Consider the following 62,901-nt stretch of genomic DNA (forward strand, 5'->3'; position numbering starts at 1 on the left):
CAATTATGACAATAGCAAAAAATTTCCTATCTGATTATTTTGCACATTAATGACGTATGTCTGGCAGTAACAAATGCCAAGGTGCAAGGCGAGAATAACACTGGTTAAAGTTATGTGTCAACTTGGCTGGGCCATGATTCTCAGCAGTTTGGCAGTTATGTAATGATGTAATTTGGCAATTGTGTAATGATGTAATCATATTTCATTTTGTGATCTGATATGGTCATCCTCCATTTTTGCATAATGCCAATTATAACAGCCTGGTCTTTGGAATCTAACCATGTCGATAAGTGAGGAGTGGGTATATTAGTCCCTTTTCTAACCTTTTGAGCTGTAACATTGAATAAAGAATCCCTGCTTAGTGGGTCCATATCAATAAACTCAGACAGATCCAGTTTTATGTTCCTTGCACCATTATTCCACACTTTTAAGTCATTCTCACACATATTTCCCAGGTTTGTATATATTAGAAAAATCAAGCAGTTCTTTTGGAGTGTAGTGTACTTCCTCATGAGTCACCCTTTGTCTTTAGCCTCTTGGGTCTCATTGTGACTTAAGTATAGTTATAGGTCTAGAAGCAAAATTGGTTGGCAGGCGTGGGTCTGGGGACATTCGTCAATGTCTTAAAAGGCATCTGCCTCAGTCGCTGCCTTCAGCAGTGCCTCAGGCAATTCCTCAGACAAGGACTCCTCAGAGACATCTAGGTTAATCTCATCAGATGGGGGTAGGAGAGCTGATTTTACTGGCAAAGGTGATTTAGAGATAAAACTAATGTCTGCTAAATTTTAATGCTAATGTTAATGTCTTCAGATAAGGGTGGATGGGCTGGTTCTACTGCCAAGGGTGAGTCAACAGAATTTAGGGGCTAGATGTCCCTGGTTTCATTCATATCTGCCCATACGGTCCCATCAAAGTTTCAGGATCTCATTTCTTCCCAGTCAATGCCCTCACTTTAACTTTAGACACCATTTGAGGTTGTAATTCAATTGTTGTTTTAACTCAGGCATTCTTAGAATAAGACTCTGTGTTTGGCTTTCAGCAATATCAGCTCCATAACTACAAGAAATAAATCTTTCAGGGCACAGATAGCAAATTTCAGGTCCTTTTTTTTTTTTATGCAGCACTTGACCTGGGACTCTGAAGCCCCGAGTTCATCCTTTTCTTTCTCTGCTTTGTTTTGCAAAAGTAGGATCAACCAGCCAGCTGAAAGTTTGAAAAAATGTTGAAAAGCATCAAATACATGATCACCCAGAGTCTTGACTTTCACAAATATTTGATCCGTTGGTGGTGATATTTTGAGTATTTCTATTGCCACATCATACCATGGATTAACAATACCATTTTTAATACCATGTTCCTTTAGAACATCTCTTGGTACCAAATATCTTAGTCTGGGTTCTCTAGAGAAGCAAAATCAGTGAAGTGTATATATAAATATAGAGAGAAAGATTTATCTCAAGGAAGTGGCTCACACAGTTGTGGGGACTGGTAAGTCCCAAGTCCCAAATCCATAGGTCAGGCAGGAAGCTGAAGGTTTCTACTGGCTTATGTGGCTGCAGAGGTTGGTGAATCCCAAAATTTGCAGATCAGGTGGTAGGCTGAAGGCTTCTGCTGGCTCACACGGTTGCAGAGGCTGACAAACCCAAAATCTGCAGGCCAGGCAGCAGGGTGAAGAATTCTGCTGACTCACATTCTAAGAACCAAACTTCAGATGACAAGAAGTGTGCAGTATCGAGAGAGAAAGAGCTAGCTTTTCAGAACATCTGACTTGACGGCATTGGGGTTTTTTTGCTTTTTTTGGGTTATATCAATACTGGAGGTGTGCCCCATCCTCAAGGAAACTCCTCTTTCAACTGATTAGCTGCTCACCTTAGATCACAAAATGGAAGGTCATTACATAATGTCTGCCAAACCAGTGAGAATCGTAGCCTAGCCAAGTTGACACACACATTAATCATCACACTACTTGAGTATATAGTCCCAAACACTCTAGTTTAATTTTGCCTGTTTTTGAACTTCATATAAATAAAATAAAAACTTTGAATTATTTTGTATTCATCTTCTTTTATTTAACATGTTTGTGAATCATCCACCTTATGATGCATAGCTGAAATTTATTCATTTTCATTGCTGTATAGTACTCGGCCAATGAGATTAAACTATGGATAAATACCATGATTTATTTATGGACATTAGGGGGCTTCCCAGTTGGGAATACTAAAAATAGTTCCACTACGAACATTCTTTTACATTCCTCTTTGTGTCTATCTGTGTCACATATCCATCCATCCATCCATCCATCCATCCATCCATCCATCATCCATGAGTGTTTTGGAGTGTCATTGGTCTATTTTTCTATCCCTTTGCAAAAGCCACCCTATCTTAATTATACATGTGTAGTTTTACAACTGGTCTTGACATCTCGGGGGAAAGCCTTCCCCACTTCCCTCTTCTTCTTCAAGAGTGTCTTGGCTTTTCATGTTTGAGGATTTCCTCAAATGATCCTTGGCTTCCGTTCATATTTAAGAGTGAGTCCCAGCATAAAGTTCAAACTTTTGGTTTAGGAACTGAGGGCACACTGAGATACTATAAAAAGAAAATGTTTTATACAAAACATTGAGTTCTATCCCCTACATGTCTGTCAGTTTGTCGTACTGTGGGGGCTTGTGTGTTGCTGTGATGCTGGAAGCTATGCCACCAGTATTCACATACCAGCAGGGTCACCCATGGAGGACAGGTTTCAGCTGAGCTTCCAGACTAAGACAGACTAGGAAGAAGGACCTGGCAGTCTACTTCTGAAAAGCATTAGCCAGTGAAAACCTTATGAATAGCAGCGGAACATTGGCTGATATACTGCTGGAAGATGAGCCCCCCAGGTTGGAAGGCGCTCAAAAGATGACTGGGGAAGAGTCGCTTCCTCAGTGTAGAGTCGACCTTAATGATGTGGATGGAATAAAGCTTTCAGGACCTTCATTTGCTGATGTGGCACGACTCAAAATGAGAAGAAACAGCTGCAAACATGCATTAATAATCGGAACCTGGAATATACAAAGTATGAATCAAGGAAAATTGGAAATCATCAAAAATGAAATGGAACACATAAACATCGATATTCTAGGCAGTAGTGAGCTGAAATGGACTGGTATTGGCCATTTTGAATTGGACAATCACATAGTCTACTATGCTGGGAATGACAACTCGAAGAGGAATGGTGTTGCATTCATTGTGAAAAAGAATGTTTCAAGATCTATCCTGAAGTACAACGCTGTCAGTGATAGGATAATATCCATACGCCTACAAGGAAGACCAGTTAATACAACTATTATTCAAATTTACGCACCAACCACTAGGGCCAAAGATGAAGAAATAGAAGATTTTTTTCAGCTGCTGCAGTCTGAAATTGATCGAACATGCAATCAGGATGCATTGATAATTACTGGTGATTGGAATGTGAAAGTTGGAAACAAAGAAGACGGATCAGTAGTTGGAAAATATGGCCTTGGTGCTAGAAACAATGCTGGAGATTGAATGATAGAATTTTGCAAAGACCAATGACTTCTTCATTGCAAATACCTTCTTTCACCAAAATAAATGGCGACTATACACATGGGCCTCACCAGATGGAACACGCAGAAATCAAATTGACTACATCTGTGGAAAGAGACAGTGGAAAAACTCAATATTGTCAGTCAGAACAAGGCCAGGGGCCGACTGTGGAACAGACCATCAATTGCTCATACGCAAGTTCAAGCTGAAACTGAAGAAAATCAGAGCAAGTCCACGAGAGCCAAAATATGACCGTGAGTATATCCCACCTGAATTTAAAGATCATCTAAAGAATAGATTTGACACATTGAACACTAGTGACCGAAGACCAGATGAGTTGTGGAATGACATCAAGGACATCATCCATGAAGAAAGCAAGAGGTCACTGAAAAGACAGGAAAGAAAGAAAAGACCAAGATGGATGTCAGAGAAGATTCTGAAACTTGCTCTTGAGCGTCGAGCAGTTAAAGCAAAAGGAAGAAATGATGAAGTAAAAGAACTGAACAGAAGATTTCAAAGGGCCTCTCGAGAAGACAAAGTAAAGTATTATAATGACATTTGCAAAGAGCTGGAGATGGAAAACCAAAAGGGAAGAACACACTCGGCGTTTCTCAAGCTGAAAGAACTGAAGAAAAAATTCAAGCCTCGAGTTGCAACAGTGAAGGATTCCACGGGGAAAATATTAAATGACGCAGGAAGCATCAAAAGAAGATGGAAGGAATACACAGAGTCATTATATCAAAAAGAATTAGTTGATGTTCAACCATTTCAAGAGGTGGCATATGATCAGGAACCGATGGTACTGAAGGAAGAAGTCCAAGTTGCTCTGAAGGCATTAGCAAAAAACAAGGCTCCAGGAATTGATGAGATATCAACTGAGATGTTTCAACAAATGGGTGCAGCGCTGGAGGTGCTCACTCGTCTATGCCAAGAAATATGGAAGACAGCTTCCTGGCCAACTGACTGGAAGAGATCCATATTTATGCCTATTCCCAAGAAAGGTATTCCAACCAAATGCAGAAATTATAGAACAATATCATTAATATCACACGCAAGCAAAATTTTGCTGAAGATCATTCAAAAAATGGCTGCAGCACTATATTGACAGGGAACAGCCAGAAATTCAGGCTGGTTTCAGAAGAGGACGTAGAACCAGAGATATCATTGCTGATGTCAGATGGATCCTGGCTGAAAGCAGAGAATATCAGAAGGATGTTTACCTGTGTTTTATTGACTATGCAAAGGCATTCAACTGTGTGGATCATAACAAACTATGGATAACACTGTGACGAATGGGAATTCCAGGACACTTAATTGTGCTCATGAGGAACCTTTATATAGATCAAGAGGCAGTTGTTCAGACAGAACAAGGGGATACTGATTGGTTTAAAGTCAGGAAAGGTGTGTGTCAGGGTTGTATTCTTTCACCATACCTATTTAATCTGTATGCTGAGCAAATAATATGAGAAGCTGGACTATATGAAGAAGAGTGGGGCATCAGGATTGGAGAAAGACTCATTAACAACCTGCGTTATGCAGATGACACAACCTTGCTTGCTGAAAGTGAAGAGGACCTGAAGCACTTTCTAATGAAGATCAAAGATCACAGCCTTCAGTATGGATTACACCTCAACATAAAGAAAACAAAAATCCTCACAACTGGACCAATGAACAACACCATGATAAACAGAGAAAAGATTGAAGTTGTCAAGGATTTCATTTTACTTGGATCCACAATCAACAGCCATGGAAGCAGCAGTCAAGAAATCAAAAAATGCATTGCACTGGGCAAATCTGCTGCAAAGGACCTCTTCAAAGTGTTGAAGAGCAAAGATGTCACCCTGAAAGCTAAGGTGTGCCTGACCCAAGCCATGGTATTTTCAATCACATCATATACATGTGAAAGCTGGACAATGAATAAGGAAGACCGAAGAAGAATTGACGCTTTTGAATTGCGGTGTTGGCGAAGAATATTGACTATACCATGGACTGCCAAAAGAACGAACAAATCTGTCTTGGAAGAAGTGCGACCAGAATGCTCCTTAGAGGCAAGGATGGAGAAACTGCATCTTACATACTTTGGACATGTTGTCAGGAGGGATCAGTCCCTGGAGAAAGACATTATGCTTGGCAGAGTACAGGGTCAGTGGAACAGAGGAAGACCCTCAACGAGGTGGATTGACACAGTGGCTGCAACAATGGGCTCAAGCATAACAACGATTGTAAGGATGGCGCAGGACCGGGCAGTGTTTCATTTCGTTCTGTTGTGCATAGGGTCGGTATGAATCGGAACCGGCTCAATGGCACCTAACAACAATGACAATTGAGTTTTATTTAGGAAAACTTGTTAAGAGGTGCCTGTGGGATATCCATTTAGATGGAAATGTCTAGATGGCAGCTGTCTATATAGAGGTCAGGCCTGGCCCTGGGAGTCCTCAGCATGTAGATGGTAATCACCCACCCCTAAGATATCTAGATGTCAAGATGTCCCTCATCTTTCCTGGCCATCTTTTCTCAGAACCCACCCTTCTATCTTTGCACAGGATTATTGTCTTGAAGAAACATCAAGGTTTACTCAAGATTCTTTCTTAGGAGTTGAATTATTTGGGGTAACCAGGCTTACAGTCTGTGTTCTCATTATCTTTCCTGATCTCTGCCTTTGAAAACAGATTTATATATAAAGTTCATGACTATTACTAGCCCTGTGGAGAGAAAAAACTCATTAAAACCTAATGTCATTGGAAACATGGGATAAGGGCTATATATGAAATGAAACCTCAAACAGAGCTAGGCTACCTAAGAATGCCCCCTGGGAAAGCTGCCACACGAAGACCCCTGTATTTCCTCACCCTAAAAGTTCTATGGAGTGAAAACCATCTGCCTTTTATCCTGTTATTTCTCCCTTCCCCACATTCATGAAAGTGACAGTATCATAAGACTGCTACTAAAGTCCCCTCCCAGCTGGGATGGGGTGGTGAGTTGAGGGGCCTATATTTTGTGGAGGTTCCACGGCATTTTCCACATTGGTGCACTTATAGGATCTGTGCTCACTGGACAATGTTCCACTCCCTTGTGGGTGCTCCACAGAGTGTGGGCTTTGAATTTCTAACAAATATTAAGCAATAACATGATACTTACACTTCTGGGACACGTCAAGATTTTGCTGGCCAACATTACAACAGACCCAATGGAGATAAAGAGGATCATAATGGAATACTAGGAAAATTATACTCCAACAAATTTGAAAACCTAGGTGAAACAACAAATTCGTAGAAACACACCACCTACCTAAACCAACCCAAATAGAGGCAGAAAATCTAAACACACTCATAACAAAAGAAGAGATTGAAGAGGTCATAAAAACAAACTCCCCACACACCCCTACCCTCCGCCCCTGCAAAAAAGCCCGGATCAGATGGCTTCACAGGGGAATGTTACCAAACATTCAGAGAAGAGTTGACACCAACTCTACTCAAACTCTTCAAAAACACAGAAGAGGAAGGAATACTCCCTAACTTATTCTATGAAGCCTGGGTCTGATAACAAACCAAAACCAGGAAAAGACATCATAAAAAAAAGAAAATTACAGACAAATATCCCTCATGAACATAGACGCAAAAATTTCCAACAAAATTCTAGCCAACAGAATGCAATAGCACATAAAAAAAATCACACACCACAATCAACTATGATTTATACCAAGAATGCAAGGGTGGTTCAACATTAGAAAAATCAATCAAAATAATTCACCACATAAATAAAACAAAGGACGAGAACCACGTGATCATATCTATTGATGCAGAAAAAGCATTTCCTAAAATCCAACACCCTTTCCTGATAAAAAGTCTCAGCAAAACAGGAATAGAAGGAAAATTTCTCAACATAATTTAAAGCACGTATGCAAAACCGACAGCCAACATCATTCTCGATGGAGAAAGACTGAGAGTCTTCCCCTTGAGAAAGGGAACTTGACAAGAATGCTCTTTATCACCACTCTTACTCAATATTTTATGAAAGTCTTAGTGATAAGGCAAAAATGAGAAATAAAATGTACCCAAATTGGAAAGGAGGAAGGAAAACTTTCTCCTATTCACAGATGAGATGACCCTATGCATAGAAAACCCTAAACATTCCACAAAAAAAAACTGCTAAATCTAAAAGAATTCAGCAATGTTTCAGGGTACAAGATCAACACTGAAAAATCAGTTGGGTTCCTTTATAGTAAAAAGGAGTATTATGAAAAGGAAATCAAGAAAAAAAGACCATTTACAATAGCCCCCCAAACGACAAAATAACAAGAAATTGACCTAAATAGGGACATAAAAGACTTATACAATGAAAATTATAAAACACTACTATAAGAAACTAAGAGACCTACATAAATGGAAGGACATTCCAGGCTCATAAATTGGCAGACTTAATATAGTGAAATTGTTACTACCTGTCTTAGTCATCTAGTGCTGCTATAACAGAAATACCACAAGTGTTTGGCTTTAACAAAGAGCAATTTATTCTCTCACAGTCTAGGAGGCTAGAAGTCCACATTCAGGGTGCCAGCTCCAGAGAAAGGCTTTCTCTCTCTGTCGGCTCTGGGGGAAGGTCCCTGTCATCAATCTTCCCAGGTCAAGAAGGTTTTCAGCACAGGGACACTGGGTCCAAAGGACACACTATTCTCCTGGCTCTTGTTTCTCAGTGGTACGAGGTCCCCAAGTCTCTCTGCTCACTTCTCAAAAGAGACTGATTTAAAACACAACCTAATCTTGTAGGTTGAGTCCTGCCTCATTAACATAACTGCCTCTAATCTTGTCTCATTAGCATCATAGAGGTAGGATTTACATACAACACACAGGAAAATCTCATCAGATGACAAAATGGTGGACAATCACACAATACTGGGAATGATGGACTAGTCAAGTTGACACACAAATTTTGGGGGGACACAATTCAATCCATAATGCTCCCTAAAGCAATCTACAGGTACAATGCAATCCCGATACAAATTCCAACAACATTCTTTACTGAAATGGAAAAACTAATGACCAACTTTATATGAAAAGGAAAGAGCCCCCGAACAGTCTAACCAATACTGAAAAGAAGAACAAAGTAAGAGGCCTCATACTCCTGGATATCAAAACATACTATACAGCCAATGTAATCAAAACAACCTGATATTAAGTCAATGACAGACACATAGATCAGTGAAACAGAATTAAGAATTCAGAAATAACTCCATCCCTTGTATGGATAACTGATTTTGTCAAAATCAAAACCAAGGGGACAAATTTCATTTAATGGGAAAGAAGCAGTCTCATTAATAAATGGTGCTAACAAAACTGGGTATCCACTTGCAGAAAATGAAATAGGACCCATACCTCACACCATACACAAATACTAACTCAAAAGGGATTAAAAACCTAATGTTAAAACTAAAACTGTAAAGTTCCTGGGAGAAAACTGTGGGAACTGATCTTTTCAAAAAAATAGGCTAACAAACATAACTACAAATGTGTGAATAGCAAAAGACAAATTAGATAATTGGGACCTCGTAGAAATTAAGTGCTTACGCTCAGCAAAAGACTTTATCAAAAGAGGAAAAAGATAACCTACAGACTGGTAAAAAATCCTTAGAAACAACCTATCCAATAAGTGTCCAATCTTTATATAGAAAACATCAACAACTCAACAACAAAAAGACAAACAACTCAATTGAAAAATGGGCAAAGGACATGAACAGATACTTCACCAAAGAGTACATTCAAGCAGCCAACAAACACATGAAAAGATGCTCACAATCTTTGGCCATTAAACCAAAACCAAACCCATTGCTGTCGAGTTGATTCTGACTCATAGCAACCCTATAGGACAGAGTAGAACTAACTGCCCCATAGGGTTTCCAAGGAGTGGTTGCTGGATTTGAACTGCTGGCCTCTTTGGTTAGCAGAAGAGCTCTTACCACTGTGCCACCAGGGCTCCCCTTAGCCATTAGATGCAAACCAAAATTACACTGAGACACCATCTCACCCTGGTTAAAATGGCATCGATTAAAAAATGAACGAATAAACAAAAAATAGAAAACAAATGTTGGTGAGGATGTGAGGAGATTGGAACACTTATCCATTGCTGGTGGGACAATACAATGTTACAACTATTATGGAAAATGGTTCCCTCAAAGAACCAGAAATAGAAATGTTTTATGGTCCAGCAATCTTACTCCCAGCTATACACCCTAGAGATCTAGAGGCACGGACAGACATATACACACCTGCAGTGTCCGTTGCAGCATTATTCACAATAGCAAAAAACTGGAAACAGCCTAAGTGCCCTTCCACAGATGAATGGACAAAGAAAGTGTGGTCCATACATACAATGGAATACTATGCAACTGTAAAGAACAACGATGAGTTCGTGAAACATATTACAACATGGATGGATCTAGAGGACACAATGCTAAGTGAAATAAGTCGAGCACATAGGGAAAAATATTGTATGATCCCACTTTTATGAGAAGACAAGAATAGATACATACACAGAGACCAGTGTTCATTGGCGGTTACCAAGGGTGGGTGTGGGGGAGGGGGAATCACTCTCTAGATCATAGATGCTTGTTATTTTTGGTGAGGGGAAAAATAGCATCGAATGTGGGTGTAACGAGCACAGCTTGATGAAAGTAAAGGAGGCTGCTATGAAACACACGAGAAAAGGATGTTCGTGCTTAAAGAATATCACATATAGAATTTGGCAACAACACCAAAAATAAATAAAAAACAGGTAGGTACAGGTGTGTACATACGAGTGCACAGATAGAAGTATCTGTATGTGCATGTATGTACCGATATGTGTGTGTGTGCATATATATTCACAGAGGACACAGTTACAGATACATCTCTGAGATAACCAAACACTTTGTGAGATTGGTTTTCTGGATTTGAAGGCTTAGGACCTTAGTCTCATGGGTCAACTCAGTCAACTGGCATAATATAGTTTAAAAAGTTCATGTTCAGCATCCTAGTGAGGTGAGTAGTGTCTGGGGTCTTAAAAACTTGCAAGCAGCCATCTAAGATACAACTAGTGGTCTCTTCTCATCAGGAGCAAAAGAAAGAAGGAAACCAAAGTCTTAGAGCAGACACTAGCCTACAGGGCTAACAGCCTGCACAAACCATGGCCTCATCTACCCTGAGACTGGAAGAACTAGATGGTGCCCAGTTACCACTACTGACTGTTCTGACCAAGGCCACAACAGATGAAACTTGACAGAATGGGAGAAAAATGCAGAACAGAACTCAAATTCCTAAAAAGTCCAGACTTACTGGACCAGCTGAGACTAGAGGTCTCCCTGAGGCTATCGCTCTGAGACACTCTTTAAACTTTGAACCAAAACTATCTCCTCAGGTCTCCTTTTAGTGAAATAACAGATTAGCACACAAAATAAAGGATATTACCTGTGAGTATGGTGCTCCATTAAAAAACCATCTATATGAGACCAAAAGGTCAACAATTACTCTAAAGCAAATATGAGAAGATAAGGGGGCAGGGAAACTAGAGTGTTGGAAATGAAACTACCAGAACACAATAAAAAGAGTGCTGACACATTGTGAAAAAAGGCAAATAATGTCACTGAACAATTTGTGTAGAAGTTGTCAAATGGGAACCTAACATATACACCGAAAACACAACAAAATATTAAAAAAAAAAAAAAAAAAAGATTTCGCTGACTGTGTCTGTCCACTTCTGATTTGATAGGTGACTTTTGATTTCTTCTCTGAGGGTGCCCACCCGGGTCTGGTAAGATCTGACTTCTTGCCAAATCTCACCTACATTCTTTGTATAGATCTCTCCCCCAAAAGTGTCTGATTTTGGTCAAATCTCTTCCCACACTCTCCATTCAGGAAAGTCACATATCATCTGTTGTCTTCCCCTTCAGTATTTTGTTGGCATCCTGAGGGTTCCTTTGGGCTGGACTGAGCTCCGTTTCTACAAAACAGTGCATTCCTCGGTGCCAAATAGGCATCTCTGGGACAGCCTGGACAGTTCCCTCCCAGCTACCCTGTTATGGATTGAATTGTGTCCCCTCAAAATGTGTCTGTCAAGTTGGCTAGGCCACAATTCCCAGTATTGTGCAGTTGTCCCCCATTTTGTGATCTGACCTAATTGTCCTATGTGTTGTAAATCCTAACCTCTATGATATTAACGAGGCAGGATTAGAGGCAGTTATGTTAATGACGCAGGACACGGTCTACAGGACTATATTGTATCCTCAATCTCTTTTGAGAGATAAAAGAGAGACGTGAGCAGAGAGGAGAGGGACCTCATACTGCCAAGAAAGAAGAGCCGGGAGCAGAGCAGATCTTTTGGGCCCAGGGCCCCTGTGTTGAGAAATTACTAGACCCAAGGGAGGATTGATGACAAGGACCTTACCCCAGAACTGACAGAGAAAGAAAGCCTTTCCCTGGAGCTGGCACCCTGAATTTGGACTTCTAGCCTCCTAGACTGTGACAGAATAAATTTCTGTTTGTTGAAGCCAGCCACATGTGGTATTTCTGTTATAGCATCACTAGACAACTAAGACACACCTTCTGCCCTGACCTTTCAGATAGAGCGTTGGTAGCGGTCTCACAAACTAATGTTTTCTCCAGCATCCTGGACTGAAGTGGAGCTACTGCAGCTGCTGCTCTCAGGGCAAAGATATCCAGTCCAAGGCCATCTCCTGACTGCAGACTTGGGGAACATCTGATGCGGAAGCTTGATGTCCCTCAGGTTGCCCAAGAAATAAGCATCTTGACAAAAAAAAAAAAAAAAAAAGGAAGGAAGTATAAAGATGGATTTTTGCTTGTTTGCTTTGGATTTTGTGAACCAGAGCATTAAAGATTGGACTTCCCAAGAGTTTCTTCTTCTTCTCCCCAGCTTCCTTCTTGGCACCTACTGTTCTGTTTTTCCTTCTCATTTTATTTATTTTATTCCCACCCTGAAAACCCTAATGAAGGGCTCACCACATATTCCAAAAAGCGTGGCCTGTTCTACTTCTTTTTTTTTTTTTAATAATTTTTATTGAGCTTTAAGTGAACGTTTACAAATCAAGTCAGTCTGTCACGTATACGCTTCTGTTTTACTGCTTGAATCAAAAAACAAACAAACATTGTTTTCCTGACGATTTGGGTTCATTCCTACAAAGAATTCTCAAGAACCGAATAAAATATTTTGTAGAAAACAACTGTTTTGAAGGGATCTCTAATGCCTGGTGGAACTTCCATTCCGTATTTCACCCACACTGGGGGCTCTGCAAGTAAATTCCGAGACGGTGGAGCCTCTGACCCCGCAGTCAGGGTGGGAGCCTCCTGCCAAACGGCGATGATTTTCTAGGCTGTCTCCCTCCCACTGACATAGATTCCAGAAAATGGGAATTAAGCTATGGACAGAGACAAGGTCCCTGTGGCCAAAGAGCTTACAGCACTCGTCTATAAAGTGTGGAATATAACTTACCTCAAGGGTTTTTGATAGAATCTAATGAGACAATATAAATAAAATAGCCTGGGCTCAGGCACACAAGGGAGTGCCCCGTCATTGTTTTGTCTATTATTGTATGTTCCTAGTGGGGCGTTTCAATGAACATTTATGCCTTGTGATTTCAATACAGCTCACTACACAAATGATGGACACCAGATGTGGGGGAAATGAAGCCAGGAGAAATATAAGAACTTTAGAATGCTTGCTGGAGACCTCGTGGTCCGGTGGTTAAGAGCTCAGCTGCTAACCAAAAGGTTGGCAGTTGGAATCCACCAGCTGCCCCTTTGAAATCCTGTGGGGCAGCTCTGTCCTGTAGGCTCGCTATCAGTCAGAATTGACTCAATGGCAAGAGGTTTTTGGTGCCACTTTCCTATATCGGCTATTTTTCAGCTCTGGGTGTTCTCCCACACCACACAATAGGAAAAGCTTAAAATGATAAAGTGATTCATGCTTGCTTATAAAGAGGGAAGGAAAAGATCCCATTGTATAGTCAGGTCAGGGAGAAGAGCCTTCCAAAAAGGGCAGGTCAAGTATGGCTAATTTTTTTTTTTTCTGCTTTATATATTGGGGTTCAGTATGTTGTTTGCTTTTATTTGTTTAAAAACATTTTTTAATTTAAGTGGGACTAATTTTAATAGGAAACAACTGGCCTTGCCCCTGCAAGCTTGAGAAAAAGAAGAGAAGGAACTACGGGAGCTGGCTGTACAAGCAGAGGAGGCTCAGGCTGCTAATGGAATAGACATCTGTCTTAGGCTGGATTCTCTAGAGAAGCAAAACCGGTAAAGCATATAAATATATATAGAGAGACATTTATATCAAGGAAATGGCTCACAAGGTTGTAGAGGCTGGAAAGTCCCAAGTCTGTGGGTCAGGCTGGAGGCTTCTCCTGACTCCCATAGCTGCAGGGGCTGGCAAACCCATGATTAGTAGGCGAGACAGCAGGTAAGCTGAAAGCTCAAGTCTCAAGAACTGGAGGTCAGATGAACAGGAGCCAGCTGCAGGATCCAGAGTGAGCAAAAGCCCACAAGCTTTGCCAGAAAATCCACTTATATTGGATGCAGGCCACACCTCCAGAGAAACTTCCTTTCAACTGACTGGCTACTCACAACAAATCCCGTCATGGAGGTGATCACATTATATCAGAGCTCATTATAGACTCATTATACGACTGCCAACTACATCATAACTGCCAAACCGCTGAGAACCACGGCCCAGCCAAGCTGACCCATAACCTTAACCGTCACAACATCTCTGGGAGGGAAATGGCTCGTAAAGTAGCCGACGCTGTGGCAGATAAGGCTGGCAGATACATGTCAACAAGCACATTGGGGACACTCTCAGCACTTTTGTACATTGAATGAAACACAACCTGTTCCCAGAAATAGAAGAGAAAGTTAGTCTGGCTTGGGAAGGTTAGTACTTAAAATGTTGGTTTAAAATTTCTGTTTCAGTGTTGTGTACATTACAGACAAGATTAAAATTTAAATAACACCTCTATTAGTTTCCTAGGACTTCTGTGACAAATTACCGTAAACTTGGAAGCTTAAAAACAGAAATTTATTCTCTCAGAGTCCCGGAGGCCAGAAGTCTAAAGTCAAGGTGTCAGCAGGGCTGCGCTCCCTCTGAAGGCTCTCGGGGGAAATCCTTCCTTGCTTCTTCCAGCTTTTGGTGGCTCCAGGCATTTCTCGGCTTGTGGCTGTATAACATCATTCTCTGCTTCCTTGTTCGCGTTCCTGTTCTTCTCCCGCTCCCTGTGTATCTTGCTTTTATATATTCCTTTCAGGGTAACTTGTCATTGGATTTAGGGCCCACACAGAGCCCTAGAGGCACAGCGGTTAACAGCTCAACTACTAACAAAAAGGTCGGCAGTTCAAATCCACCAGTCACTCTTTGGAAACCCTATGGGGCAGTTCTACTCTGCCCTATAAGGTTGCTGTGAATCAACTTGACAGCCACGGGGTTTCTTTTGTGGATAATACCGGATAATCTCATCTCAAGATCCTTAACTGTGTTATATATGCAAAGAATCTTTTTTCAAATAAGGTCACATTCATAGGTTCTGGGGGTTAGGACTTGAACACTTTTGGGAGGGCCACCATTCAACTCACTACAACACCCAAGAGAAAATAATGTAAATGCCCATTAAATACATGTACAAGATGATCACGGAAGCTTTATTCATAATAACCAAAAACTTGAAACAACCTAAGTGTCCATCAACAATAGAATAATTAAGTAAATTGTGATATATTCATATAATGGAATAATTTATGGCAATGAAAAAGAACAAATGATCGCCAGAAGTATGAACACAGATGCATTTCCATTAAGGTGAGATTCAAAAACACACAAAACGAACCCACAGGGATTAAGGTCAGAATGGTGGTTATCTCTGGGGGTACTAACTGGAAGGGCATGAGGGACCTTTTGAAGTAGTGGAAGTAGCCTATACAGTCAGCCCTCCAAATCCGTAGGTTTCGCATCCATAGATTCAACCACTGTGGATTGAAAATATTCAGTTGAAAAAAATAGAAAGTCCCCAAAAGCAATACTTGATTTTGCCACATGCCGCGCTAAGCACCATACCGAATACACGCGCTTGCAGTGATGGGTAGCATCCCCTGCTGTAGCCTCCCGTCATTTCACAGAGCCTCAGTCTCTCTCCAGTGCTCCTTGTCTGGGCATTGTTTGCCTTGTGTCTCGTTCCTTCTCCAGTTGTGCTCTGTGCACTCTTTGTTTCTGTGAAAAAATGGCTTTAAAAAGCAATGAAGTGGTCAGGGCAATCCCTCAAAGGCTAAGTGCGAGGTGGTTGAGGAGAGAAAGGAGAGAAGGAGTGTCAGACTAGTAAGGGATGGCTGGCTAGCTCTGGAAAACGCTCCAGCTTCCAGAACTTCAAGATTACGGCTAAATCCACATCAGCTGTTGCCTTGGCAGCAACAGCGTTCCCAGAAGAGCTCCAGAAACTCATAGAAGAGAAAGGCTATCTTCCAGAGCAAGTCTTGAACTGTGCTGAAACAACTATTTACATAGCATTTCCATTGTATCAGGTATTATAAGTAATTTAGAGAAGATTTAAAGTATACGGGAGGATGTGCATAGGTTATGTGCAAATACAACAGCATTTTATATAAGGGACTTGAGCATCCACGGATTTTAGTTTCCAGTGGGGGTCTTGGAACCAATCCCCCATGGATACCAAGGGACGACTGTATTTTAATTTGAGTGGTGGTGGCACAGCTGTATACATATGAAAAACTATGCTGTACATTTAAGATTTATGCATTTTACTGTATATGTTTACTTCAAAAATAAATAAAATAAAAATTTAATGACACATTGCAATATATCAACATTAAAAATATTTTAATACATTTATTGAAGAATAATTGATGTATGATAAACAGCACATATTTAAAGTGTACAATTTTATATTTGAAATTGACACATGTATACTCCCATGAAACATCACCACAATCAAGATAACCAACGTACCCATCCACCTAAAAGTTTCCTCCCATTTTTTCCCCACACTCCCCCAGCCCACATATATTAACATTTCGTTAAAAAATTTTCACAAATAAAATTTCTGCTGTAGTCTTTTGTTATGGATTGAATTATGTCCCCCAAAAATGTGTGTATTAACTTGGTTAGGCCATGATTCCCAGTATTCTGTGGTTGACCTCCATTTCGTGATTGTAATTTTGTGTTAAAGAGGAGTAGGGTGGGATTGTAACACCCTTACCAGGTCACATCCCTGATCCATGTAAAGGGAGTTTCCCTGGGGTGTGGACTGCACCACCTTTTATCTCTCAAGAAATAAAAAGGAAAGGGGAACAAGAAGAGAGTTGGGGACCTCATACCGCCAAGAAAGCAGTGCCAGGAGCAAAGAGGCTCCTTTGGACCCAGAGTTCCTGGACAAAGAAGCTCCTAGTCTGGGGGTAGATTGATGAGAAGGCTGGCAGAGACAGAAAGCCTCCTCCTGGAGCTGACACCCTGAATTTGGAATTTTAGCCTACTTTACTGTGAAGACATAAATTTCTTTTTGTTAAAGCCATCCACTTGTGGTATTTCTGTTATAGCAGCACTAGATAACTAAGACATCTTTCTTTCAGAAATTATACCAAAGTAGCAAGGAAAACTGAGAAGCAGAAATGCACTCTCTACTCCTGGCTTAACTAGCGGTTATCTGGCAGAACAAACTATGGCCTAAGAGGAGGGACTTGCAATACAAGGAAAGTCAAATGAGTAGAGGAAGAACCCAAGAGGGAGTGCCTATGGTTACAATCTCAGACTAAGCCCCTGAAGTACAGGAGACTCATCCTGATGGGAATACAAAGAATGAGATGTATAGCCTGGCAGCTGGGACTTTCCAGAAATGGCTGGCTTTGAGGTGTGGGGCCAGGGAGGTGGTGCCAGAGGAGGTCAAGAGACACTTGTCGGGACAGGAAGCTGCCTGCAGGAGGAGGTTGGCGTGAGTTACTGCATTGCAAATGGCTTTCCTGCTGCCACTTCTGGCTGGCTGGGGTGAAGGAAGTTTAAACAACTCATAAGTAGACATGGTGTTCTGAATTAGGAACTTTACTGGAAACCAGGGGAAAATTCCTGCTAAGGAGGAACAAAAGTTTCCTCTCCCTCACACAAATCTCTATAATTAGTTGGCATAGGAGGAGCTCACCTCACTCATGGGTCAGAGGCAACTAAAAGAGGAATGCATAGCTGACATGTTTAACGGGAAGTGTCCTGATATTGGAAACTTACTTTAAATGCCTACAAAATAAGATAAAGCAAGTAAGGTGAAATGTTAATGGCAGAATCTAGCCGGTAAGTATACAAGTGTTCACAGAACAGTTCTTCAGACTTTTTTGTGTGTTTAGCAAAATTTTTCATTTAAATGTCAGAGAAAAAAGCGTACACACAGGACCCCAATAAAGACATCAGAAGAAAAAAGGAGAAAATAAATAGTAAAAAAAAATTGCAGATTAAATATATTCAACTGAAAATTGTTGCTAGGCTAGGAAGTCCAACTAATCCAAAGAATAAACAAATAGGATACATAAATAAAAAATAAAAGGAATAAAATAAATAACATAGGAAATAAATAAATAAAAACAATAAAATCAAAATAAAAGTACACCTAGAAAACACAGAACACCAAAAACAATGAAATCATCTTCAAAGCAGCTGGAAATGAAAGATAGATTACCTCCATGGGAGTAAAATCAGTCTTATCGCTGACTTCTCAATAGTGACAATGGAAACAAGGAAACAGTGGAATGATACCTTCATTGTGTGAAAGAAAAAACTGTCAACCTAGAACTGCATTCCCAACGATCTTTCAAAGACAAAGATAAACAAAATGCACTTCCAGATAAATAAAAACAAAAAGCTACGTTTCTCTAATAGTGGACTCTGACTAGCGAAAATTCTACAGAATGTACTTCAGCAGAAAGAAAAGTGATACCACAGGAAAAATATGTGATGGAAGATGGAATGATGAGCAATAAAATTCGTAAATGTGTGGATAGACCTAAATGGGGAGTGACTGTATAACACAACAAATTTTTGTCTTTCTGGTTAAAAAAAAAAAAAAAAGAACTAAAATACATGATAATAATAGCTTAACATCAGGATGAATGATTGGAATTAAAGTATTCTAAAGTCCTTGTATTATTCAAGGAGAATAAAGATACTGATAATGAACTTTGATACCCTGAACATGCATTCTACGATAATAGAAGGAAACCCTGGTGGCGTAGTGGTTAAGTGCTATGTCTGCTGGCCAAAAGGTTGGCAGTTTGAATCCACCAGCTGCTCCCTGGAAACTCTATGGAGCAGTTCTACTCTGTCCTATAGGGTTGCTATGAGTTGGAATCAACTTGATGGTAAGGTAAGGTAAAATAATAGGAAGAGAATGTATAACATCCAAACTAGTAGAAGAAAATGGAAAAGAAAAGGCCTCAATCTAAAATGAGGCAAAAAAGATGAGGAAACACGGGCAAGTAGATAAAGTGCAAAAAATAAGATGACTGAAATATAGCAAACATGCCAATAATTATAATACATGTAAATAGACTAACTGCTCCAGTTAAAAGACAAACACGGTCAAGCTAGAAGAAGAAAACAACCTAGCTACATACTGCTTTCAAAATGAATACCTGATACATAAAGATAAGGAAAGGTTGAAAGTAAAAAGATGGAAAAAAGACTTATTGGGAAAATACTAACTAAAAGAAAGGTGCTGTATACATCTTAGGCCACAAAGCAACCCTCAGCAAAATCCAAAACACTGAGATAATACAAAGCATCTCTCTGGTCACAACACCATCAAAGTAGAAATTAATAACAGGAAGAACAAGGAAAAAAAAATCAAACATATGGAAACGGAATTACACACTGCTTAAAAAACACTGGGCAATAGAAGAAATCAAAGAGGGAATAAAAAAATTCCGAGAACCAAACGAGAATGAAAACACATCATGCCAAAACCTTTGGGACACCTCAGAGGCAGTGCTCAGAGGTCAATTTACAGCAATAGATGCACACATCAAAAAAGAAGAAAGGGACAAAATCAAAACATTAGCTACACAACTCAAGCACAGAAAAAGGGAACAGCAAAAGAAGCCCACAGCCACCAGAAGAAAGGAAATAATAAAGACCAGAGCAGAAATAAATGAAATAGAGAATAGAAAAACAATGAATCAACAGAACCAAAAGTTGGGTCTTTGAAAGGATTAACAAAATCGACAAACCACTGGCCAAACAGACAAAAGAAAAACAGGAGAGGACGCAAATAACCCAAATAAGAAATGAAATGGGGGACATTACAACAGACCCAGCTGAAATAAAAGAAAGGTGTATAGCTATAATAATATCAGACAAAAAGACATTAAGGCAAAAAACATTATTAAAGATAAAAACAGCTCTGGCATAACAATATAAAAGTTAAATTTGCCAGGAATATATAACAATTTTAAGCTTCATGTAGTAACGCACAAACTGTACCAGATAAAGAATTTAATTATTTTAAGCACGTATGGAATACTTACAAAAAGGGGTCACAGGCCAGGCCATGAAGAAAGTGTCAGTGATTTGTTACCGGGTTTTGACGGCAAACAAATGCATTCTCTGGTCACAATAAAATTAAGTCAGAAATCAGTAACAAAAAGATTACTAGAAAAACTCCTAAGTTTGGAAATTAAGAAACACACTTCTAAATAATTCGTGGATCAAAGAAGAAACCACAGTAGAAATTAGAAAATAAATGGAACTAACATTACTTAAAATGTCACATACAAAAACTTAAAGGAAGATCAGAGCCTTAAATGTTTATATTAGAGAAAAAAGAGTGAAAATTAATGAGGTAAGCAACCAAATTAGAAAGGTAGGAAAAGGATAGGAGAATAATCCTACCCAATATACACAGAACGAAACAATAGAGGTAAGAGCAGAATAAAATAAAATAGAAAACAAAGATACAGTAGAAAAGAATGGAAAAGTCACAAGTTGGTTCTTTGAAAAGATTGTGACAAAACTTTGGAAAGTTTGATCAAGAAAAAGAGAAAGAGAGAGAGAGAACAAAGAAACCATACACGAAATGAAAAAAATCAGCAATAGTATAAGTGTTACAGATATTAAAATGATAATTAGAGTATATTATAAGCAAATTTTTGTCAATGTTTTTAAAAACATAGACAAAACAGACCAATTCCTAGGAAAATATAATTTATCAAGATGGATAATGAGATAAGAAAGATGATCATATAACGAGTAAATTGAAAAAGCTGAATTTCAGGCTAAAAATATTGCCCCTACACTCCTCCATCAAACCATACACACAAAAACACAGACCAAACGGTTTTTAACAGAGGGTTCTACCAAACAGTCAAGAAAAAGTTATTCCTGTTTATGCAAATGGTTTTCCAGAAGAGTGAGGGAAGATTCTCCAGCTCATTTTATAAGTCTAGCATTCCCTTGATATCAAACTGACAAGCTCACTGTAAAAAAGGAAAATTGTATATTCGTAAGCATAGACCCAAAATACTAAACAAAACATTAGTAGATTAAATCCTGCAATATGTTAAAGATGACAAAATTGGAATTATGCCAGGAATGCAAGGCTGGTTTAACAATAGAAAATCAATATACATAATCCAACACATTAACGATCAAAAGATGCAAAAAAAATCCTAAAATTTTTAATCTTTATTCAAAATTAACAACTCCTGTTGTCGTTAGGTGCCAGCGAGTGGCAAAACTCCTAACAAACTAGAAATATCAGAGCACTTCCTTTATCACTAAAAGCGTTTTACCAAAAGGAAAACTAGAACGTAAAATAAGAGACAGAAAACTGGAAAATAAGATACAAGATAAGAAAATTAGAAGAGAAATCCAGAAATTCCAAAAAAGATAGAAAACACAGTCCTGAAGAAAGTTTCAAAATATATAAGAAAAATTCCCCAAACTAAAAGAAATTGGCCCCCCGATTAGAAGTGGTTAGAGCGGTCGTTCGGCACCGCTGTTAAAACACGATAGCGAGGCTCCACAACACCAGTCCTAAAAGTTTCCAGAGAAAGAGAAAAAAAAAGCACAGTTAAAGAATAACAGTTAGAAGGGCATTGAAAGCTCTGGAAACAATGCTACCTAACCTAGACTTCTAGCAAATTATCAGTCGAATGGAAACAAGATCAAAACCAAAAACCAAACCCATTGCCGTTGAGTTGATTCCAGCTTATCGCGACCCTATAGGACAGGCTAGAACTGCCCCATAGAGTTTCCAGCCAGCGCCGGGTGGATTCGAACTGCCGACCGTTTGGTGAGCAGCTGTAGCACTTAAGCACTACGCCACCAGGGTTTCTGAAGCAAGATTAGACACTTTCAAACATACCATGTCTCAGAAGTCGCCGCCTAAGCAGCCTTCCTCGGGAAACTCCTGGAAGGTATATTCCACCAAAATGAGGGGGTAAACCATGAAAGAGAAGATAGGGGGTCACTGTAACAAAATGGCGAAGGGGAAGTCCTAGCCTGAGGACGACGCAGCCAATTTAAGGAGCAGCCGGTACAGACTGGGGCAAGAAAACAGATACTGGAAGCTAAATTACTCAAAGGAAAATTCTAGCTTCAGTTGTAAAGAAAAGCAAAAAAGGTTGCAGAGAGAGAAATGTAATCACAGCGTACTACAGAGCTAAGCTATAATTAACACTTTCCTAATCATAATAATATAATCAACAATGATTTAATTAAAAAAAATCAGGAAATAACTTCAGGAGGGTGGGAGGAGCAGAAGGAAATGTGTGTGGGGGAGGGGGCGGTAAGCACTTATTCACCATCTTCCAGTAAAAAGTCAATGAATAATATATAAAACTAAAAAATCAACACTATAAGCCTGTTGTTTACAAATATGCAGATTAAAAATAGAAACATCCAGCAGAAGACGTCAGAGTGGGTGACTCTGGAGAGTGGAATTAGGGATGAGAAGGCACGGGTGGAGAAGACGGGTGCCTGCTTCATCACAAATCTTGCTGAATTGTTTGACCTTTTCTATCGTGTGTTGTTGTTGGTTGTTAGGTGCTGTTGAGTCGGTTCCAACTCACAGCGGCCCTGTGTAAACAGAACGAAACACTGCCCGGCCCTGCGCCGTGCCCACAATCATTGTTAGGCCTGCGCCCATTGTCGCAGCCACTGTGCCAATCCACCTCGTTGAGGGTCTTCCTCTTTTGCGCTGACCCCGTGCTCTGCCAGGCATGTCCTTCTCCAGGAGCTGGTCCCTCCTGACAACCTGTCCAGAGTGTGTGAGACATAGTCTCGCCATCCTTGCCTCTAAGGAGCATTCTGGTTGTACTTCCATTGTATAGAAACATGTATATGTATAACTCTGATCAAAACTGGAATTTAAAAAGTACCCATTCCATTAGGCCCAGCAATTTTAATTCTAAGAATCCAAGTAACGGAAATACTGGTAATATACACAAAATGATTTGTTCTTGGATGTTCAGTGCAGCATGACCTGCCATGGGGACAAAGAAAAAGGGCGTTTAGTGTGATATTTACCACGTATTAGTGACAGAACACTGTAACTATTTGTTTTGCTTTCCCCTTTGCTTATATGCTTGTGTGAAAATGCTAAGCCAGCACCCGGAGAATTTATTTGTAATGCGCTCAGTGCATTGATGGAATGAATGTATTAAAAACTTAACATCTGTGGAATAAGTGCCTTAAAAAATAAGTAACATAAAAAGTTCATTTTATTGCATAGGAATTATTCCATAATAATATTGATGAAAACGAAAACAAAAACCAGGACACGCAAATTATTTAGCAATGTGGACCAGTGTCAGAAGAGCTAAAAGATGAAAGTGATCATGAAAACAGCTGGAGGGCAGGAGATGGCTGTTTATACATGTCTTTTAACACATAATATGATAAATGTATATATTTATATATGGTAAATCTATGTATTATACATAAAACCCAAACTGTTGCCATCGAGTCGATTCCAACTCATAGTGACCCTGTAGGACAGAGTAGAGCTGCCCTATAGGGTTTCCAAGGAGCGGCTGGTGGATTCCAACTGTCGACCTTCTGGTTAGCAGCCGTAGCTCTCAACCACTATACCACCAGGGTTTCCATATTATATATACATATATATTAAATATATAGAGAGAAGGTGTTTGAAAGGCACATAGAAAAAACAGTGCTTAATTTTTCAAGCACTTGTTTGGAAAAAGTACTGGGTTAGAACAATGACAATGCCTAGTGGCACAGTACCATCCCGGACGAGCACCACAGGCCTTCGACAACAGCCAGTTCTTAGGAAGTAAGCCGGAAGCTCCTCGGAGTCGGCGGGAGGAAAGCACTGGGGAGAAGGGTAGGGTAATCGGCCCAGGAGGGGCTAGCCAGGATGTGGGGCCTCGGAGCACCTTGACAAGGCAGAAACCCTGGTGGTGAAGGGCAGGGCACTTCATTTTCCATCCTGCACCTCACGTGTCTGAGGGAGCAGAGTAGCTTGGGGACCCAGGAAGGAGAAAGGTTTCTGACCCCAGAGGACTAAGGACATTTGTCAGGGCAAAGAAGGGGGGTAAGGAGGAGGCACCCTTACTGAAAGAGTCAACATCCTGAAGCTGGCTGAATTCTTCAAAGAACATTACAGCATTTCATTTCAGCAGGAAATCCATTCGGACTTTAACTTCATTTTTCTGCATCCTAAAGAGGAGCCAGGAAAGGGAATGGGAAGCAGGACAATCGGCCATTATCTGAGAAGATAAAACCAACTCCCTCCCCATAGTCCTGAGCGTATTTCCACATATACCAGCTCTGAAGCTCTCAGCCCAGAGGTTAGATCCACACCCCAACACAACCACCTGCAGGCTTGCTGCTGGATTAATTTCCTGCCTCTGCCTCTGCCTCCTCTCTCTCTCTCAGACTTAACATCATGAACCCTTTTACTTATTCACCATTCATTCATTCCACAAATATTTGTGTAGAGTGCTAGAGATACAATGGGAAATAAGTTCCTTCCATTCAGGGAAATTATAACATAATGGAATCATTTTTGTTACCCTTAGCACTTATCAAGAATTCACTCAACATCTGGTGGATTGTCCACCAGAAATGAGAAGTCCCATAAGTCCGCAGACATTTGGTAGGAGATTAACTGAAAATTCCAGAATGATAAAACAAACCCTCAACTTGGGGGAGGAGAATGAAGAAAGAAAAACAGAGACAAAACCGCCAGAAATCCTGCCAAGCGGTGATGAAAGAGTGGTCAGAAGTTGGATATTGTCACATCCTGGAAACAGCACCGAGGCTGGATTTTGGAAAGTAGCTTCTCACTCTAATTCTGCCTGACTCACCCCGCAAATTTCAACAAACCCATTCACCTCCCTGTCACTGAGCTTTCTTCACATGTTAAGCTGCCCTAATCTAACACAAGTGGTGTTGTGCAAAGAAAATGGTGAGCACAAAAGTGCACTGGGGACTGTAAAGCCCTGTATGAATGGGACTATAAATAGGAGTCCCCGGGTGGCGGAAATGGTTAAAGGATTGACCACCAGCCCAGAAGTTGGCGGTTTGAACCCACCCAGGGGCACCGCAGAAGACAAGCCTGGCGATCTGCTTCCTAAATGTCACCGTCTTGGAAAGCCCAGTTTTACTCTGCGCACAGGAGATCGCCACGAGTAACAGCAACAACATTGCTGAGCCCCGCTGTCCTCCAGCCACCTTCTTTCTTGAAGTTCACCTTACCAACTCTACCACCATCCAGTGTCTTCTCAGATCACGAAGGAGTTGTAGATGCTGCTTCATTGAGCAGTCTTCAGAGGGAACCAACACATTCCCTGCTCTCAAGGAGCAGGACAAGCAACACTTAGATGATACTGTGGAGGACAGCATCGCTGAGCACCAGGTGTGGAACTAGAGCTCTGCCTGTGGAGTTAGCGTTTGACCTCGGTCTTTGAGGCACTTTGAGTAGGACATAATGCAGCCTTAGTGTTGCACATTTCCACATTTGCCTCCACTTTACCCTAAGCTGGAGGCCCCTGAAGGCTGGGATCTGGCGTTCCTGAGAGTGATGTGGTTGGAAGTGCAGGGCAGGACAGCTCCACTCCTGCACCGAGGCTCTTACAATGCAGAAGGAGCTACACTCACCGCTGTTCTCAGCCTTGGCTTCACAGTAGAATCCCCAGGGGAGCTTTTAACAACCAAAGGCCCAGGCTACAGCCCAGACCAAGAAAATCAATTTTTTTAAGCTCCTTAGGGGATTCTGGAGCCCTGGTGGTGCAGTGGTTGAGAGCTCAGCTGCTAACCAAAAGGTTAGCAGTTGCAGTTCGAATCCACCAACCACTCCTTGGAAACTCTATGGGGCGGTTCTACTCTGTCTTACAGAGTCGCTCTGAGTCGGAATCGACTCGACCGCAACAGGTTTGGGGTTTTTTTGGTTTCAGGTGATTTCTAACCTGCAGCCGAGGTTGAGAACCACTGAGCTAGAGTGCTTCTCCAGCTTTAATGTGCTCACGAATTACCCGTGGGGACTCGACACGATACAGATTTTGACTCAGCTGGTCTCAGACAGTGCTAATGCTGCTGGTCGGTGGACCCCACTTTGGCAGAAAGGAGCTGCTGGAGAACCGGCAGTGTTCCCCAGAAGACCATGACTGTGGTTCTTGCGCCCTCTGGCGGCCAAAACCTCCCTAGCAGCCTCCAGCAGACAAGAACTGATGATGGGGGGAAAACAAAACCAGTTCCCAGCAAGGTGATTCCAAGTCTTGGAGACCCTGTATGTGCAGAGTAGTGCTGCACTCCACAGGGCTGTGGCCCTTCGGGAGCAGATCGCCAGGCATGTCTTCTGAGGTGCCTCTGTGAACAGCCAACTTTTAACTTCGTAGTTGAGTGCTTGACTGTTTGCACCACCAAACCCACCAAAAAACCAAGCTAGTTACCATTGAGTAGATTCCAACTCATAGTGACCCTATAGGACAGAGTAGAACCACCCCATGGGGTTTCCAAGGAGCGGCTGGTGGATTTGAACTGCCTACCTTTATGATTAGCAGCCGAGCTCTTAACCACTGCACCACCAGGGATCTCCATAAAGATTCCAGCCTTGGAAACCCTATGGGGCAGTTCTTACTTTGTCCTATAAGGGTCAGTATGAGTCGGAATTGACTCTACGACAACGGTTTTTTTTTTTTTTTTTTTTTTTTTTCAATCTTTACGGAGCAGACCGCCACATCTTTCTCCTTTGGAAAGGCTGGTGGGTTTGAACCGGCGACCTTTCGGTTAGCAGCTGAGCGCTTTAACCACTGCGGCACCTGGGCTCCTTTTATATTCTCTACTTCTCTCATTTTCACAAGTTAAAACTTTTGCATGTTAATAGAAAGCAGATGTAGCCCCAGTAGGGCTTCCTGTTATCTCCTCCAGGAATTCCGATGGCTTCTTTTGAAGAGATGAACAGAGAGGGTAGTAGGATGATGTAGTCTGGGAAGGTTTCTCCCAGCCTGGGGATCCTTTTTCTGATCTGGGTACTACACAGACCTCCTCTGATGGGGAGAGTGGTAGGCAGAAATATGGCCCTCATGACCTTCACCCCTGTTGTTATGCCCTTGAATATGTGCCATTACATGGCAGAAGGGGCTTTGCGGGTGTAATTAAGGTTACTAATCAGTTGACTTTAATGACGGGGAGGTTATCCTGGGAAGGTCCAATGTAAACATGAGGCCAGAAATGGAAAGCTGAAGAGGAGGGCAGAAGGGGAAGTCCGAAAGGAGTGCACATGCCATTACTGGCTTGAAGATGGAAGGAGTCAGGTACAAAGGAATGGGGGTTGCCTCTAGGAGTGGTGAGCAGCCCCTGGTTGACAGCCAGCAAGGAACCAAGGACCTTGGACTCACAGCCGCAAGAAATTGGACTTTGCCAGCAACCTGAATGAGCTTGGAAGCAGATTCTTTCTCAGAGCCCAGCAGGCTGACACCTTGATTTCAGCCTTGTAATAACCTGAGCGAAGGAGCTGCCCTGACGGTGCAGTGCTTAAAGCGATCCGCCGCTAGCCAGAAGGTTGGCGTTTCGAAACCACCAGCGGCTCTACGGGAGAAAGATACGGCAGCCTGCTTCCGTAGGGATTTACAGGCTTGGAAACCCTATGGGGTCAATAGGAGTCAGAACCGACTTGACAGAGTGGATGGGAAGGAAAAACCTGACTCCCCACCAGACTCGTAAAAAACTGAGATCATAGACAGATGCTGTTTTAAGCTGCGAAACTTGTGGCAGTCTGTTACATAGCAATAGAAAATTAATACGAGTTTTACAGGCTTTAAAAAACAGGGAAAATAAAAATCCTAAACCAACATTCCTGGCTTAGCCATTCCTCACAATCTTCCTCTCTAATGCAGGCAGCCTCCCAGCCTCGTGCGCCAGTGGGAGAAGAGGCCGAGAGGGTTTTACTTCTCACTGACCAACATCACACCTGCTGCCTTATTTCTTCATGAACGTGAAGTCCCCTCTGCATGGCCTCACATGTCTTTACACCTTAGGATGTCTGTTGTCGCTGACACCTGTCAGAGCAGGGATGAGGGGGGCTAGCGTACTCTCTGCAGAAGATTGTATTTTTCAAAGATGAACACACTCATGTATCCCACCCCACATGCTGTTCTTACAATTTGAGAGATGGATCTGTGTTCCCTCCCCTTAAATCTGGTGCACCTGAAGCTATGGAGAACTAGGTGGCTTTTGAGGCTAAATCATAAGAGGTGGTACACTTTCTGCCTGGATTTCTCTCTCAGGTTGCTTACCCTTGGAATCCAGGCACTATGCCGTGAGGAAGACAAAGCAGCCACGTGAAAAGCCACCTGTATGTGCCCTGGCCACAGCCCCCAGGAGGTCCCAGCTGAGAGCCAACATCAGCTGGCAGACTAATTAGTGAGGGAGCCTTTAGAAGATTCCAGCCCTGTTTTCAAGCTACCCTAGCTGATGCCGAGCGGAGCAGACATAGCTGTTCACACTGAGCCGTATCTAGACTGCAAATGTATAAGCAACATAATGAGCCCTGGTGGTGCAGTGGTTAAGAGCTCGGCTGCTAACCAAAAAGGCCGGCAGTTCGAATCCACCAGCCGCTCCTTGGAAACCCTGTGGGGCAGTTCTGCTCTGTCCTGTAGGGTCGTTGTGAGTCAGAGTGGACTTGATGGCAACAGGCTTGTTTGTTTGTTTTGGGGTTTAAGCAAAATAAACACTGTTGTTTTAAGCCACTAAATTTTGGAGTGATTTGTTACGCCTCGGTAGATGACTAGATAGAACACTACTGAAGCCCCTCCTGAAGTCGGTCCATTGAATTTGACCAGGTTTGGAGCTGAGGGCGAGGAACCTCTGGTTTTAATTAATTACAAGCGAATTATCTAATCTTCATTAATTACTATTTTTAAAAGGCTCTTATTAGCAATTAAGCCCAATGCTTGTAAACTATTAAGAAATCAGCTCTAGAAAGTTAAGGAGATTGGCGTTTTTATAAGTGATTTCTTATTTGTCATTTAACTCATTGTTATGGATTGAATTGTGTCCCCCAAAATATCTGTCAACTTGGCTAAGTCATGATTCCCTTGTATGTTTGTACGAGACTATCTACCATTTTATCATCTGATGTGATCTCCCTATGTGTTGTAAATCCCATCACTATGATGAAATTGGATGAATTAGCGGAAGTTACATTGATGAGATACAGAAGATTACCCAGCACCAAGATTAGATAGTGTTTTAAGCCAATCTCTTTGAGATATAAAAGAGAGAAGTGAGCAGAGAGACAGGGGGACCCCACAACACCAAGAAAGCAGCGCTGGGAGCAGAGCGCGTCCTGTGCTGAGACGCTCCCAGACCAAGGGAAGACTGATGGCAAGGACCTTCCTCCAGAGCTGACAGAGAGAGAAAGCCTTCCCCTGGAGCCGGCGCCCTGAATTTGAACTTCTAGCCTACTAGACTGAGAGAATAAATTTCTCTTTGTTAAAGCCATCCACTTGTGGTATTTCTGTTACAGCAGCGCTAGATGCTTCTCGCTAAGAAGGCTGAAGAAATAAATATATCACTTTACATAGTTCTTAGGAACAGGCTAGACCCAGAGGGAAGTGTGGTTTTAGGTATTTTCTTTAGGTACTTCCTCGCCTGTGGTAGGCAAGCTTATAAGAGAGTGTCTAGCAATCCTCACCTCCTGTTATTCATGCCCTTGTGTGGTTTCCTCCCCTTGAGTGTGGGCTGGACCTTTTGACTTGCTTCTAACCAATCGACTATGGCAATTGTGAGGGGATGTTACCTCAGATTAGGTTACAAAAGATCGTGCCTTCGTGGCTTACATGCTTCGGTGAAGCAAGCTGCCTTGGTGGAGCAGCCCTGTGGCAAGGAACCGAAGGCAGCCTCTAGCCAAGAGCCAGGGAAGAACTGAAGCCGTTTAAGCCGTCTCTACAACAGCCAGTGAGCACCTGTGGCCCTCAGTACAATGGCAAGGGAGGACCTGTGGCCCCAAGTACAATGGCCAGGGAGGACTTGTGGCCTTCAGTACAATGGCCAGGGAGGACCTGTGGCCTTCAGTACAATAGCCAGTGAGGACCTGTGGCCCTAAGTACAATAGAAAGGGAGGACCTGTGGCCTTCAGTACAATAGCCAGTGAGGAAATGAATGAACCTGAAAGCAGCTCCTTCCCAGTTAAGCTTTGAGATGAGACATCAGCCCTAGGTGACCCCTTGCTTGCAGACCCAGGAGAAACCCTGAAGCACAGCAACCAGCCAAGCCATGCCAGGACTCCTGAGCCATAGACATGTGTGTTGTTCTAAGCCTCTGTGTTTTGGGGTGACATGTTCCAGAGCAATAGATAGCTAATACACCACCCCTCCCTTGGCTTCTTGTGTGTCATTTCTTTACAGAAGTCTCAGTCGTCTTTAGGCTAAACACGTGCCAACACTGCACACAGACACCAGGATTCTCACCTGCGTGTGCCAGCCTGTGTCTGAATGAAGAATGGATTTCAGTTACATTCTGGCCCACTGGCTTCTCTCTTGGGTGCCATACTTGTGTTTGCTGAATGTGTCTTGGAAGACTGGACTCCATTTCTCACCCCTATAAATCTTCTCCCTTGGGGGTCAGCCTATGTCAGACTCTACCTGAATCAGGTAAAGTCTCAGCCACAGTCTGCACACCTGAATGAGACAAATTCAATTACCGTCCCTCTGGGCCTGGCTGAGCTCAGCTCTGCAAAACTTGTGGCTTCCCCGGGATGTCCCACCTTCCTGTGACAGGAAGAACCATTTCCTCCAAGTCATGAGCCCTCTCTCATTTGAGCTTCTGCCTCTCCTTTCTGGCATTTTTGGTCTGGGACCCCCTGATCAGAGGCTACTTATGCTTCTCAACTTTGGGAATCTGAGGACAAGTCTTATTCAGATGAAAAAAAAAAAAATGATGAAGGATTGATAAATTCCTGATTAGAGAAGGCCATAGGGCAGGAGGAACAGAGATGTCTGGGCTCGGTTCTGTTGTAAGAACAATTTTGAGTCACAGCAGTCACAGGTGGGGCCACCTGGATGTTTCTGTCTGGTCTCCCTGCCTCCCGTCTCTGTTCCACTCACTGTATGTGACAATACAAGTCGTTTTCCCCACAAAGATTGCCTTCATACCACCCATCTTTCCTTTTGTCTTCACACATCACGCTTTTCACTTACATCGCATGAACCAGATCCAAGCACTGCATGCCAAGAAAAACGGACCAGCTTTGCTTCTCACATACCACGGGAAATAGTATTTTCCAGGACATTTGGGTTCACATCTGCAGTGGTTTTCAGGGCCAAACATAGAAGAGAATGTTTTCTATCATCTTGGCTAGGTATACCCAGACCAAGCAGCATTTTGTTTTGTTGTACATCGTGTCACTAGGAGTCGGAACTGACTGGACAGCACCTAACGATGACAACTTAGATCTTGTTACCACCTCATATAATATAAAAAGAATCTCCAAGACTAGAGACACTTGGTTAAGGTGGTGCCTGCCAGGTTTCTCACTGTAAAGCTACTACTTTCCCTGCGTTTATTTTTCCCACATGCTTAGGTACACAATTGTGGTTATTGTTAGGTGCTGTCCAGTCAGCTTTGACTCCTAGTGACACTATACACAACAGAACAAAACACTGCCCGATCCTGTGCCATCATCACAATCTCTGTTATGTTTGAGCCCATCGTTGTAGCCAATGTGCCAATCCATTTTGCTGAGGGTCTTCTTCTCTTTCACTGACCCTCTGCTTTACCAAGCATGATGTCCTTCTCCAGGGACTGGACCCCCTGATAACATGTTCAAAGTATGTGAGATGTAGTCTTGCCATCCTTGCTTCTAAGGAGCACTCTGAATGTACTTCTTCCAAGACAGATTTGTTCATTCTTTGGCAGACCATGGTATATTTCAGCATTCTTTGCCAATGCCATAATTCAAAGGGGTCAATTCCTCTTCGGTCTTTCACATGCATATGAGGTGATTGAAAACACCATGCCTTGGTTCAGGCACACCTTAGTCCTCAAAGTGACATCTTTGCTATCTCTGTTTTTCTTTCCTTCTCTCCTTTTCCCTCCTCTCTTCTCTATCTCTGTCTCTCTGTTTCTACCTCAGACACTATTTCTTCCTTTCTCTCTCTTCCTGACTGACATGGGAAACATTGGAGAAGGAATAGATTTGGAGAAGAAATGCTCTCTCTTTTTTTTTAAATAATTTTTATTGAGCTTTAAGTGAATGTTTACAAATCAAGTCAGTATGTCACATATAAGCTTATATACACCTTCCTCCATACTCCCACTTACTCTCCCCCTAATGAGTCAGCCCTTCCAGTCTCTCCTTTCATGACAATTTTGCCAGTTTCTAACCCTCTCTACCTTCCTATCTCCCCTCCAGACAGGAGATGCCAACACAGTCTCAAGTATCCACCTGATACAAGTAGCTCACTCTTCATCAGCATCTCTCTCCAATCCATTGTCCAGTCCCTTCCATGTCTGTTGAGTTGTCTTTGGGAATGGTTCCTGTCCTGGGCTAACAGAAGGTTTGGGGATCATGACGGCCGGGATTCCTCTAGTCTCAGTCAGACCATTAAGTCTGGTCTTTTTCTGAGAATTTGGGGTCTGCATCCCACTGATCTCCTGCTCCCTCAGGGGTTCTCTGTTGTGTTCCCTGTCAGGGCAGTCATCGGTTGTGGCCGGGCACCATCTAGTTCTTCTGGTCTCAGGATGATGTAAGTCTCTGGTTCATGTGGCTCTTTCTGTCTCTTGGGCTCATAGTTATCGTGTGACCTTGGTGTTCTTCATTCTCCTTTGATCCAGGTGGGTTGAGACCAATTGATGCATCTTAGATGGCCGCTTGTTAGCATTTAAAACCCCAGATGCCACATTTCAAAGTGGGATGCAGAATGTTTTCATAATAGAATTTATTTGGCCAATTGACTTAGAAGTCCCCTTAAGCCATAGTCCCCAAATCCCCGCCCTTGCTCCGCTGACCTTTGAAGCATTCAGTTTATCCCGGAAACTTCTTTGCTTTTGGTCCAGTCCAGTTGAGCTGACCTTCCCTGTATTGAGTATTGTCCTTCCCTTCACCTAAAGTAGTTCTTATCTACTAACTAATCAGTAAAAAACCCTCTCCCACCCTTCCTCCCTCCCCCCCTCGTAACCACAAAAGTATGTGTTCTTCTCAGTTTATACTGAGAAATGCTCTCTTTGAGAGGACTATGTGATATCTGGCAATATAACTTTGGAAATCAGAAAATACATGGTGTTTAAAGGTCAGGAGGAACGAGTGAGACTATCTGAGAACAAAGCATAGAAGGCAACAGGCTCCATGGCTGTGCCCTAAGGAATGTCAGTGTTTAGAGTTTTGGTTGATGAGAAAGTGGGAAGAATAAAAATGAGTGGGCAGTATCAATACAGGACATGTTAAAATGTGTGAGGTCGCTAGGGAGGAAAGAGGAAAACAAGGAGAACGTGGTGCCTAAGAAGGCAGAAGGGGAGAGGAGCGACGTACAGGAGAAAGCAGCTGGGGTCAAGTCCTGCTGCAAGACTGAGTAAAGACACCCATTCATCAAATCACCTCAGCTATCTACCTTCCCATCAATTAGGTAACCCCCCTGAATCTCCATTAATTGATAATGTTGTTAATCTTCCCATTCACCATCTTCTTATCTCTCATTAATTTAATCCTCACCATGCTTGTTGTGGACCCATGGCAGTGCTGGGCATTGGCAGAGTTGGAGGAACCCAAACTGACTGCCCGAGAAGAAGGGAAGCATTGGCTCACTGTATACTGATGCCTGCCACGCAGGGAATAAGAGCCCGAAACATCGCTTACAGTGCAGGAGAGGAGGAAGAGACAGAGCTTTCCAGAGGAGGTACCTGAGAGCTGGGCCCTCAGAATTTTCTTTAGGGGGCCAGAAAGAGGAGGGTGAGGCCTGAACCAGGGCACTTCCCCTTGATGAGAGGCTGTAGGACTGAGAAGCAGGAACCAGAATGATCAGCCTGAGAGGTGGGAGAGGTTGTGGAGGGAGGAGCTCAGGATGGCTTGGGTTCAGGCCATTCCGACAAGTGTTTGTCTAAGATGAAAAAACAACCTCACGGCTGTCGAGTCGATTCCAACTCATAGTGACCCTATAGGACAGAGTACAACTGCCCTAAAGAGTTTCCAAGAAGTGCCTGACAGATCTGAACTGCTGACCTCTTGGTTAGCAGCTATAGTACTTAGCCACTATGCCACCAGGGTTTCTGTCAAGGACAAAGTCTGTGAACAGATATTGAAGAAATCAACAAGGTATGTGAAAAGACCTTGTCATGGATTGAATTATGTCCCCCCAAAAATGTGCTTATCAATTTGGCTGTGCCATGATTTCCAGTAATGTGTTTGTACTCCATTTTGTGATTGTAATTTTATGTTAAAGAGGATTAGGGTGGGATTGCAACTCCCTTACCGAGGTCACATTCCTGATCCAATGTAAAGGGAGTTTCCCTGGTGCGTGGCCTGCACCATCTTTTATTTCTCAAGAGATAAAAGGAAAGAGAAGCAAGCAGAGAGTTGAGGACTTCTTACCACGAAGAAAGAAGCACCAGAAGCAGAGTGTGTCCTTTGGACCCGGCGTTCCTGCACGGAGAAGCTTCTAGTCCATGGGAAGATTGACAAGAAGGACCTTCTTCAGAGCCGACAGAGAGAAAGCCTTCCCTGGAGCAGATGCCCTGAATATGGACTTCTGTTACCAATTGCCAATCTGACACAAAGGGTCCTTGTTTTTTCCCAAGTAAGAATACATGCAAAAATAGAAACTTTATCTTCGGCAAGCTTTATTTTCCTTGAGTCAAGCAAAAGGAGTCAGTGGGGATCTAAGCCTCTCTAAAAGACTGACTCGAAAAGAAAAGCAAGGCTAGGGCTTATATGGGTTCAGTGGAGACAATATAGTAATGAATATTTAGTGGGCTTCTTTCAAGGGGTGGGTACTTCTCAGAATGGCAGTTCATTAGGTTAGGTTGCCCGCGCATCTGGAATCTAAGATGCAACCCACTGATATTCAAGATAGACTCCTCTCGGCGGCCCTTGGCATCACTTATTATGGGATATAGCGCAAGTGCACTGATCTTTGGCACTACATCACCATCTTCTGAGGGCTAAGGAAGGTTAAACAGCAGTCACACTTTGTTTTTCTGCGCATGCTGGGGCCTGTAAAGGGGGAAGGAACTAGAAAAACACTAAGAAGGAGATAATTGTAGTTCACGGATTGTTTCAGCCTTATCTCATGCTGACAGGGTGTGGTTCCCGTTTACCCAACTTCTAGATGGTAATCTTTTAACAGCTCTTTTGTTCTGCCAGCACAGTTAACTCTATTCGTCTCACTTCTAGCCTACTAGACCGTGAGAAAATAAACTTCTCTTTGTTAAAGCCATCCACTTGTGGTACTTCTGTTACAGCAGCACTAGATGACTAAGAAATTATAGAACGATATCATTAATATCACACGCAAGCAAAATTCTGCTGGAGATCATTCAAAAACGGCTGCAGCAGTATTATCGACAGGGAATTGCCAGAAATTCAGGCCAGTTTCAGAAGACGGTGTGGAACCAGGGATATCATTGCTAATGTCAGATGGATTCTGGCTGAAAGCACAGAATACCAGAAGGATTTAAAAAAAAAAAAAAAAATTTTTTTTTTTTTTTTTGGTGTTTTATTGACTATGCAAAGGCATTCGACTGTGTGGATCATAACAAACTATGGATAACACTGCAAAGAATGGGAATTCCAGAACACTTAATTGTGCTCATGAGGAACCTTTACATAGATCAGGAGGCAGTTGTTTGGACAGAAGAAGGGGGTACTGATTGGTTTAAAGTCAGGAAAGGTGTGCATCAGGGTTGTATTCTTTCATCATACCTATTCAATCTGTATGCTCAGCAAATAATCCGAGAAGCTGAACTATATGAAGAAGAATGGGGCATCAGGATTGGAGGAAGACTCATTAACAACCTGCGTTATGCAGATGACACAACCTTGCTTGCTGAAAGTGAAGAGGACTTGAAGCACTTACTAATGAAGATCAAAGACCACAGCCTTCAGTATGGATTGCACATCAACATAAAGAAAACAAAAATCCTCACAACTGGACCAATTAGCAACATCATGATAAACAGAAAAGATTGAAGTTGTCAAGGATTTCATTTTACTTGGATCCACAATCAACAGCCATGGAAGCAGCAGTCAAGAAATCAAAAGACGCATTGCATTGAATAAATCTGCAGCAAAGGACCTCTTTAAAGTGTTGAAAAGCAAAGATGTCACCTGGAAGACTAAGGTGTGCCCGATCCAAGCCATGGTATTTCCAATCGCATCACATGCATGTGAAAGCTGGACAATAAATAAGGAAGACCGAAGAAGAATTGATGCCTTTGAATTGTGGTGTTGGCAAAGAATATTGAATATACCATGGACTGCCAAAAGAACGAACAAATCTGTCTTAGAAGAAGTACAGCCAGAATGCTCCTTAGAGACAAGGATGGCAAGACCGTGTCTTACATACTTTGGACATGTTGTCAGGAGGGCTCAGTCCCTGGAGAAGGACATCATGCTTGGCAGAGCACAGGGTCAGCGGAAAAGAGGAAGACCCTCAACCAGATGGATTGGCACAGTGGCTGCAACAGTGAGCTCAAGCACAGCAACGATTGTAAGGATGGCTCAGGACCGGGCAGTGTTTCGTTTTGTTGTGCATAGGGTCACTATGAGTCGGAATCGACTCGACGGCACCTAGATGACTAAGACAGGGGGCTTCTGTCGAAAAATGGGGGATCTTATAAGCTAATAGGCATTTTGTGGGAGGATAAATGTAAAAATAAGTACAGAAGGAAGGAACATCAAAATGCATCTATAAAACAAGGGGGAAAGAGTGATGAGGTAACAAAAGAGAACAAAGAAATGGGCCTCAGAAACTCATTTACATGGTACAGGAAATGAGGCCAGAGTTTATTCATTGCCATATCCTGGAAATTACATAGCATTTGGGAATTTTGTTGTTGCTAGGTGCTGTCAAGTCAGCTATGACTCATAGCGACCCTATGTATGACAAAAGGAAATATTGCCCAGTCCTGCACCATCCTCACAACCGTTGTTTTGCTTAAGCCCGTCTTTGCAGCCACTGTGTCATTCCATCTCCTTGAGGGTCTTCCTCTTCTTCGCTGACGCTCTACTTTACCAAGCTTGATGTCCTTCTCCAGGAACTGATCCCTCCTGACAATGTGTCCCAAGTATGTGAGACATAATCTCACCATCCTTGCTTCTAAGGAGCATTCTGGCTGTACTTCTTCCAAGACAGGTTTGTTCATTCTTTTGGAAGTCCATGGTATATATTCAATATTCTTCGCCAACACCATGACTCAAAGGCATCTACTCTTCTTCGGTCTTCCTATTCATCCTCCAGATTTTGCATGCACACGAGGCGATTGAAAACACCAAGGCTTGGCTCAGGTGCACACTAGTCAATAAAGTGACACTTTGCTTTTTAACAGTTTAAAGAGGCCTTTTGCAGCAGATTTGCCCAGTGCAAATCTTTTTTTTTTTTTTGGCATTGATTTTTTGCCTACTGTTTCCACAGGCACTGACTTGGAGGCTAAGACAAGCTAATAAGCAGTTGAGCCAGGAATAAAATCTATGCCCGATTCCAGAGACACGATGTTAAATATCGGTAATCTCTGTTTCCAAGGATAGCATTAAAAATGAATTTATTACCAAATGTAAAACATACATCAATACATTAAAAATGTAGGTGACGCAGACAATACTCTGGGCATTACAAATTACAGAGACAGGCTGAAAAACAGAAAGGAAACCTGAAGGGAAATACAGCTCCCAAAGAAAATTCAAAAAGTGCCAAAGAGGTACTATTTCCTGCCGCACGCTACAAACAAGTAAACAGAAATTTTCAAGTATTAGAAGAAAATCTTGGAGAATATCTATTTTCTGGCAGGGAAGGGGGATGACTTGCATAAGAATGACAGCGAATCCATTTAATTGGGGATCCACAAGGAAAGAAGGAAAAATGGAGGAGTGGGAATTAAAAAGAAAAGACGTTTTCCAGACTGAACCATGATCTAAGTTCCCATATCGAAAACTTCCACTGAAGCCAAGAATAATAAAGAAACAATCCCAACTTCTGAATTATGACGGTAAACTGTAGATTCACTAAAGATAAAGGAAAGTGCCTCAGAGATTTCAGTTGGGAAAAAAAGAGCATCAGATGAAAAAGAATCCAAATCAGATTGCCACCAGTCTTCTCGTTCACAACAGTGGGACGTGAAAAGACAATATTTCCAAATTTGGTGGGAAATTATTATAATCTGAGAAATGAATACTCTGTGATATTATACAATAAGGACCTTTTCACATAGTCAATGGCTCAGAAAATATGCTACCCATAAATGATATTAAAATAATTATAGGAAACTGTAACTCAGCAGCAGAAAAGAATAACAGCCATGAAAATGAACCCAAGAGGGAATCATGAAGCAACAATTAACAACAATAAAAACAGGAAAACTGCAGTGTTGATTACTCAAAAGTTGAATTTCAGCCTTCGTTGAAATCCCAGGTGATCTCAGGACGACGGGTCAAAGGAAGAACGTTTCTATAGGTCTTATCTTGTCTGGGGAGCCCTGGTGGTGCAGTGGTTAAGAACTATGGCTGCTAACCAAAAGGTCGAATCTACCGGCTGCTCCTTGGAAACCCTGTGGGGCCGTTCTACTCTGTCCTGTAGGGTCGCTATGAGTCAGACTCCTCGGCAATGGGTTTGGTTTGGTTTTGGGTATCTTGTTTGGAGAGAGGTTAAAAGTATGACTTAATCGATAGAGTGACTGAAACTTAAGACTTAAAAATGATTTAAAAATTGATATTGGAACTCCGTTTCGGATAACAGCTGGCAAAATAACTGAGACCAAACATCTCACCAAAAATAAAATTCTTGGGAAAAGACATCTTAAAAGATCAAAGCGCTAACAAGATAGTATGGAACTGTGAAGCTAAATTCTGAGGGAAAGAAGGAAATCAGAGAGGTAATCAGGAGAGCCTTGAAGTGACTTTTGCAACCTTCGGCTTTGGTTTTGGCAATATGATCTAGATACGAAGACAACAGCACTATGCTAAGACTCCAGCGGGCTACCGCCCTAGGGGAGCTTGAGACAGAGCTAAACAGAACAGGAGCTCTGCATTTAGTTTGAGGTGGCCCTGGTGTGAGCGGAGCCCCCAGGCACCAACAGAGGCAGATCTAACTCTTTGGCAGAAAGCACATCTCTCCTAGATTCCAAACAATACCCACAAATAATTTTTTTTAAAAATGAGGTACATAGTCAAAATAACCAAGCAAACCCTCCACTTCCAGCAACGGCTGACTAGGTTGTTTCAGATCTACCTCGCCACTGTAAAACAACTGGAAAGCTGGACAAAATATTAAATAAAAGTTGAAAGCATTGGAGATCCACCAAGGTAGTAAAAATCTCAAAATATTTATGCTGAGTGAGAGAAGCCAAGGAGAATGCATACCGTATGATTCCATCTACTTAAATGTTTAGAAAATGCAAATAAATATTCTGGACAAAACATCCACTAATTTGTCCTGACGAAATTTTAGCCAGGCTTCTTTCTTCCCACTGGTCCCTGAACCTCATCCTACCCTTGAGCTTCAGCAAGCATTAAAATGCACATCAACTTCCCCTAACAGCCCCTTCCAACCTCTGCTCAGCTGCTTGATCGTACCACCTGTTCAACCCAGTCCTCTACAAACAATTCTTGTTAGCCTTGTTTACTCTGCCGTGTAAGAGAAATGCCCTTTTTCCCAGCTGTTTGAGATGCTTATCTTACAGTTGGAGCCGCCTCCCTATTGCCACAGTCTTTTTGAATAAAGTCCCTCTTTAAGTCTGGATTTGCTTTTATTTGACAGTTTTCTGGTGCTGTGACTTGGATAGAGTGCTGACCACTCCTTGAACTCTGCTGTTTTGACTCAGGTATACACACCAGCATCTTGGGTCCTTTGCGTCCTGTTCTGCCTGGGGAAATCAGGGTTCATAGTGGTGAGTTACAAGTGCTAATCCAGTGCTCTGGACATTTGCCTATACAGGGTCAGCAGAAAAGAGGAAGGCCCTCAACAAGGTGGATTGACATAGTGGCTGCAACAGTGGGCTCAAGCATAACAACGATTATAAGTATGGCGCCGGGCCAGGCCATGTTTCATTCTGTTGTGCACAGGGTCGCTATGAGTTGGAACCAACTCAATGGCTCCTAACAACAACATGGTAAGGGGTTACTTCGACTTTCTTTGAATAAAGTTCCCCCCCCCGACTTTGGCTCTTGAGTGGAGATTTGATCCCCGAATCTGTCTGTTGAGTCAGACTCTCCCCAGCTCTCTTCTGTTGGGCAGAATTCTTCCCAGCTCTCTTGCGAGGCCTCTTTGGTTTATTTTAACATTAGTCTAATCTCATGGATAATTCTTGCTCCACAAGCTGTATTCCCCCCTCTTCTGTCACTGACTATATGCTCCACCACTATGGTACTAATTCAGTACAATATCTCCAAAATTGGCAGAATTTCAGTAAGGATCATTTGGAGATAAAATGGCCTTTTTGGGTTCTTGGAATGTCTTCAAATTGGTCCATCTCTGGGGGCCGTGAAGATTTACCTCTGTGTTTTCTTCCACGAATTTTATGGTTTTTATCTCTTATGTTTAGGATATTGATCCATCTTGAATTAATTTTTATATATGGTATGAGAAATGGGTCCAACTTCATTCTTTTGCATATGGGTATCCAGTTGACCCAGCACCATTTGTTGAAGAGGCTATTCTTTCCCCCACTGAACGGTCTTGGCAAAAATCAGTTGGCCACAGATGTATGTGTTTATTCCTAAACTCTTTATTCTATTCCATTGGTCTATATGTCTATCCTTACGCTAGCACTGCACTGTTTTGGTTACTGTGGCTTTATAGTAAGTTTTTAAATTGGGAAGTGTGAGCCTATCATAGATTGAATTGTGTCCCCCCCAAAAATCTGTCCACTTGGCTAGGTCATGATTCTCAGTATTGTATGATTGTCTACCATTTTGTCATCTGATGTGATTTCCCTAAGTGCAGTAAATCCTATCACTATGATAATGAGATGGATTAGTGGCAGTTATATTGATGAGATCTACAAGGCTAGATAGTGTCTTAAGCCAATCTCTTTTGAGATATAAAAGAGAAAAGCAAGCAGAGAGACAGAGGGACTTTATACTACCAAGAAAGCAGCACCGGGAGCAGAGCACATCCTTTGGACCCAGGGTTCCTGTGCGGAGAAGTTCCTAGACCAGGGGAATGATGACAAGGACCTTCCTCCAGAGCTGACAGGGAGAGAAAGTTTTCCCCTGGAAACAACACCCTGAATTTGGACTTGTAGCTTACCAGACTGTGAGAGAATAAATTTCTCTTTGTTAAAGCCATCCGTTTGTGGTATTTCTGTTATAGCAGCACTAGATGACTAAGACAGAGCCCTTAAACTCTGTTCTTTTTCAAGATTGTTTTGGCTATTTGGGGGCACCCTTGCAATTCCATATGAATTTGAGGTTAAATTTTTTAATTTCTGCAAAAAATAACTATTGGAATTTTGATGGGGACTGCATTGAATCTGTAGATTGCTTTGGGTAATATTGCCATCTTAACAATAGTGAGTCTTGCAATTAATGAACATAGATTGATTTATTTAGGTCTTCTTTAATTTTTTTCTGCAATATTTTGCTGTTTCTAGTGTACATGTTTTTCACGTTCTTGTTTAAATTTATTCCTAGGTATTTTATTCTTTTGGATGCTATAATAAATGGAATTTTTCCTTGATTTCCTTTTTGGATTGTCAGTAAAGATATACAACTGATTTTTTTGTGTTGATCTTATACTATGTAAGTTTGCTGAATTTGTTTATTACCTCTAGTAGTTTTTTTTTTGTGTGTGTGTGGATTCTATGGGATTTTATATGTAGTTGATCACGTCATCTGTAAATATAGTTTTACTTCTTTCTTTTCAACAAGTCATTTTTAAGCTTTGGTCTCAATCTGACTCACATGCTGTGGGGTTTAGAATTTTACCCAAAGAATTTGGTTTTTGCCCTTGGTTCATGAGACATAACCAAAAAAAAAAAAAAAAAAAAAAAACTTTGACTTTAAGTGTCTTTGATAAGCACTCCAGATTACACCTAACAGATTAGTGAGGTGATGAGGTAACTCTGGGGTGGAGGCTGGCCAGGCCAAAGAGCCCCATTGTGTAATACCTCATGCTCACCTCATAGAATCAATCCACCTCAGGGGAGAGGAGCTGGAGTTTGCATTATGTAATGAGATCCCTTAGTAACACCTCCAGGCACGGAAGCGCCAAGAGCTTCCTGGTTGGTGAAAGACACTGATGCACATGGGAGGGTAATGCATTCTTTGAGTCATAGAAGCTCTGTGCTGGAAATCCCCCTAGACCTTGCCCAAAGTATCTCTTCACTTGTATTCTTCTGTACAGCTCTTGCTACAAGAAAGCTGTAATCCTAAGTATAGCACTTTCCATGAGTTCTGTGAGTTGTTTCAGCAAATTATGAAACTTAAAGGAGCAGTGAGAACCAGCAGGTCAGAAGTTAGGGAGCCCCAGGGGAGCTTGAGAGCTTGTAGCTGGCATCCTGAAGGGATAGAGGGAACCCTTGAATTTGTAGCCATCAAGTCAAAAGTAAGGGAGTCCAAGGGAGACTCCCAAGCTTGCCTCTGGCATTTGCCTATTTGGCAGTTTGAAGAACAGTGTCCTTTTTACTTGTGAGATCTAACTTAGCTCTGGGTGGTTAGGGTCAGAAAAATAAGTGCCACATGGGTGGCTGGTGTCAGAACTGATCAGAAAAGTGTGGATTTGTTATACCCTCATAATGCTATAAATAAAGAACTTCCATGACCCATTAAATAAATAGAAAACAATTTTCAACAAAATTCAGGTTAGTCTTAGGGCATATTCTCCAGGGCTTCCAGACTTTCACCAATTAGTCTAATTTCTTGTGGTTCCTGGAGTTGTCTCCCTCCTTTTGGTATGAAAAGACCAAATGCATCAGGGTAAATGAACACATATTATTATTTAAATCAAAATACAACTGAGGAAATTGGAGAAAAGCTCTTGGATTCTGTCTTAGGCTGGGTTCTCTAGAGAAGCAAAACCAGTAAAGCATATAAATATCTATATAGAGAGATTTATATATCTGTGGAAAGAGACGATGGAAAATCTCAATATCATTAGTCAGAACAAGGCCAGGGGCTGACTGCGGAACAGATCATCAACTGCTCATATGAAAGTTCAAGCTGAAGCTGCAGAAAATTAAAACAAGTCCACGAGAGCCAAAGCATGACCTCAAGTATATCCCACCTGAATTTAGAGACCATCTCAAGAATAGATTTGACATGCTGAACACTAACCGAAGACCAGATGAGTTGTGCAATGATATCAAGGACATCATACATGAAGAAAGCAAGAGGTCATTGAAAAGACAGGAAAGAAAGAAAAGACCAAGATGGATGTCAGAGGAGACTCTAAAACTTGCTCTCAAACGTCGAGCAGCTAAAGCAAAAGGAAGAATTGATGAAGTAAAAGGACTGAAGATTTCAAAGGGTGGCTCGAGAAGACAAAGTAAAATATTATAATGACATGTGCAAAGACCTGGAGATAGAAATCCAAACGGGAAGAACACGCTTGGCATTTCTCAAGCTGAAAGAACTGAAGAAAAAAATCAAGCCTCAAGTTGCATTATTGAAGGATTCTACCAGGGAAATATTAAACGACACAGGAAGCATTGAATGGAGATAAAAGGAATACACAGTCACTGTAACAAAAAGAATTGGTCGATGTTCGACGATTTCAGGATATAGCACGTGATCAGGAACCAATGGTAGTGACAGAAGAGGTCCAAGCATTGATGAAAAACAAGCCTCCAGGAATTGATGGAATACCAACTGAGATGTTTGAACAAATGGATACAGCACTGGAAGGGCTCACTCGGCTATGCCAAGAAATTTGGAAGACAGCTACCTGGCCAATCAACTGGAAGAAATCCATATTTATGCCTATTCCAAAGAAAGGTGATCCAACCAAATGCAGAAATTATCAAACAATATCATTAATATCACACGCAAGTAAAATTTTGCTGAAGATCATTCAGCAGTATACCGACAGGGAACTGCCAGAAATTCAAGCCAGGTTCAGAAGGGGACGTGGAACAAGGGATATCTTTGCTGATGTCAGATGGATCCTGGCTGAAAGCAGAGAATATCAGAAAGACATTTATCTGCGTTTTATTGACTATGCAGAGGCATTCAACTGTGTGAATCATAACAAATAATGGATAACATTGAGAAGAATGGGAATTCCAGAACGCTTGATTGTGCTCATGGGGAATCTATGCATAAATCAAGAGGCCGTCATTCAAACAGAACACAGGGATACTGTGTGGTTTAAAGTCAGGAAAGAAAGGTGTGTGTAAGGGTTGTATCCTTTCATCATACTTATTCAATCTGTATACTGGGCAAATAACCTGAGAGGCTGGTCTATATGAAAGGAACACGGCATCAGGATTGGAGGAAGACTCATTAACAACCTGTGACATGTAGATGACACAACCTTGCTTGCTGAAAATGAAGAGGACTTGAAGCACCTACTAATGAAGATCAAAGACCACAGGCTTCGGTATGGATTACGGCTCAACATAAAGAAAACAAAAATCCTCACAACTGGTTCAAATAAGCAACATCATGATCAAATGGAGAAAAGATTGACGTTGTTAAGGATTTTATTTTACTTGGATCCACAGTCAACACCCATGGAAGCAGCAGTCAAGAAACCAAAAGAAGCATTGCATTGGGCAAATCTGCTGCAAGGACCTCTCTAAAGTGTTGGAAAGCAAAGACGTCACCTTGAAGACTGAGGCGTGCCTGAACCAAACCATGGTGTTTTCAATCGCCTCCTATCCAAGTGAAAACTGGACAGCGAATAAGGAAGACAGAAGAATTGATGCCTTTGAACTGTGGTGTTGGCGAAGAATGTTGGATATACCATGGACTGCCAAAAGAATGAACAAATCTGTCTTGGATGAAGTACAACCAGAATGCTCTTCGAAACAAGGATGGCAAGACTATGTCTTACATGCTTAGGACATTTTATCAGGAGGGACCAGTCCCTGGAGAAGGACATCATGCTTGGTAAAGTAGAGGGTCAGCGAAAAAGAGAAAGACCCTCAACGAGATGGGTTGACACAGTGGCTGCAACAATGGGGTCAAGCATAAGAAAGGTTGTGAGGCTGACGCAGGACCCGGCAGTGTTTTGTTCTGTTGTGCACAGAGTCCCTGTGAATCAGAATCCATTCGATAGCAACAGGTTTGGTCTGGTTCTCGAATCAGAGCAATCTTTAATAGAAGTACACAAAGAGCACCCAAACCAGGTGTTATCCTCATTTTCGAAGTTAATCGACGTCTCTTAAATGTCTGAGAGCCCCACGGCGCAGTGGTTAAGCATTTGGCTGCTAACAGAAAGGTCAGCGGTTCTAACCCACCAGCCGCTCTGCAGGAAAAGACGTGGCAGTCGGCTTCCTAAAGGTTACAGCCTTGGAAACCCTACGGGGCAGTTCGACCCTGTCCTAAAGGGTCGCTGTGAGTCAGAATCGACTGGACGGCAGCGGGTTGAGTATCTTAGAGGTGATGGGGCTCACCTATGCAGGCACCGGCGACGAAGTCAAGTGATGCATTATAGACTACCAAGGGCGGGGCATTGCCCAGGTAGTCACAGAAGTCAGAGAAAGGTCTCTTAAGGAGAGGAAGAAAAGCCCTGTCTTCGGAACCTGGGAACATTATTTCCCAGCCCTCCACGCGGTGCCGCTTGGCCTTTGTTTTGGAATACTGGAAGGGACCCCCCCCACTCCGCACTTCTTCCCCCACCTCCCTCGGGCACACTTCCGCGCCCCCCGCCCCACCTTCGCCACCCCCTCACCCGTCCAGCCGCCCGCCCCCCACCGCCCGACCCCTCTACTCTCAGCCCCGCTCTGCTAGGCCAGAGCTGCAGGAAGGAACTACATTACCCAGAAGGCTGTGGCGTGCGTCTGCGGGGCACGCTGGCCAATGGCGGCCCAGGAGGGAGGCGTGTCTGACTGCCCGCGTGGGCGGGGCAGACCGTCCGTGTCTGGGTCCTGGAATCTGTTTGCTTGTAGCGGGTTTGTCCACGCGTAGCCGGGGTGCCCGGGAGCCGGGTCAGGACCGCTTCCCGGATGGCTATTCGGGACTGAGCATGCAAGGACAGTGAGGAGGATAGGACTCACCTCCACGCCGTCGTACAAACCGTGATCCTCCTGTGACGGGCGTTTGCCAGGGCCCGGCCAGGCAGCGCGCGCTCCGCGACCGCGAAGGGGGCGCCCTGGACATTGCGCGCATTTAACGCTGGGGAGACTGAGGCTAGGCCCGAGGTAACACCCCGCTCAGGACAAGGCAAGGTAGGTGGTCGGCTGAGCCCGCGCGCCTCTCGACCCCTCTCCACCCACAGACTCCGATGGCGGCGGCGACACTGGTGCACCTGGCGCAGGTGAGTGGAGGGGCTTCGGCCCTTCAGGAGCATGGGACCCCACTCGCATGTTCTTGGCGCCCCGGTATAAAAGACAGAGTTGCCCCCAGGCTTTTCGCCTATTCCATCTCCCTGCTTTTGAGTCTGGGGTCCCTAGGGGGGAGTCGCTCCGGCCTAGGGTCCTGACCCCAGGCCAGGGAATATACAGAGCGGTTCCCATTTCTGGAATCCAATGGGATGAGTTGAGAAGGGTTTCCCAGGCACAGGAACAGGTATGAACAAATGCTTGGGGATGAGAGGGAACCCCAGGTCGCTCATATGTCTGGTGCAAACAGAACAGGTGGACAAAAGTCAGCCCTGGAATGGCAGGATGAGTTGCTCCTCTATTCTGAGGGTGTTGGGAGCCGTGAAAGGTGTAGAGGAGGAAATTATCTAACTTGGGTCTTAACAGGCTCCCTATGGATCAGAGTGGAAATCCAGTTGTGGGGCAAGGGTGGAGGCAGGGAAGCCAGGGAGTAGACTACTGCAGTTGTCCAGGCACATGACCAATTATGGTGGCTGGATGAGAGTGGCACCTGTAGGTAGAAGTGGTTAGATTCTGAATCTGTCTTTTAAATCTGGCTGACTAGTTTTCCTGGTGCAGAGGGCGAGAAAGAGAGGGGATGACCCAGAGGTTTTCAGCTTTAGCTGCCGGAAGGATGGAAGTACTATCCACTGAGAGGGGGAAGTTGGTTGTAGAAGGAATTTTCAGTGGAAATATCGCAAGTTAGGCTTTGGCCGTGTTGAGTCTCTGATGTTCCAGAGACCCCTAAGTGGAGCTGAAGAGTGGACCTCTGGACACACAGTTACGGAGTTCTGGGGAGGCATTATGGTTAGAAACATCCAAACTATGGCTTGTGTTGTGTGGACAACAGTGTAGCTGTAGGTCAGATTTCGGAAAGTGAATCTTTGCTATTAGGGAGAAAGAGGAAGGTGGGGCCTGAAAATTGAGAACTAGGTAGCTTGCTTGGGCACCATGGTTGGCTTGTTAAGCATCGTAAAGACAGATGAGGAAGAATGGTGGGGGGGGGAGGGTCTGGCAGGTGACCAAATTTTCCAAGAGGGTGTAGATATGAGATGGAAGCTGAGGCTTACTTAGCAATAATGGAGGTAATTATTACAGTGAGGCCTTGACTGGTGCTTATTCAGCCATTTGTGATCTCACCAGAGCCCTGGTGGTGCAGTGGTTAAGAGCTCAGCTGCTAACCGGAAGGTCTGCAGTTCAAATCCACCAGCTGCTCCTTGGAAACCCTATGGGGCAATTCTACTCTGTCCTATAGGGTCACTATGAGTCAGAATCGACTTGACGGCTATGGGTTTTTGGATGTTCTCAGGCCTTTGTGGTGACCCTTAATAGGGCCTGAGGATTTTCGATCACGGTGGAGAATTAGCTCAGGGACAAACAGGGCCAGCTGGGAGGATAGCTAGACCATGGGTAGGAGGGGTAGGAGGGCCAGAGCAGTTGGCTATTGAATGAGTGTGACTGATGAAAGAATAGAACATGCAGTGCAGAAGAGGAAGAGGGCAGAGAGTATCTGAGATCAGTGTGTGGTTCTGGGTGGCTTAGGTTGAAGCTACAACAGGGCTACATTACCCAGGAGGTGGGGAGGTTTTCAGAGCAGAGCTGGGTGTTGCTCTTGGCGGTGGGAGCCATCAAAGGTCTGGGGCAGAATGGGATCATGGTTGTGTTTGTCAAATACTCTCTGGATACTGTGTGTAGAGTAACATGTGGAGTCCATGAAGATGGCTGTGATATGGGCTGAGGAGAAGAAACCAGAGGCAATGGAGATGCAATGGTGAGGTCCAGAGTTGTAAGGAAGGTGCAATCCAAGTTGTGGTATACATGTGAAGAGGGGTGTGAACTGTCAGCCCTAGGGCCCTTGTACTGGGGGCTTAAGGGAGAAGACTGAGTCTACGTATGTATCTGGAAGGCATGTACACTGGACGCACTAGGGAAAGAAGCTCACAGATGAGGGGATTGGGCCCTGCACTCCAGGGCAAGAGCTTCGATGGTGTCTATCTGCTTGCCTGCCCATTGTGCTGTGGGCTGAGATAGATCGGTAAGGCCTGAGAAATGAGCAGAGTATCTCCTCTTAAGTTGGTGAGCTTGGGAGGAGGGGAAGCAGGGGATAGATAGGGGGAATGGATAGGGATTCCTGAGGAGAGAAGCTGATCATGGAATTAACTGTTCCCATTATGCAGGGCTGTGTGACCTTTGAGGACGTGGCCATTTGCTTTTCCCAGGAGGAGTGGGGCCTCCTTGATGAGGCTCAGAGGCTCTTGTATTGCAATGTGATGCTGGAGAACTTTGCACTTATAGCCTCGCTGGGTAAGACCTTAACCCCTACCTGTCCTAAGCTGATCTCCGCCTTTCCCCTTTTCCCAAGAGACAGCTCTGTCCTTCCCATAGCTGGACCATAGTCACTGCTTCCTTCCCCATTTTCCTGGTACAATGAAACCTGGGACAGCCAGAACTCGACGGTACTGCCTTGTTTTTCCGGGTCTCAAAAGTTTTCTGCCTTTGACAGGGCACAGTCTTACCATTTTTCTATCCTTCATTTTAGTGGAAAATATTTGAATTTTCCTTCTCTGACAGGTTTCCATCTTACACAGGTTCCAGCTTTTGCAGGTTTTACTGTATATGTGCTATGGGTTCCAGGGCTGAGCAGTGTGCAGTACCTCATCCTCTTTTTGCATGGCTCCCACACCTGCTGCCTTGAAGCTTTGCAGAAGGGTCCTGGAATGAGGAGTCTTGCAGTCTGCCCAATGGATCCCATCTGGCTCCTTGCTTAGGTGACCGTCCAGATCTCTGACAGTTCTGTAATTCCAGTTCTGCCCCTTTCCTTTAGCTAGCAGTTCCTAGGGCCTGACTGTGCCAGGAATTGCAGGCACTGATGTGGTCACTACTTGCGGGATCACTGGGTTGTTCCTGCAAGACATTCCTTGTAGGTTTCTTTTTGTAATGTTTAGTTTTCTTTCCTGTGGTCTGTTGTGGGGTAGTTCACCTGGGCAAATGTTAGCTACTCACCTGTGTTCCCCTCAGGACTTACGTCTTTCAGGTCTCATCTAGTTGCCCAACTGGAGATGGGGAAAGAGCTCTGGGTACCAGACAGAGTGGACCTGACTCCAGCCATAGGAGGAGGGGCTTATTGGGGGCATGGCTCTGGTAAGTGGGAAATGGAAGAAGATGTTATAGCACCGCTGGGTTCATATCATACCAGCAACTTTTCTCGGTTCTACCTTTTCTTTCCCATTCTTGATACTTTGTTTGCTTGTCACTTCTGTTTTGTCTTTGGACCCTGGCAATCCCTGCCTTTTTGGCTTCTGTGCCTCACTGTCCACAGTTCCCTCTGCAGCACTCCTCAACATTATCTGTACTTAATATGTCATGAGGCGTGCACATTTCCGTTAGTAGTCTTTCAGCGCCAGCTATTTAGTTGCAATTGGATTTTCCCGGACCTAGACATACCCTTTGGCACAGCCCTCGTGGGTTCCCAGCAGCCAAAACCAAAACCAAACCAGTTGCCGTCGAGTTGATTCTGACTCTGCTAAAATGCCTTTGCAGAGAAGTGAGTTGGAGACCCTGCTTCTCTGCCTAATACTGTACCCAGTCCTTGTGTTCTTGGCCCTAGTAAGGTCTCCCCTATTTTGTGACTTTGTCAGGCACAGTACTGCTCTGATATCAGGCTTTTCATCGTGCCAGCAATTCCGTGGACTCATTCTTGGGTCACACACATTTATTGATAGAGCTTGTTCTTTCAAAAACCCCTGGTGGTGCAGTGGTTAAGCATTCGGCCACTAACTGAAAGATCAGTGGTTGGAACCCACCAGCCGCTCTGCAGGAAAAAGATGTGGCAGTCTGCTTGCATAAATATCATAGCCTTGAAAACAGTGTGGGGCAGTTTTACTCTCTCCTATAAGGTCACTATGAGTTGGAATTGACTCAGTGGCATCTGGTCTTTCTTCCCACCAAAGTTAACACGAACTTCACCATTATTTCTGTTTTCAGGTTTCTGGCATGGAATGGAGTGCCAGCAGTCACCTTCTGAGCATAGTGTTTTTATAGAAGGAGTATCACAGGACAGAAATCCCAAGGCAAGTGTGTCCATCCAGGACTACTCTTGTGACATGAGTGGCCTATTCTTGAAAGACATTTTGCACCTTGTTGAACATCAGGCAACATACCCCAGCCAGAAACCATACATGTGTGGGACATTTGGGAGAGGATTCAGGTTCAATGCAAACCTTCACCGGCAACAGATGCAGCAGAATGTAGAGAAGCCCAACAGAAGGGATGAGGATAGGGCCTCATTTGTGAAGAGTCGCAGAGCCCACATGTCAGAGAAGCCTTTCATATGTATGGAGGATGGGAAGGACTTCATGGCCAGATCAGGCTTTCTCCAGCATCAGGTCACTCACAGTCTTGGGGAGCCACATAGGAGCACTGAAATTGTAGTGGGTGTTCACAGAGTGCAGAGGAATTACAAGTGCAGCGAATGTGGGAAAACTTTCGGTGACAAATCCACACTCGTTCAGCACCAGAGAATCCATGCTGGAGAAGGGCCTTATGAATGTGGTGTTTGTGGGAAATTCTTTAGACAGACCTCTACCTTCAATATACATCAGAGAGTTCACACTGGAGAAAGATCTTATGAGTGCAGCGAATGTGGAAAAACCTTCAGCCACAAAACCAGATTTATTCAGCACCAGAAAATCCACACTAAAGAAAGGCCTTACGAGTGCAGCGAATGTGGGAAATTATTTAGCCAGTGCTCTGGCCTCTTTCAACACCAGAGGGTTCACACTGGAGAAAAGCCTTATGAGTGTCGTGAATGTGGAAAATTCTTTAGGCACATCTCCAGTCTAATTAAACATCGGAGAGTTCACACTGGAGAAATGCCTTATGAGTGTGGTGAATGTGGGAAATTCTTTAGCCAAAGCTCCAACCTCATTCAACATCGGCGGGTTCACACTGGAGAAAGGCCTTATGAGTGCAGTGAATGTGGGAAATTATTTAGCCAAAGCTCCAACCTAATTAAACATCGAAGGGTTCACACTGGTGAAAGCCCTCATGAGTGCAGTGAATGTGGGAAAGCCTTTAGCTACAACTCCAACCTAATTAAGCATCGGAGAGTTCACACTGGAGAAAGGCCTTATAAGTGCAACGAATGTGGGAAATTCTTTAGCCACATCTCCAGTCTCATTAAACATCGAAGAATTCACACAGGTGAACAGCCTTATGAGTGCAGTGAATGTGGGAGATTCTTTAGCCAAAGCTCCAGCCTCAGTAACCATCGGAGACTTCACACTGGTGAACGTCCTTATGAGTGCAATGAATGTGGGAAAGCCTTCAGCCAAAGCTCTGACCTCATGAAACATCAGAGAGTTCACAGTGGTGAGCGACCTTATGAGTGCAGTGAATGTGGGAAAGCCTTCAGCCAAAGGTCTAATCTGATTCAACATCAGAAACTTCACAAACCAGGTAGGCCTTACTAGTGCAGCAGATGTGGGAAAGCCTTCAGCCTAATCTCATTTGGCACTGGACAGTTCACACTGTAGAAAGGCCGTAGAAGTGCAGGGAATGTGCTCCCTCCTTGTTCAACATAATGGCTGACACCAGAGATAAGCTCAGAGAACAGTCTTTCTCAGAGAATTATCAGCCAGAAGTGAACCTTGTTCATCCAAACATCCACACTGGGAAGATTCCTTATAATTGCTAGGTATGGTGGAAGCTTTCTGGAGCTAAGTTGCATTTTGTGACCGTGGACTCTGACCAGTGACCACCATTTTGTCACTGCCAGTGTTTGTAGCAGAAGCCATCAGTTCTACACACTGGCAGTCCCTCAGAGTGTGCCAGCCACTCCACTGTGCTCAGGGAAGGCAGCCCTCTGCTCTCTCCTTCCAGTCCACTGAAGGGAATTGTGAATAGCCTGAGGCCATTGGAAGGCATTATTCCCTCCCACTGTAACTGGTTTACTGTGGATATGACCCCATGTTTAGCCACAAAGACATGAGCTGGGTTCTGCTGTCAGCTTGCAGAGATTTCCCTTTTTCAAAGACATTGTTCTCATGTGATGCCCATGATGGATTTATTCAGCCTTCAAGTTACCCAACCCAGCAAATACTTGCTTTACATTGTTCTGGTCTGTGTAATAAAGACCTTATTGTTAAAGCTACCTTTAGTCTTTTGTGTGTGGGTGGTGGGTAAAGAACAGGTCTGGCTTTATTTGCATTACTACCCAAGGCTTCTTAGGAAAATATGTGGGCTTAATGTTGTGGTCTGAATGCCACGAATTTTTGTAAACCCAGAGGTCGCCCTGTGGAGGAAGTTGTAACCTCCAGTGCATTTGAGAGCAGCATGAATTGGGTCCTTTGTTCTGAGGGTATGCCCACATTCCCCAGCACTGTTAAGGGGAAACTGTTTAACTGGCACCTGCCAAGGAGGTGTGCTCTTAAATCTAACATCTGGTAAGCATATGTGTCTAACTGTAAGTCCTACCAGGCCCAGGTGGGAACTATAATTTGTATAGAAACACTGAGTTGATAGGGAGTAGGTGAGACTACAGCAAACTAGAGGAAATGTACCTATTCTAAAGGTGTATCCACAATTGTTCCCTTGAATGTGACTGTGCAGGATGTGGGGTTTGCAGAAATCCCACAGACTTCCAGACTCTGTTCAATGGCCAGAGTCACTGGCAAAGAAAATGAGAAAATAAAGTTTTTGTGGATTACTGCAGCCTCTCGGCAGTCTTCATCTGAAGGCCATTACTGCATGTGCAGAAAAATGAGACAGAGAAGGCAGATCATGTAGTCCAGGGATGTAGTATTTGACATTGCAAGTATTTCTGAAGAATCAGGAGGAAATGGCCTTCATTGCTTAGCTTTTTTTTTTTTTCTTCCTGCCAAGGCATAAGGAGAAGGGAAAGGATCAGAACTATGCATTTGGTCTTCAAAGCTGGGGAGGCTAGAGGGATCAACTAGAGAGTGGGTAGAGACAGAACTATGCCTTCGGACCCTTTAAGTTTTAGAGGGGGAGCAGGTAAGGAGTAGATGGCAAAGGAGATGGACAAGTTGTAGTCAGACGGGTGACTCCCTTGGTGTAAAAAGTGAATCAAGGAGGGAGCGGCATCACTGCTTCCCAGGAGGACCCCCATGAGCAGGGATTGTGTATATTTCTCTCTCTCTTATGCACTTCCCTTAGGTGGGTACCTGAGCACATAGTAGATCCTCAGTGAATACTTGTTAAGATGTTTTGACTGAAGATGGCATTACTGTAGCAGCATCAGTGTAGCAACTGGAAACCCCTACAATTCAGTTCCTGGACTGTGCCTGATGGTGAGGTCTCCCCATCTCTACAACCTGCCTCTACAAAGCCTGCCTCCAGATTTCTATGGGTTTCACCCTCCCCTGGATGTCCTAAGCGCTCCATCTAAGCGGACTGACATTAAAGCTCAGATCACTAATCCATTTTGGACTCTTAGACTTCTCTCTGGGAGGAGAGGGGAGGGAAGAAAAGAGCTTCAGACATGCATCCCACCCAGCAACCATTGTGGGGTGGATAGGGCCCCTGCCTGAGGGAGGGGCTCTCAGGTGACAAGTCTAATATTCCTGTCATGACTGTTCCTGGTAAAGGAAAAGCAAAGTACAAGGAACTGTCAAACAGAAATTGATAGCAGATATCTTGCTTTGATTTGGGGTTTTCTTACAAAACCAAATATTCACTTTAAAGAAATCCCTGACCAAAATTGATCTGCCAAGTTTTCACCCAAAGTTGCAATCCTTTCTTTCCTGTTAGAACCCAAGCTTACGAAATTTGAATTTCACAAGATATGGCTGTGTGGAGGGGCAGAGACCATCTTGTAGACTGATATCCGTTGATCTCAGTAAAAGGTGGGAAAGCAGGCCTCAATCTATCATGTTAAGATTAGCCAATGGTTGATCTTCTATGTTTCTCTCTCCTCTTTATAAGTCTCATTGTACCTAGCTTCTTCAAGCCATTTTTGCTTTTTCTGGAATCAAAATGATCTCCCTATGTGCATATAGGAAACCCTGGTGGCGTAGTGGTTAAGAGCTAGGCTGCTAACCAAAAGATTGGCAGTTCAAATCCACCAGGTGCTCTTTGGAAACCATATGGGGCGGTTCTGCTCTGTCCTATAGGGTTGCTATGAGTTGGAATCAACTCGGTGGCAATGGGTTTTATGAGTATATGCATATAGAAAAACTGTTCAGAATAAACCTTATATTCAAATGTCACTGAGTTTTTTATTATTTTTTAACAGCAGTAATGATCTGCTCCCATAAAGATTACAGCCTAGGAAACCCCATGGGACAGTTTTACTCTGTCTCATGGGGCAGCTATGAGTCAGAATTAACTTGATGGCACCCAACAACAACAACCCATTCCCCAGAGCCTTGGTGGCACAGTGGTTAAAGTGCTTGGCTGCTAACCAGGTCGCTGGTTTGAACCCACCAGCCCACTCCACAGGAGAAAGATGTGGCAGTCTGCTTCTCTAAAGATTTACAGCATTGGAAATTCTATGGGGCAGTTCTACTCTGTCCTATAGGGTTGCTAAGAGTCAGAATTGACTCTACAGCAATGGGAATCCATTCCCCAGAAGGATTTGATTGATGAAGAGCAACCAAAACTCCTTCGCCCACATCTTGCTCTCCTGATCCTCAGTAAAGTTTAGCATCACAGAAAAATGACAAAAGTACACAGAACATTACACTCATTTAAAAAAAAAAAATCAAAACAGCCCTGTTGGGAACATAGTGAAGGAAGATAGTTCCAGAACGAGTCCACAAGGTTAAACTCATCAGTTAGTACATGAAAATTCTCCATGGGACACTTATCCAGACTGAGCTAATTATGCCACATTATGTCTTAGTTATCTAGTGCTGCTGTAACAGAAATACAGCAAGTGCATTTTCTATACTATGTTGTTGTTAGGTGCCATCGAGTAGATTCAGATTTATAGCAACCCCATGTGCGACAGAACAAAACACTGCCTGGTCTTGTGCCATCCTCACAATTATTGCTATGTTTGAGCCCATTGTTGCAGCCACTGTGTGAATCCATCTCATTAAGGGTCTTCCTCATTTTCACTGAGCCTCTACTTTACCAAGCATGATGTTGTTCTCCAGGGACTGGTCCCTCCTAATAACATGTCCAAAGCATGTGAGACGAAGTCTTGCCATCCTTGCTTCTAATAAGCATGCTGGCTGTAGTTGCTTCCAAGACAGATTTGTTCTCACACTTTAGGAGGCTAGAACTCCAAATATAGGTTGCTGGCTCTAAGGGAAGGCTTTCCTTCTCTATTGGCTCCGGGGAAGTCTTTGTGTCTTCAGCTTGTTTCCTGGTTCCTTGGAGATGGCCATGTGTCTTGGCATCAATCTTTTCCCATCTTTCCTCTGCTCCCTTGTTTAACCTCTTTTATATCTCAAAAGAGATTGACTTGAGGCGCGGCCAAGATGGCGGACTAGGCAGACGCTACCTCGGATCCCTCTTGCAACAAAGACACGGAAAAACAAGTGAATCGATCACATACATAACAATCTACGAACCCTGAACAACAAACACAGATTTAGAGACGGAGAACGAACTAATACGGGGAAGCTGCGATTGTTTTCAGAGCCTGGAGCCAGCGTACCAGTCAGATACGGCACAAGCACAGAGAGCTGCTCCACTCCCCTGAACCAACACCGGGAGGGGGCCCAGCCGGTTCGCGCCGGCGGCGTGGCGACGCAGCCGGTGGGAGAAGTCCCCGGGAGGCAGTGACTGGTCTTGGAGCGGGGAGAGCAGCATCCCAGCTGGGGAACCGTCCTGCCGGGATTTGGACTGGACGCAGGTACGGCATAAACACGGAGAGCTGCTCCAACCACCCGAACTAACCCCGGGAAGAGGGCCCAGCCCGTTCGCTCAGGCAGCATGGGACACAGCGGGTAGGAGAAGTCCCCGGGAGGCAGCGACTGGTATTGGAGTGGGGAGAGCAGCGTCCCAGCCAGGACACTCGGTCACGGCACAAGCACGGGGAGCTGCTCCACTCACCTGAACTAACCCCGGGAGAGGGCCCAGCCAGTTCTCGGAGGCGGCACGGCGACGCGGCTGGCGGGCCAAGAAGTCCCCGGGAGGGAGCGACTGATTTTGGAGTTGAGAGTGCACCATCCCAGCAGGGGAGCCTTGACCCTGGGCGTGGGGCTGGAAGCGGAGGATCTGACCATGACTCCAGCGGCCCAGACCCCCCGGGGGCAATCTCCACACAGCCAGCATACATAGGCGACGCGCCCCGCGGGAATCTCAGATATAATAGTCATTCCAAGCAAGACGAGCAACTCTGGCTATATTCTGAGGTGCTACTCTCCTATCTCTCTGTTCCCTCCCCTACCCTCCCCAGGCGGCTTCATTAACATCCGAATAGCCTAAGCCAGAGGGAGAACTCTGATAGGGATCTGACTGCATTTTTTTTTAGCGGATTTTCTGGAAAAACTAGTTTCCCAGTGATGGCTCGGAAACAGCAGTCCATATCAAACCACCTAAAGAAGCAGACCATGACAGCTTCTCCAACCCCCCAAACAAAAGAATCAAAATCTTTCCCAAATGAAGATACAATCCTGGAATTATCAGATACAGAATATAAAAAACTAATTTACAGAATGCTACAAGATATCACAAATGAAATAAGGCAAACTGCAGAAAAAGCCAAGGAACACACTGATAAAACTGTTGAAGAACTCAAAAAAATTATTCAAGAACATAGTGGAAAATTAATAAGTTGCAAGAATCCATACAGAGACAGCATGTAGAAATCCAAAAGATTAACAATAAAATTACAGAATTAGACAACGCAATAGGAAGTCAGAGGAGCAGACTCGAGCAATTAGAATGCAGACTGGGACATCTGGAGGACCAGGGAATCAACACCAACATAGCTGGAAAAAAATCAGATAAAAGAATTTAAAAAAATGAAGAAACCCTAAGAATCATGTGGGACTCTATCAAGAAGGATAATCTGCGGGTGATTGGAGTCCCAGAACAGGGAGGGGGAACAGAAAACACAGAGAAAATAGTTGAAGAACTCCTGACACAAAACTTCCCTGACATCATGAAAGACGAAAGGATATCTATCCAAGATGCTCATCGAACCCCATTTAAGATTGATCCAAAAAGAAAAACACCAAGACATATTATCATCAAACTCGCCAAAACCAAAGATAAACAGAAAATTTTAAAAGCAGCCAGGGAGAAAAGAAAGGTTTCCTTCAAGGGAGAATCAATAAGAATAAGTTCAGACTACTCAGCAGAAACCATTCCCATGGGACGACACATACAGAACACTGAAGGAGAAAAACCTTCAACCAAGGATCATATATCCAGCAAAACTCTCTCTGAAATATGAAGGTGAAATTAAGATATTTACAGATAAACACAAGTTTAGAGAATTTGCAAAAACCAAACCAAAGCTACAAGAAATACTAAAGGATATTGTTTGGTCAGAAAACCAATAATATCAGATACCAGCACAACACAAGGTCACAAAACAGAACATCCTGATATCAACTCAAATAGGGAAATCACAAAAAAAAACAAATTAAGATTAATTAAAAAAAAAATACACATAACAGGGAATCATGGAGGTCAATAGGTAAAAGATCACAATAATCAAAAAGAGGGACTAAATACAGGAGGCATTGAACTGCCATATGAAGAGTGATACAAGGCGATATAGAACAATACAAGTTAGGTTTTTACTTAGAAAAATAGGGGTAAATAATAAGGTAACCACAAAAAGGTGTAACAACTCTATAACTCAAGATAAAAGCCAAGAAAAACGTAATGACTCAACTAACATAAAGTCAAACACTATGAAAATGAGGATCTCACAATTTACTAAGAAAAACGCCTCAGCACAAAAAAGTATGTGGAAAAATGAAATTGTCAACAACACACATAAAAAGGCATCAAAATGACAGCACTAAAAACTTATTTATCTATAATTATGCTGAATGTAAATGGACTAAATGCACCAATAAAGAGACAGAGAGTCACGGACTGGATAAAGAAACACGATCCATCTATATGCTGCCTACAAGAGACACACCGTAGACTTAAAGACACAAACAAACTAAAACTCAAAGGATGGAAAAAATATATCAAGCAAACAATAAGCAAAAAAGAAGAGGAGTAGCAATATTAATTTCTGACAAAATAGACTTTAGACTTAAATCCACCACAAAGGATAAAGAAGGACACTATATAATGATAAAAGGGACAATTGATCAGGAAGACATAACCATATTAAATATTTATGCACCCAATAACAGGGCTGCAAGATACATAAATTTTAACAGAATTGAAAAGCAAGATAGACACCTCCACAATTATAGTAGGAGACTTCAACACACCACTTTCGGAGAAGGACAGGACAGCCAGTAAGAAGCTCAATAGAGACACGGAAGATCTACTTACAACAATCAACCAACTTGACCTCATTGACTTATACAGAACTCTCCACCCAACTGCTGCAAAGTATACTTTTTTTTCTAGCGCACATGGAACATTCTCCAGAATAGACCACATATTAGGTCATAAACAAACCTTTGCAGAGTCCAAAACATCGAAATATTACAAAGCATCTTCTCAGACCACAAGGCAATGAAACTAGAAATCAATAACAGAAAAACTAGGGAAAAGAAATCAAATACTTGGAAACTGAACAATACCCTCCTGAAAAAAGACTGGGTTATAGAAGACATCAAGGAGGGAATAAGGAAATTTATAGAATGCAACGAGAATGAAAACACTTCCTATCAAAACCTCTGGGACACAGCAAAAGCAGTGCTCAGAGGCCAATTTATATCGATAAACGCACACATACAAAAAGAAGAAAGAGCCAAAATCAGAGAACTGTCCCTACAACTTGAACAAATAGAAAGTGAGCAACAAAAGAATCCATCAGGCACCAGAAGAAAACAAATAATAAAAATTAGAGCTGAACTAAATGAATTAAAAAATAATGAATTAGAGAACAGAAAAACAATTGAAAGAATTAACAAAGCCAAAAGCTGGTTCTTTGAAAAAATTAACAAAATTGATAAACAATTGGCTAGACTGACTAAAGAAATACAGGAAAGGAAACAAATAACCCGAATAAGAAATGAGAAGGACCACATCACAACAGAACCAAATGAAATTAAAAGAATCATTTCAGATTATTATGAAAAATTGTACTCTAACAAATTTGAAAACCTAGAAGAAATGGATGAATTCCTGGAAAAACACTACCTACCTAAACTAACACATTCAGAAGTAGAACAACTAAATAGACCCATAACAAAAAAAGAGATTGAAACGGTAATCAAAAAACTCCCAACAAAAAAAAGCCCTGGCCCGGACGGCTTCACTGCAGAGTTCTACCAAACTTTCAGAGAAGACTTAACACCACTACTTCTGAAGGTATTCCAAAGCATAGAAAATGACGGAATACTACCCAACTCATTCTATGAAGCCACCATCTCCCTGATACCAAAACCAGGTAAAGACATTACAAAAAAAGAAAATTATAGACCTATATCCCTCATGAACATAGATGCAAAAATCCTCAACAAAATTCTAGCCAATAGAATCCAACAACACATCAAAAAAATAATTCACCATGATCAAGTGGGACTTATACCAGGTATGCAAGGCTGGTTTAATATCAGAAAAACCATTAATGTAATCCATCACATAAATAAAACAAAAGACAAAAACCACATGATCTTATCAATTGATGCAGAAAAGGCATTTGACAAAGTCCAACACCCATTCATGATAAAAACTCTTACCAAAATAGGAGTTGAAGGAAAATTCCTCCCAACAGCCAATATCATTCTAAATGGAGAGAACCTGAAAGCATTTCCCTTGAGAACGGGAACCAGACAAGGATGCCCTTTATCACCGCTCTTATTCAACATCGTGCTGGAAGTCCTAGCCAGGGCAATTAGGCTAGACAAAAAATAAAAGGTATCCGGATTGGCAAGGAGGAAGTAAAGTTATCACTATTTGCAGATGACATGATTATATACACAGAAAACCCTAAGGAATCCTCCAGAAAACTACTGAAACTAATAGAAGAGTTTGGCAGAGTCTCAGGTTATAAAATAAACATACAAAAATCACTTGGATTCCTCTACATCAACAAAAAGAACACCGAAGAGGAAATAACCAAATCAATACCATTCACAGTAGCCCCCAAGAAGATAAGATACTTAGGAATAAATCTTACCAAGGATGTAAAAGACCTAAACAAAGAAAACTACAAAGCTCTACTACAAGAAATTGAAAAGGATATACTTAAGTGGAAAAACATACCCTGCTCATGGATAGGAAGACTTAACATAGTAAAAATGTCTATTCTACCAAAAGCCATCTATACATACAATGCACTTCCGATCCAAATTCCAATGTCATTTTTTAATGTGTTGGAGAAACAATTCACCAACTTCATACGGAAGGGAAAGAAGCCTCGGATAAGTAAAGCATTACTGAAAAAGAAGAAGAAAGTGGGAGGTCTCACTCTACCTGATTTCAGAACCTATTATACAGCCACAGTAGTCAAAACAGCCTGGTACTGGTACAACAACAGGCACATAGACCAATGGAACAGAATTGAGAACCCAGATATAGATCCATCCACGTATGAGCACCTGATATTTGACAAAGGACCAGAGTCAGTTAATTGGGGAAAAGATAGTCTTTTTAACAAATGGTGCTGGCATCACTGGATATCCATTTGCAAAAAAATGAAACAGGACCCATACCTTACACCATGCACAAAAACTAACTCCAAGTGGATCAAAGACCTAAACATAAAGACTAAAACGATAAAGATCATGGAAGAAAAAATAGGGACAACCCTAGGAGCCCTAATACAAGGCATAAACAGAATACAAAACATTACCAAAAATGATGAAGAGAAACCCGATAACTGGGAGCTCCTAAAAATCAAACACCTATGCTCACTCATCTAAAGACTTCACCAAAAGAGTAAAAAGACCACCTACAGACTGGGAAAGAATTTTCAGCTATGACATCTCCGACCAGCGCCTGATCTCTAAAATCTACATGATTCTGTCAAAACTCAACCACAAAAAGACAAACAACCCAATCAAAAAGTGGGCAAAGGATATGAACACACATTTCACTAAAGAAGATATTCAGGCAGCCAACAGATACATGAGAAAATGCTCTCGATCATTAGCCATTAGAGAAATGCAAATTAAAACTACAATGAGATTCCATCTCACACCAACAAGGCTGGCATTAATCCAAAAAACACAAAATAATAAATGTTGGAGAGGCTGCGGAGAGATTGGAACTCTTATACACTGCTGGTGGGAATGTAAAATGGTACAACCACTTTGGAAATCTATCTGGCGTTATCTTAAACAGTTAGAAATAGAACTACCATACAAACCAGAAATCCCACTCCTCGGAATATACCCTAGAGATACAAGAGCCTTCACACAAACAGATATATGCACACCCATGTTTATTGCAGCTCTGTTTACAATAGCAAAAAGCTGGAAGCAACCAAGGTGTCTGTCAACGGATGAATGGGTAAATAAATTGTGGTATATTCACACAATGGAATACTACGCATCGATAAAGAACAGTGACGAATCTGTGAAACATTTCATAACATGGAGGAACCTGGAAGGCATTATGCTGAGTGAAATTCGTCAGTTGCAAAAGGACAAATATTGTATAAGACCACTATTATAAGATCTTGAGAAATAGTAAACCTGAGAAGAACACATACTTTTGTGGTTACGAGGCGGGGAGGGAGGGAGGGTGGGAGAGGGTTTTTTATTGAATAATCAGTAGATAAGAACTGCTTTAGGTGAAGGGAAAGACAACACTCAATACATGGAAGGTCAGCTCAATTGGACTGGACCAAAAACAAAGAAGTTTCGGGATAAAATGAATGCTGCAAAGGTCAGCGGAGCAGGGGCGGGGGTCTGGGGAACATGGTTTGAGGGGACTTCTAAGTCAATTGGTAAAATAATTCTATTATGAAATCATTCTGCATCCCACTTTGAAATGTGGCGTCTGGGGTCTTAAATGCTAACAAGCGGCCATCTAAGATGCATCAATTGGTCTCAACCCACCTGGAGCAAAGGAAAATGAAGAACACCAAGGCCACACGACAACTAAGAGCCCATGAGACAGAAAGGGCCACATGAACCAGAG

General features: G+C 42.8%; 1 protein-coding gene across 1 annotated transcript; it reads left to right on the forward strand.

The window, feature by feature from the left end:
• The first annotated feature begins 46,235 nt into the window (after positions 1-46,235).
• ZNF792 (zinc finger protein 792) lies at positions 46,236-57,592 on the forward strand. The gene is made up of 4 exons (XM_023539874.2): positions 46,236-46,652; positions 48,873-48,999; positions 49,714-49,836; positions 50,680-57,592. Exons 1-4 carry the CDS (start codon positions 46,620-46,622, stop codon positions 52,164-52,166), a joined length of 1,770 nt encoding a protein of 589 aa, XP_023395642.2. The 5' UTR covers positions 46,236-46,619; the 3' UTR covers positions 52,167-57,592.
• The last annotated feature ends 5,309 nt before the right edge of the window (positions 57,593-62,901 follow it).

This window comes from Loxodonta africana, chromosome 11 (assembly GCF_030014295.1).
Source record: "Loxodonta africana isolate mLoxAfr1 chromosome 11, mLoxAfr1.hap2, whole genome shotgun sequence".
NCBI lineage: Eukaryota > Metazoa > Chordata > Mammalia > Proboscidea > Elephantidae > Loxodonta > Loxodonta africana.

Bases quoted from the DNA above. Each gene is read 5' to 3' on its own strand.
- ZNF792 (XM_023539874.2), top strand. From the start codon at position 46,620: ATGGCGGCGGCGACACTGGTGCACCTGGCGCAG. The intron at 46,653-48,872 runs GTGAGTGGAGGG...CCCATTATGCAG, and splicing joins CACTGGTGCACCTGGCGCAG to GGCTGTGTGACCTTTGAGGA. The intron at 49,000-49,713 runs GTAAGACCTTAA...TGTTCCCCTCAG, and splicing joins TGCACTTATAGCCTCGCTGG to GACTTACGTCTTTCAGGTCT.